The sequence below is a fragment of the Callorhinus ursinus genome, unplaced genomic scaffold (assembly GCF_003265705.2).
Source record: "Callorhinus ursinus isolate GAN/ISIS: 27379988/994484 unplaced genomic scaffold, GSC_fseal_2.0 scaffold64, whole genome shotgun sequence".
Classification (NCBI taxonomy): Eukaryota; Metazoa; Chordata; class Mammalia; order Carnivora; family Otariidae; genus Callorhinus; species Callorhinus ursinus.
This window is the reverse complement of record NW_027397126.1, coordinates 7,573,068-7,645,156: the sequence shown is the minus strand read 5'-3', so window position 1 is coordinate 7,645,156 and position 72,089 is coordinate 7,573,068. Positions and strand designations below refer to the sequence as shown.

The 72,089-nt window shown below is 40.2% G+C and overlaps 2 pseudogenes; one reads left to right on the top strand and one right to left on the bottom strand.

Annotated features, from left to right (window-relative positions):
* Positions 1-28,785: 28,785 nt before the first annotated feature.
* LOC112815527 (ATP synthase F(0) complex subunit C2, mitochondrial pseudogene) lies at positions 28,786-49,478 on the bottom strand (annotated as a pseudogene).
* Positions 29,451-31,467, top strand: LOC112815517 (armadillo repeat-containing protein 10-like; annotated as a pseudogene).
* Positions 49,479-72,089: the final 22,611 nt, after the last annotated feature.

Genomic DNA, 72,089 nt, shown 5'->3' with positions numbered 1-72,089 from the left:
CCGAGTAGATTATGCAGTATGAAAACTGGCTCACTGTAAAGCTCTGAGGGTGGAGTCTGGGAATCTGTCACTTATTTCAGACCTAGGGCCCATTGATACAATAAAGTGACATTTTTTTCCCCAAAATGGCTTAACTAAGGGTGTTTATAATGTCTGGATTTATTAGCTAATTAGCAAATCTCCCCCACATTCTGATTTCAAGGCAGTATTTGCATTTATTAGATTGTTCAGCTAAAATGGAAAATGATTATCCACCAATTGCTCCTAGGGTTAAAGCAGGCAGGCAGGTAGGCAGGAGGGAGGGAGGGAAGAAGGGAGGGGAGGAAGAAAAGGAGGAAGGAAGGGAGGGAGGAAGGAAGAAAACATCAACAACAACAAAGAAACAAAGAAAACGAAACCAAACAAAAACATGCTCTCTACCAGGCATTAAAAATAAGGCCACCAATTTATTGTTAATAGGATGTATTTTGTGATGTGTTCCCATAGTTTGTGTGAGTTGGTTGTTTGCACCATTCATGCCTTAATGCTCCATTAGTCATGTGATTGGGTGCACTCTTTCACAAAGAAATTGTTTAGACATTTGGGTTTAACCTGTGGCTATGAAAGATCCCCTTGCCACTCACAAAGTGGTATGAACCATACATTTTTGGTCTCATGCCAATAGTATAATACACTGAGCTAAAATATCAGCGACAGAATCCACCATGATTTCTGAATATCAAATACTTTATTACTTTATCATTCCTTTTTGTTGGTTTGTGATCTGAAAGACTGTAATTGTCTCAATTCAATTTGAAGAGGAATTATACCATATTTATTATATTTAAGATGCTATAACAGAGAGTAAGGTTTCAAAGGGGACAAAAGAACACTGTCCCTGCCTTTAAGAGTATATACTACACGGGTTAATGGTACTTTAGAATCAGATACTTGCCTAAATCTATTATTTTCATTTTTAACACTTTGAGATACAACTGATATGCAATAAAATGTACACAATTAAACCATACAATTTGGTAACATTTGAAATATGTAAACACCTATGAAACCATCACTACCATAAAGATAATGGGCATAACCATTATCCTCAAGTTTCCTCAAACTCTTTGTAATCCGTCCTTCATGCACAACCTAACCTAACCCCACATACCCAAACATTGAACTGCTCTATGACCCTATAGATTCATTTATGTGTCTAGAACTTTACTGATGGACTCACACAGTATGACTCTTCATTATCACTTTTTTCGCTCTGTATAATTGATTTGAGATTCATCATTATCACTGCATGTATCAAATGGTTCATTTCATTTTTGTGGCTGTTTATTCACATCGATAGAAATTGGGGTTGTTTCCCATTTGGGGCTATTGCAAATAAAGCTGCTATGATTATTGCTAACTGTAATAAGTCAGACAGGGAAAAACAAATACCATATGATTTCATTATATGTGGAATCTAAAAAATACAAAATATGTCAAAACAAACAAAGGAAAACTCATAGGTATAGAGAAGAGACTGATGCTGGGGGATAGGGTATGGGTGAAACAGAGGAAGGGAGTCAAAAGGTAGAAACTTCCAGTTATAAAATAAGTAAATCCTGGGGATGTCATGTATAACGTGGTGACTACAGTTAATAATACTGTATTGTGTATTTGGAAGTTGCTAAGAGAGTAAATCTTAAAACTTCTCATTACAAGAAAAAAAAATTATAACTATGTATGGGGATGAATGGTAACCAGAGTTACTGTGGTGATGATTTCAGTGTATTCAAATATCAAATATCAAATCACTATGTTGTACACATGAAATTAATGTGTTATGTGTCAATTATACCTCAATAAAAAATAAAAATAAAGCTGAGTGTGTGTGTGCGCGTATGTGTATGCTTTTATTTAACCTGAGTAAATATCTGGGAGCGGAATGGCTGTGTGAAATCATAAGGTAAAAATCAGCTTTTTAACAAACTGATAAATTATTTTCCAAAGTGACTGTACTGTTTTGCATTCCCTTCAGGAACATGTAAGAGTTAGTCTATATGCTACAACCAGTCGAGGATGTCAATCTTCTAAATTTTAGCCATTTTAATAGGTGTGTAGCAGTGCCTCATAGTTTTGATTTGCATTTCCATAATAACTAATGATGTTAAACATCTTTTCACGTGCTTGCATTTGGAGATCCTTTGAAAAATTTTCCTTCTGCATATGGCTTCTCTTTTCATTCTCTAGCAGTCTTTTGAAGAACAGAAATTAATTTTAATGAAGTCTAATTCATTAAGTTTAACTTTTCTGGATGTCTTTTATGGTATGCTTTTGGTGTAGAAATAATCTTTCCTTTAATCAAGGTCACACAAACTTTCTCCTAGAAGTTTTAAAGTTTTAGATTTTACATTTATGTCTGTGACCCATTTTGAGTTAATTTTTATATGGGGCTGTGGTTCACTTTTTGTGTGTGGATAGACAATTGTTATGGCACAGTTTGCTGAAAGGAATAATTTTATTCATTATATTGCCTTGAAACACTTGTAGAAAATCCATTAACCATATGTGTAGGTTTTCTTCTGGGTTTTCTATTCTGTTCTACTGATCTATGTGTCTATCTTTATATAATCAATACCACACTGTATTTTTTAAGATTTGTCTATTTATTTTTTTGGGGGGGGGGCGGAAGGAGAGAGAGAATCTCAAGCAGACTCCCTGTTGAGTGTGGATCCGGACTTAGAGCTCGATCTCACGACCCTGAGATCATGACCTGAGCCGAAACCAAGTCAGATGCTTAGCCGACTGAGCCACTCAGGTGTCCCTGCCACATTGTATCTTTATAATGAATCTTGAAGTCAGGTGGAGTGAGTATTCTGACTTCGTTTTACGTTAGCAAAGTTGTTTTGGATATCCTAGGTCCTTTCAATTTCCGTATAAACTTTAGAACAAGCTTGGCAATTTCTGGCCTAAAAAACACACAGCAATCCCCTTCCCCTCAAACAAGCCTATTATTTTTGAGTTAGCGTTGTTGTTTTTTTTTTTTTTTTCTCATTTCGGGTCGTAATTTTTGACTGGGTGCCAAATAATGTGATTTTGACTGTGAATATTACTGTACATCCATAAATTACAATTCTCTACCAGATTCCCAGATAATGTTTTTGCGTTCGATTAGTTTTTCTAAATTACTACTTTATAAGGAAAATTCAATACATGCATGATAAAACGTTCTTAAATTTTGTTTTGTTTTTCCCAAGTCATCCTTGAACAATTTGGATGTGTTCCACAAACCATCATATGCAATAAGTTAAGTGATTTATCTAAAGTTATACAGGTAGCAAAGGGTAGAACACAGTGTAAATCAGTCAGTCTAACACCAGTAGTTGTGCTTGTAATATTTATACTTTATGGTCTTTTCTAGGGGAAATTGGAATCAAAGCTGTGCCTTCAAAAGGACAGTATGACTTGACAGGAATCTTTGAGAAATGAGGAGTAAAGCACGAGCAAAGTCACAGAAGCTAGAATGTCACAGTTGATTTGGGAGCAAAACCAATATACCAGATGAGATAGAAAGTATACGCCATGGGAAGGTGTCACAAAAGCAAAAGCTGAGAAGGCAGGCTTGTGTAAAATTGTAAACAACGTTGATTGCAAGATGGAGGAGGTATTTCTCGAAGATTTCTGAAGAGCGGAATGTTATCATCCACCTGTTTTTAAAGAACGTGTCCCTGGTGTTGTAGGAATGATAGATTATTGAGGAGGGAGGAGGTGACTGAAGTCAGAGATGATTTAGGAGATTTTACCAACGCAGTCCCAGTCCCAAGTTCCAATATTCTGAAATAGGGCGGTGAGAGGGAAAATGGAAAGGAGGCAAGAGATGCAAAAAAGAACAGGTAGGGGTATGGAGCAAGACAGAAGGAGACAGTGATGTGGAAAGAAATATAATGTAAAGGTTAATTTTAGGGAAAGAAATTTGGATATTGAAATGAACACAATGCTGTTTGAGTGAATATGGCCGTATGTGTTTTTCTGTGAATCTACTATTTTTTTAAGATTTTATTTATTTATTTGACACAGAGAGAGAGAGAGAGAGAGAGAGAGAGAGAGAGAGAAAACAAGTAGTCAGAGTGGCAGGCAGAGGGAGAAGCAGGCTCCCTGAGGAGCAGGGAGCCCGATGCGGGGCTCGATTCCAGGACCCTGGGATCATGACCTGAGCCGAAGGCAGACGTTTAACCCACTGAGCCACTCAGGCGCTCCTGAATCTATGTTTTATTGGCTTCTATAAATTTCATTCAGATTCCATAGGAGCCCAAAGATTTTTCACGGTTCTGAATTAGTTTTCTAAGGGAAAAATGAACACAACAGTGAAAGGGTAATCTTGGAGATTTTAGAATATCATCCCCCCCAACAGTAGAAAATAATAAAATGAATGTAAACTACATACTGGAACTATAATTGTTTCTTTGTTAATGGAACAACAAGAATATGTAGAACTGTGGTGATAATCAGTATATAGAATGTAATACAAGCACTTCTACTTGAATATGCTAAAAATTCTCCAGATATCTGTTTTTCATTTAATGTCATTTAAATTGTGTATAATAGCTTTAAAACCACTTAAAATTATGTCAATAACAAATTTTCAATTCTGTTCATCGAAACCCATAAAAGCATTGCAAATATAATGTGCTACCATAGTTCAAGAATTTCAAAACCAAATGATAATTTTATTATAGATGCAACTAAAACAAAATACTTGGAATATGTAATTCATATCACACTATAAAATTCAACATAATTTCTAGGGATGTAGAAGTGGCCAAGGTATCCTTCAAGCTTAAGGGGATTAAAATCAATGAGAGGAAATGCTTGTTTCTTTGTTCTCTATAAAGCGTTATTGGACAAAGAAAATATGAATAATTTAAATGTGACAAGTAAAATGTGAGTTTGCAGAAAGTGATGGCCTGCTGTTATGTGATACCCCAAAGGATAGATGTAGAACCACTGTTAGAAGCTACAGCTTAAAACAACAAAGAAAAAACAAACAAGCAAACAAGTTCAGGACCCAGAAGTACAGAACAGGCAAAGCCAAAGCCAGCTGAAGACAGACCCGTCTGCTCAGCATTTAAACGTCGCAGGCAACAGAGCACAGGTTAAGGACTCTCTTATAGCATAAATGCCTTATAATTTGTACAGAAATGTAAGCATATGAGACATAAATTTCTTTAACTTCTTATCCAAATACCTACAAATTTCCCCGACTTCAGAGTATGAGGTTCCCATTCCCTTGTTTTGAGAAAATCAGGGTTGTTCCATCTCTTCCAGGATTCTTTGGGACTTCCATCAGGTATTTTCAAATTCTCCCTTTGGTTACTAAACATACTGGGGCGCCTGGGTGGCTCAGTCGTTAAGCGTCTGCCTTCGGCTCAGGTCATGATCCCAGGGTCCTGGGATCGAGCCCCGCATCGGGCTCCCTGCTCCGCGGGAAACCTATTTCTCCCTCTCCCACTCCCCCTGCTTGTGTTCCCTCTCTCGCGGTGTCTCTCTCTGTTAAACAAATAAATAAAATCTTTGAAAAAAAAAAAACTAAACATACCCCCAAAACCGCCTATTGTAAAAAAAAAAACAAAACACGAAACAAGACTTCTTGGACTACGGTGCCCCTTGAAATTGTTGCTCTCCTCTCCTCTTTGTTTCACCACCAATGTCCTCAAAAGAATATACATTTTTGGGCACCTGGGTGGCTCAGTCGGTTATGTGTCTGCCTTCAGCTGGGGTCACGATCCTGGGGTCCTGGGATCGAGCTCCGTTAAAGGCTCCCTGCTCAGCAGAGAGTCTGCTTCTCCCTGTCCTTCTGCCCCTCCCCACTCCTCTTGCTCTCTCTCACTCTCTCGCAAAAATAAATAAATAAAATCTTTAAAAAAAAAAAGAATATATATTTTGGGGGCACCTGCACGGTGCAGTCAGTTAAGTGTCTGACTTTTGGTTTTGGCTCAGGTCATGATCTGTGTCATGAGATCGGGTCCCGCATCAGGCTCCATGGTCAGCATGGAGTCTTGAGTTTCTCTCTCCATCTCCCTCTTCCCCTGCCACCCCCCAGCTCTCTCTCTCTCTTGCTCTAAAATAAATCAATCTTTTTAAAAAAGAATATATATATTTTTAAGTAAGCTCTACACCCAAGGTGGGGCCTGAACTCACAACCCCAAGATTGAGTCACATGCTCTACAGACTGAGCCAGGCAAGCACCCCTCAAAAATGACAGATCAACTTCCTTAGCACAATTTGGTTTTAAAACATTATTATGAAATAATGTATTTGTATAAAAACCTACAAAAAATAGTTAAATATATACCCGTATACCCATAAACTAGACTAAGAAATAAAATATCAGCCATTTGAGGTGCGCTATGTGTAGCAGCCAGATCACATGGCCCTTTGCCTCCCACCCTGTAGGGCTAACCTCTATGCTAATTTGGGTGTTTATTATGGCCGAAAACAAAGTCTCCACCTTGCACAAAATAAGTAAAATATATAGTACAAAGTCTGGAGTGGTTTGTAGGAGATTGCCATTACCTGTTTCTGAATATTTTATTGCAGTTACCAATGAAGTCACCAGAGTCTATTTGTGTGTACTTGTATGGTGGGGTGGGGTGGTGAGGTAGTTAAGAATAGATTTTAACTAAGGAGTCAATTTCTTTAATGGTTTATTTGCTCAGGGTTCCTGATACTTTCTCACTTTACAGAATGTTGGATCTCTCCCTAGGACAACACTTAACTTATACGTGTTTTTCCCATAGCCCTACTACTATTAGGCCTGAAGATGCTTACAGATTATTTTTCCTCCCACTTCCCTAAAACACCCAGTTTTGAATCAGATATTTTTAGAATATGCCACCCACTCTTCCTCCCTGTGGCAGTAATCTACATATCCCTGGGCACTCCTCCTCATTTCTTGAAGATTTAATTGCAGCCTCACTGATGTGCACTCTAACACTATTCTTGTCAAGAATAGTGATTATTTCATCAACTACACAGATGATCCTTAAAGCAATTCCAACATTTTCACCTCTCTTCAATGTCCTTCAACGTCCATCTACTTCCATGGTCATACCCTTGACCATGAACTGAAGAATTACCAATATCTGTGTTCACTCCAGAACCCTCCTTTAGAAGTATCCCTATACAGCTGCAGCTCATTCTAAGTAATACCCAAAGCCCTACAATCTTTTGACTCCATTTGGACATACTTTCACTGAAACTACTACTCTTTCACTGTCCCTCATCATCCTCCTGCTACCATTTTAATCCTTAATCTATTTAAAGGTCATGATCCATATATAATCATTTGTAGCCAATATAATCATTTGGCTCGCATATACTCTCCTGGACTTCACTTGCTTCTTCTTCTTTCTTCAGCTGACTCATTGGGCAAAACCCACATCCTGGTTAAATGGAACTCCCTCTGCCTACCCTCCCATTTCCCCAGGAAGTTTACTCCAGCTGAGAAACAAATCAAGCCGGTGCTGACTGTTCTCACCTCAAGGTGAGGACCACTATTTCACATGGGCACATGATGCTACTTGGCAGTGATGCTAACACATTCACAACTGTAGCTCACAGACAACTATCCCATGTCTTCTACCTTCTCTTCCTTCCTCCCCTTGCTGCCTATTAAGTGAAAAAGAAAATACAGAAATTAGAAGAGAATTTCCACAAGCTCCCACCATCAGCTTCCTCCCCACATCTGAACCCACACACTCTCCATTCTCCCTCCTGTTACAGCACATGTGGTAATGGTGGGCCCAGCTAAGGCCAAGCATTCCAGTTGGGTGCTGGATTACCACTTCTTGCCTATTCTTAGGCACCTCTCTTTCCTGTTATCACCATTTCGCCCCTCTACTGTTCCTCTTTTCCAAATTCATATAAAAACTTGGCACACAGTTCTTTGTAGCTGTTAATCTGTGTCTCTTTTTACAGCAAAACACCTCAAAATTGTGATCTATATTCAATGTCTCCATTCTTCTCTTCCCATTCTCCTCAAATCCACTGTAATCTCTATCCCTTGACCAAAACTGCTTTTATAAAGCTCACCAATGACCCCTAAACTGCTGTACCCGATGTGACTCCTATCTTACTTTAAACATTAGCAGCATTTAACACAATTGATCACTCCCCTATCCTTGAAATGCTTTTTATAGTAGGCTTCCAAAAAACTCTCTTTTGGTTTCCTGTAAAATCCTTCTTATTATTTTGTACTACTTCTTCTTCATCTCCCTGATCTCTAAACTTTGGAGTACTCCAGGCCTCAGTCTTTGATTTTTCTCTTCTGTAGTTACACTCACTCCATGAGTAATCACAGCCAGTATTCTAGCTTTTAATCCCATCTAACCCCAGCATAGATACCCCCACTGAATTCTTGCCTCACATATACAATGGCCTACTCAACATCCCCGCATGGATGTCTGCTCATAGCCAAATCTAATCGTCTTTCCTTCTCCCACAAAACCTGCTCCTTCAAGAGTCATTCTCATCTTAATTAGTGACAACTCTCACATACAGTGCTCAAGTACAAACATTTTGATATTATCCTTCACTCCTTTTTCTTTCCTCTCATTCTCTGCCTTCCCCATGTCAGAACACTTTGTTGGCTCTGTCTTCTATTTATATCCCATCATTTCTAACTACCCACAATGCTGTCACCTTGGTCCAATACACCACCATCTCTTGCCCGGATTTCTTCTGTAGTCTATATTGCTATAATAACCTCTTTTTTTTTTCTTAAAGATTTACTTATTTATTTGATAGAGAGAGTGAGAGAGAGCACACGAGTGGGGTAAGGGGCAGAGGGAGAAGCAGATTCCCCATGGAGCAGGGAGCCCGACGTGGGGCTCGATCCCAAGACTCCAGAATCATGACCTGAGCCGAAGGCAGATGCTTAACCAACTGAGCCGCCAAGGTGCCCCTATAATAACCTCTTTTTAAAATTCTCCCTGCTTTTTTCCTTGCCAGTCAATGGTATAGGAACAAGCAGCTTGTAAGAGAAAAGATAAAAGAAAGGTGAATTATGATTGACAGAACCAGGAAACACTTGAAGTAGGAAATGACATCTCAGCTCCAACACTTCTTGATTGTAACTTCAAGCAAGTTACTTAATCTCTCAGTGCTTGCCTCTTCATCTATAAAATATGGATAATAGTAAGATCTACTTTGTAGGGTCATTCTGAGTATTGCATAAATTAATGTATGTAAAGTGGGTAGAAGAGTACCTGACACACAGCAATTATCATATACTTGTTAGATAGTATTATGAAATGAGCAATGAAATACCAGTAGAGTTTCCATAAATAGATTATGTGTAGGGATGGTTTTCTTTATGTAATAATGATCTTTTGAAAAATTTAAATGAATATACAACAAAACCTTGCTATATTTCATCTCTATAATTTATAATCAGTGATAATTTTGATTGAGACTATATTTACATTTATCTTTTGTGATAAATGAAGTGTTTCTTACAATATTTAATTACATACTCTAAGGTTTATATAGAAGTTATTCTGTTCAATTCATTCAGTACGCTGAATAGTAAATTATATTTCTGTTACCCTAATGATAATTACATACAATAAGTATTAATGCATAAGCTTTATATGAAGAAGACAGATTTTCTCTACCATTAATTTTATTAAAGTTTGGGAAAAGCATAAAACTGTTCAAATAGAAAACAGCTGCTAGGGCATTTTACTATGTATATTAAGAATAGCTTGAGTAGAAGTAGGTTTGTGACATCTTGTTTCTTCCCTTCTCACTATATTCATTACCATCTAAAATAATTTTCAGTGCATCTACTTACTGAATAACCTATTTTCGGCTCCCCTCTCCCAAGAGAATGTAATCTCCCTCAACCCTCTTGTTCTCCAGTTTATGCTCAGCACCTACAACAGTGCCTGGAACTTATAAAAACTCAATAAATATCTATTGGAAGACTCTATGAATGGATGCATAGGTACATGGAGAAACTAATAATCCTGAGATTCAGATGAAGCAGGAGGAAGATTGAGGGCCTTGGTAACAATGAGCTTAACGCAACTCATCAAAAGCAATGGGTTCAATGATTCTAAATCCAATATTAATACAAAGTCAGCACCCGTTTTTTCTTAGGATATGGGACTAATCCAGACTCATGTCTCATCTGGAACATGTATCATGGATCAAGGAAGTACTTTTCAACATTATGCTTGTCCTTCCCAAAAGGCCTGATGTCCCTAAAACATTTTTTTTAAGATTTTATTTATTTATTTGAGAGAGTGAGAGAGAGCACAAGCGGGGTGAGGGTCAGAGGGAGAAGCAGACTCCCTGCTGAGTAGGGAGCCTGCCGTGGGACTTGACTCCCGGGACTCCAGAATCATGGCCTGAGCTGAAGGCAGACGTTTAACGACTGAGCCACCCAGGCGCCCTCTAAAACTTTTTATATTTATGCCTAGGGGAGGATTATTTCCACAAAACAGCAAACCACTGGACCATCTCAATGCTTAAAAGTAACATTTCAGAAGAATAGTTCATATCAATTATTAGAAAATTTGGTATGTTGGGGCACCTGGGTGGCTCCGTCAGTTAAGCGACCAACTCTTGGTTTCAGCTCAAGTCATGATCTTGGGGTTGTGGGGTTGAGTTCTGCATCAGGCTCCCCACTCAGCAGGAAGTCTGCTAGAGATTCTCTCTCTCTCTCTTCCTTTGCCCCTCCCCCTCCACACTGGCCCTTGTTCTCTCTCTCTAAAAATAAATAAATCAATGTTTTAAAAAAAGAAAATTTGATATGTTAAAACATTTCTTAGCCTAGATTTCTGAAGTAATATTTTTTAAAAAAATATTTTATTTATTCATTTATGAGGGGCGGGGAGAGAGAGAGAGCATGAGCAGGGTGAGGGGCAGAGGGAGAAGCAGGCTCTCTGCTGAGCAGGGAGCCTGATGTGGGGCTTGATCCCGGGACTCTGGGATCATAACCTGAGCTGAGGGCAGATGCTTAATCCACTGAGGCACCCAGGTGCCCCTGAAATAATATTTTCAAAATGTTTCATTTTTTTTAGAAACAAGTCTGTTTTTTAAAGGTTTATTTACTTATTTTAGAAAGAGAGAGAGGGAGAGCGTGCCACTAGGGGTAGGGGCAGAGGGAGAGAATCTTTAAGCAGACTCCCCACTGAGCATGGAGGGGGAGGGGAGGGTGCCTTGATCTCACAACCCATGAGATCATGAGCTGAGCCAAAACTAAGAGCCACTCAACTGACTGAGCCACTTCGGCACCCCAAAACAAGTCTTGATATTCAACTCTTTTACTCAATGATGCTTTTTATATATACAAATACACATATACAATCCCAGAAAATGGTAATAAAAAAGGGTTTGTTTGTAGATGAGCTTATACTTCAAGATATACTGAGCAATTATCCAGTTGTTATTTAAGATTGATTAGGTAATAGAAAAACACAATGAAAAATGGCGAGGAAGTAAATAAGAACAAAACGAAAAATAAAAGATACAGTGCTTCATTCAATTTCAGAATACATTAAAGAAGTTATTTAAAAGAAGAATAATAAGGAAGAAGTGATATTACTTAGTGGGAACTTTTTGAAAGAGATATTTAGCTCTATGTATGAATATGTCCTACAGTATACAGCAGAAGAATTCTGTGCTTTAATGCCATTACCATTTTCTCAAATATTGGCCCACTTATCACTGCCACAAATTTATTTCTACTTTTGCCATTGGCGAAAAGTTTGAATAAGAGGAAACTGTAATGTAAATTGGTTTTCAGTGAAGGGAGTCAGACAAATAGGAAACATAGTGTGAAACAATAAACATTAATTGACAAAGGCCTTTAATCGACTGAATTCATCAAGAGATAACAAGAAGACATTTTTCCTTTTTCAAAGTTTAATGAGTATATTCTATTCCTATTTGTTATTATATATAAATAATGAATGTTTCTAGCAAAAATTATCAAAGTGCTATATTTAAATGCCTAGCATCTTTATGAATATTGAATATCTTATTATATACCATTGTTAATCATTGTTGATCGAAATGCCATAAATTTACATATATCATGTTCTCAACTTTACAAAATTAAGTAGAGAACAAGAAAAATCCATTCTCTAGAATCTACTCCAGAATTAACTAACTCTTTACACTATCTGTTAAACATTTAAAAATACCACCATGGGCGGTTGAAAAGAAACATGTGGTCAAATCATTTTTGTTTAATGTATAAACAAGAAAAAGAAAACTTACTTTTATTCTTCCAGTAAATTAAAAGGACTTTGATCGAATCCATTGGCAATGGTGCCATACAGAGAAGGATAAACCTAAATTTTAGAGAATAATAAAAAATTCAAAGTGCTATAGATTAAAATAAAATTTGTTTTGACAGGGCATACAAAGTCATCGAAAGCATGAGCGTTGTACTAACAAAAAGTCATAGGTATTATCCAACACTTTGATCTTCTACCACTGCTAACAAGACTGAGCCAAAAAGGGAGCATACTGATACATAAGGAAAAAGTATATACAAATGACCCAAACAAGCACCTAGCAAATGCAAACCCTGTGAAATTACCTGCCAGATTCAGTATCAACTTTACAAGTCAATATTAATTTGTAGTTAAAGAAAGAGACTTTGTCTTAAAAATATTTCATCTCCAGGGGCACCTGGCTGGCTGAGTCATTAGAGCATGTGACTCTTGATCTCAGGGTCATAAGCTAGAGCCCCACGTTGGGCATAGAGTTTACTTAAAATTTTTTTTTAATTTAATCTTTGATGTGTATGGCTCCAAAAATACTTGGCCATTTCCTTGAAATATTAAACATATACCTACTATATGTTTCAGCAGTTTCACTTCTGACTATATGCCCAAGAGAATTGAAACATATGTTCACACAGAAACTTACACACGAATGTTCACAGCAGCATTATTTAAAATAACTGTGGAGTGGAAAAAAACTCCAATGCCCATCAAACAATAAGTGGATAAATAAAACGTGGTATATCCATACAATGGAACAATATTCTGCGGTAAAAATGGAATTAAGTACTGATGCATGCTACAATATGGATCAATCTTGAAAACACTTATTAAGTGAAGTAAGTGAGTCAAAAAGAGCCACATTTGCTGTGATTCCATTTATACAGTAGCAGTTGCACTAGGGCTGGATGAATGGGGAGATGGGATAATTACTAATAGGTATGGGGTTTCTTTTGGGGATGGTGAAAATGTTCTGGAATTAAGTTGTGGTAATGGTTGCACAACTCTGTAAAACACATTAAATTTATTTATTAAATTGATTACATAAACAAGCAATGTTTTTCCTTTTTAAGATTTTATGTATTTATTTGTCAGAGAGAGAGAGTGCAAACAGGGGGAGCAGCAGGCAGAGGGAGAAGCAGGCTCTCTGCTGAGCAAGGAACCTGATGAAGGACTCGATCCCAGGACCCTGGGATCATGACCTGAGCCAAAGGCAGACGCTTAACCGACTGAGCCACCCAGGCGTCCCAAGCATCTGACTCTTAATCTCGGCTCAAGTCTTGATCTCAGGGTCTTGAGTTCAAGCTCCGTGTTGGGCTCTGCACTGGGCATGGAGCTTACTTAAAAAAATTTTTTAAAGATATCAGGAGTGACATCAATGAGATGGTAGAATAAGAGGTCCTCTGTTCATATCCCCCATCAGTAACAATAATTTAGCAGCCATTCACTGACAAAAGTGCCTTTATGGGAACCTGGGGATCCAGGTAGGAAGTTGTAAATCCCTGGTAGAGTTCAAGACCAGGGAAAGCCATTTTGAGAAGGCAGGCCCACACCCAGGTGGCTGATGTGCCAAATGTGGTCCTGGCTACAGATCCAGAAACAGTTCCATGCCTGTTGTGGGTTCAGCTACACCCGCATTTGTCCTTGGTTCTGCCAACAGCACCATATACCAAGGAACCTGTCACATCCATTGGCTTCTCAGGTAAAAGGCCCACAGACATGGTCCTGGCTGTGGACATTGAAGTGGCCTATGACTCAGGTCCAGCCTGTTCCAGGCATAGTCTGGGAACACTTGAAGGCAAGCCTGCCAAACCTGGTCTAACTGTAGATTATGAAAGAGCTCTAAAACTGGGCTCTAGCCCATCCCAGTTGTAGTCCATAAGTAGCCCTGCCTACCCAGAGTCCTGGCAGGAGACAATCCTGTCTGTGCCACTGGAGATTCTAACAGTGCCCTACACCCAGCTTCAGATCCTTCTAGCAGCAGTCCACGAACAATCTTGCCAGCCATGGGACCCAGTGGCTGTGTCCCTGGAGATCCTAGTTTTAATGGCCCTATAACTAGGCCACAGCCCCTTCCAGCCATAGTCTGTAAAAAAAATTCTGCCTGTCCAGGGACTCACCCAGTGATCCAGCAAAAGCATACCCGGGGACCTGGCAGGAGCCTCTCCATCTATACAACTGGTAATAGGCCCATCGTCTGAGGACCCAAATGTGAACACTGAAGTTGACCCTTGTCCCAGTACCACCCTACTGAACAAGGTTCCGTAGGCCATTCCATCTACCCAAAGAACAGATAGGTCTTTGCCTGCCAGAGCCTCTAGCAATAGGCCTGCCAAATGCAGAGTCCACTGTGGACCCATCAACAGCCTTACAATCTGGCTCCAGCCCAGTAAAACTGTGATTCCAGAGGTAATCCCATCTACTTGGGGAAGCAACAGTAGAAGGTATATATATACCTGCTACAGTAATCAAGATAATGTGGCACTGGGGCGCCTGGGTGGCTCAGGCAGTTGAGTGTCTGCCTTCGGCTCAGGTCACGATCTCCTGGGATCAAGCCCCAGGTCAGGCTCCTTGTTCACTGGGGAGTCTGCTTTCCCCTCTGCCCCTCACCTGCTTGTGTTCTCTCCCTCTCAAATAAATAAATTTTAAAAATCTTTAAAAAATATAATGTGGCATTGGTAAAAGAATAGACAAATGGAATCAAATAGAGGCCAGAAACAGACCCACATCACTATAGTCAACTAATCCTTGATAAAGGAGAAAAAGCAATACAATGGAGCAAAGATGGTCTTTTCAACAAATAGTGCTGAAACAACTGGACATCCACATACAAAATATGAATCTAGACATAGACCTTATTCCCGTCACAAAACTGAACTCAAAATGGATCACAGACTTAAACGTAGAACACAAAACTATAAAACTTCTATAAGATAACATAGAAGAAAACCTAGATGACCTTGGGCAGGACAATGATTTTCAGATACAACACCAAAGGCACAATCCATGAAATCAAGAATTGATAAGCTAGACCTCGCTGAAATTAAAATTAAAATTAAAATTTTCTGCTCTGAGGAAGACACTGTCAACAGAAAATGACAAGCTAGAGACTGGGAGAAAATATTTTCACAAGACATATCTGATAAAGAATGTTCTCCAAAATACCCCAAGAACTCTTAAAACCCCCCAATAAGAAAGCAAAATTTAAAAAGGGAGCAATGACTGTAAGAGCACCTCATTGAAAAAGATAGGCAAATGGCAAATAAGTACATGAAAACCTGTTTCACACCATATATCATCATACATCACCAGGGAAATGCAAATTCAAACAACAAGATACCATCATACGCCTATTAAAGTGACTAAAACTTGGACCACTGACTAGAGCAAATACTGGCAAGGATGTGGAACCACAAGAATTCTCTTTCATTGCTGGTGGGAATGTAAAATGGCACAGCCCCTTTGGAAGTCTGGCAGTTTCCTACAAAGCTAGACATATGTTTACCATATGATCCAGGAATCCTGCTCCCTGGTATTTACCCAAAGGAGTTGAAAACTTATGTCCACATGAAAACCTGCACACAGATGTTTATAGTAGCTTTATTCATAATTGCCAAAACTTGGAAGCTACCAAGATGTCCTTCAGTAGGTGAATGGATAAACAAACTGTGGTTCATCCAGACAATGCATTATTATTCAGCACTGAAAAGAATTAAGCTTATCGAGCCATGAAAAGGCAAGGAGTCTTAAGTGCATATTACTATGTGAAAAAGCTATCCTGTATGATTCCAACTATAGGACATTCTGGAAAAGGTAAAACTGAGACCATAAAAAGATTAGGGGTAGCAAGAGGTTGGGGGTGGAAGACATAAATAAGACAGAAAGAAGACTGTCAGGGTAGGGGAGTAAAACTACTCTGTATGATACTCTAATGGTAGATGTCATGTCATTATCAATTTGTCCAAACCCACAGAATGTACAATACCCCAAGTGAAACCTGACAAACTACGAACTCTGGTTGATAATGATGTGCCACTGTAGGCCGTTCAATTGTAATAAACATGCCACTCTGGTGAGGACGTTGATAATGGGAGAGTCAATGCATGTGTGGGGGCAGAGGGTATATAGGAAAACTCTGTCCCTTCTGCTCCATTTTGCTGTGAACCTAAGTCTCTTCTGAAAAATAAAGTCTCCTAACAAAAATAAGGGAAAAACATAACCATGGCAAATGGTATGCCTCTTGGCCATTCAGAATGTAACTGGGAAGTGAGCACCAAAGCAACTGTTACTATCCCTAAGGGGGTTGTGTTCTTGGCCACATGATAAAAAGACTCAAAAACAAGAATAAAAGGGAATTTTCTCATCATGATAAAAAACATTGTATTAGTTTGCTAAGGCTGCCTTAACAAAGTACCATAAACTGAGTAGCTTAAACCACAGAAACTTGGTGTCTCCCAGTTCTGGAGGCCAGAAGTCCAATATCAAGGTGTTGCAGAATTGGTTCTCTCTCTCTCTCTCTCTCTCTCTCTCTCTCTCTCTCTCTTTTTTGTTTAGAAATCTTTTTATCATTAGGGCATTACACCTTTTTCAGAACGAGTATAATTTACAGAAATTATACAAGGCAACTTTTTATCAAACATCAATATTTTGCAATGTTTTGTTTAATTGAAATGTTATTTCATTTGTAAAAACCATCTCTGGTTATAAAAAGTAATCAAAAACCTACACATACAATATATTAATCCATATAAATACGTGGTGCATAAGCAATTTAAAAATAAGCAAATGCGCACAATAACATGTCAGATTGATAAGTGCTCTGAAGAAAAACAAAGCAGAATAACAAGGCTAGTAGTACCTACAGGGACTACTATTTTTCATGAGGTGGATAAAGTCTCTCTGCTAAGATAACATTTGGTAAGAGACCTGAATACACTGATAGTTTAATCCTCACAAGTATCCCGAGGAAAAGCATTCCAGATGAAAATAAGTGTAAAGCAAAATCTTTGAGAAAGGAAATAGGTAGACATGTTTGAGGAACAGGAAGGAGGCCACTGCAGCTGGAGTGAGATGAACAAGAGGGACAGTGGTAAGAGATAAAGTCAGAGAGGTCAATGGGGGCCAGATACCATGATGCCATGAGAACACACCATGGGATACTATGAGAACATAGTAAGGACATTGGAGTTTGTTCTGAATGAGACGGAAGCCATTGGGGAATTGAAAGTAAAGATGTGGCATGAGCTGTTTTATGTTTTCAAAGGATCCTTTGTTCTGTAGGATGAGAACAGGAGAAAAAGCAGCTAGGGGGTTACCACACACGTTCATAAGTGGTGATTTAGACAAGGATGTCAGTGGTGTAGTTGGTGAGAAGTGGGCAGAATCCAGATTTATTTTGAATGCACAGGTGGTAAAATATGTCAGATTTAGTACGAGGTGTGAGAGAATGAGAGAAACCAAGAATGACACCAATATTTTTCTGCCTAAGCACGTGGAAACATGGAGTTGGCATTTAATGAGCTCAAGAAGGTTTACAGAAGGAATTGGAGGGTTAGTTTTGGATACAAGTTTGAGATGCCAATTAGACATCTATGTTGAGATGTAGAGTAGACCTTTGTACATGAACATCTGAATTCAGGAGAGAACTTGGGTGACAGATGCACATATTTTGGAGACCTAAGTTTATAGATATAATTTCAAACGTGGGACTAAAAATGTTTCAAGATGGTGGGAAAAAGCAAATTGCATAAAAGTAGCAAACCAGGTCTAGAGGTTAATTCTCCCAGTATATACAACTATACCCTACTGAAAAAAAAATGCATTCTTTTATTGATAGCTCCAAATCTATCGTGTAGTAAATTCTAGTAGGTGCATTATGCCTACTGTCATGATTCTGACCAAACAGAGAGGGAGTGAAAAATGTGATCTATCTGATTCAGTAGGAATCATCTTTTATAGCTTCCCTTTCCATAGGGCTGACCTGTAGGCTTCAGGGTGAACTCTCAACTAGGGCAGTAAATCGTCACCGGCCAGCCAATAGACTTTTGCTTCACTAGATGACCTGGTTATAATAATATTGAGATAGGACTTACTATCTTTCACACACTATTTTAATCACTTCATGCCAATTTACTCAATCCCTCAATAACCTACCTTTAGGGTAGCTACTACTTGGCTCAAACATGAAATTGCTGAACATAATATTTCAAGGATTAAAAAAGACCGGAGCACAGAGAAGTTAGGTCAAATACCTAGTACATACAAAACAGAGCCATTACACCAACACCTAGCTCCAGAGTTCATACCTTTTCCATTGTTCTATAGTCTCCCATACTTACTACCATTTGAGCCTCGAAGTTTCACTGTCCTGTGACCATCCTAACCTCCACATTCATTACAAACTTTTACTCCTATCCTCAAGTTTCCTGAATGAGAGTAAAGGTCACATTTTCAGGTCATGTTACTGAAGGGAGCAAAATTTGCCACTACAAAACATTCTCCTTTGGCATCAGGATTATTTTAGGCTGGCTAATATTTTTTTTAAGTAGGCTCCATGCCCAACATGGGGCTTGGACTCGTGACTATGAGATCAAGACCTGAGCTGAGATCAAGAGTTGGATGCTCAACTGACTGAGCCACTCAGGTGTCCCAAGACTTTTTTTTTTTTTTTAAGATTTACTTATTTATTTATTTTAGAGAAAGCGATAAACCACGCAGGGAGAGGAACAGAGGTAGAAGGAGACAAGCAGACTCCCTGCTGAGAACAAAGCCGAATGCAGGGCTCAATCCCAGGTCCCTGAGATCATGACCTGAGCTGAAATCAAGAGTCGGATGCCTAACTGACTGAGCCACCCAGGAACCCCAAGACTGGTTATTTTTAAAAAGCAGACACAGGAGAAGCTCAGAAAACCAAGTAGAAGTTACCCTTATGTAAAAGACATGTATAGGTATAAGGCAAATCTCCATTTGTAAGGCTGTATCCCTCTCTATACCAGGAAGAAGAGGATGACTGTAAATCTCTGGAAACTGTCATCAGTGGAGAAGATAACAACTTAAATCTGCATAACAATCATACCCTTGTTTATTGGGCTTTTCTGATAACTTCTCATAACTGCCTCTCTATCCCTTTCATTTGTCTTTAGCTGGAGATGGTATTTAAGGCTTGGGTCATTTCAGGGAGTTACTCAAGTTTTCCTGGGTCGCTCTCATGTATACAGGAGGTATAAACGTTATTAAACTTCAGTGTGTTTTTCTCCCATTAATCTGTCTTTTATTACCATGGGGGAGGGGTCTCATTCAAGAACCAAGAAGGGTAGAAGAAAAGTTATTTTCCTCCCCTACATTACCAAGACAAATGCCAGGTATTTAGTAACACTTAAAATTTTGGAAGACTTCAGAGAAAAATCCTACATCTAAATCACTGTAAGAATTCTCCCAGCAAAATCTGGTTCCCTAAATTATATGCCCCCTTGGACATGAATGCATTATTACTGTTTTCAGACTGGAAATATTTCTATTGGATTCATTTTCTACTCATAATTATGTTTGACTATTTTGCTTCTTTTTTCTGTTGGCACTGGGCAAAATAACTCTGGCACTTTAGAACAAAAACTATGTGTTCATTTTATTATCCTAGATTGATTCTGCAAATATCTATTTATAGCTAGGTCATGTTTCAATCTCTTTGAAGCCATGCTTGTGTTTTAGGCTTTTTCTATCTCACAGAAACTTTTTTTAAAAAAGCTTTCTATTTACTGCTCCTTTTGCCATTATTCCATAGGAAACAATGAACTCAAGGGAGCTGGCTGACAAGTCTAATCCACTCATTAAGTCCCATTACCTAGGCAGACTGTGTAACTGATTATGGGAGATAACAATTTTAATGCTTCTTAACAACCTGGCAGCTTTCAAATACAAAAGCCAAGAGAGAAAGTTAGCTGAAAAGTTAACTACATGTCAGAGGGAAAATAAAGAAAACAATAACTTACATTAATTCATTGGAAACACTTGAGCTCAGATAACTATTACTAAAAGTGATTCATTTTTAATAAAGCTACCATTTATTAATCATTTACTGGGTGACAGGTACTTTATTAACGTCCTCTCATTTAATCTTAAAAATAACTCTGCTAGGTAGCTATTATCCTTCAGTCACAAAGAAAATGAAAACACTAATTCAAAAGCATATATACACCCCTACGTTTATTGCAGCATTATTTACAATAGCTAAGATATGGAAGCAACTTCAGAGTCCATCAGTAGAGGAATGGATAAGGATGATGGTGGTACATGTATACAATGGAATATTACACAGCCACAAGAAAGGATGAGATCATGCCATTTTTGACAACATGGTAGACCTAGAAGGTACTATGCTAAGTGAAACAAGTCAGGCTGAGAATGTCAAATACCATATGATTTCACTCACATGTGGAATCTTAAAAAAATGAATAAAAAACCAAAAAGCAGAATCAGACCTGTAGACACAGAGAACAAACTGATGGGTGGATGGATGGTTGCCAGAGGGGAGGGGAGTAGGGGATGGGCAAAATGGGTGAAAGGCAGTGAGAGATATAGGGTTCCTGTTATGGAATGAATAAGTCACAGGGATGAAAGGCACAGCATAAGGAATATTGTCAATGGTGTTGTAATAGCAACGTACGCTGACAGAGAGCAGCTATGCTTGTAGGGAGCGCAGCATAATGTTTAAACTTATTGAATCACTGTGCTGTACACCTGAAACTAATGTAACATTGTGTATCAACTACACTTCAGTAAACAGTTAATTTAAAAAATGAGAAAACTGAGGCTCAGAGAAGTTAGTAACACTCTCAAGAGCACACAGCTAGGGGCGCCAGGGTGGCTTAGTAGGTTAAGTGTCGAACTCTTTGATTTCAGCTCAGGTCATGATTTCAGGGCCCTGGGATTCAGCCCTGTGTCAGTCTCTGCTCATCCCTCTCCCTCTGCTCCTCCCCTGGCTCGCTCTCTCTCTCTCAAATAAATAAATAAAATCCTAAAAAAAAAAAAACCAAAAACCAAAAAACAAACCCCAAGAGTACACAGCTAAATAAGAGGTGGCCTATTATCCTCACCTTTTTACGACCGGTCAAATAACACCTTCTTGGTGAGGCCTTCACTACCACTCTATTTAAATTTGTGACCCCTACCCCTCAGCACACCTTTTCCCTTCCACTGATTTATTTTTATCCATAGAACTTATTAGCATCTAAATTGCTATCATTTATTCATTCATTCCATTTGTTGTCTGTCTCCCTTCTCTACAAAGTCAAGTCCATGAGGTCAGGGATTTCTGTCAATTTTGTGAACTACTTAGCCCCAGTGTCAAGTACAGTGCCTGACACAGAGAAGATTCTCAAGTAGTCACCAAATATGTGGAACAGGGATCCATGAACTGGAAGGGAAATGAAGGGCAGTAAAAGTTAGTGTGTATATTTAATTATCATCTTCTTATTTGACATATTGGATTTTAAACATGGGGGAAGTGGTAGCTATTGCCCTGATTTCATTATTCCAACCTCTGAGCATTTTCTTTGCCTAATGAGTCAGCTACCCTAACATGGTAAAAACAGTATACTTCTTGACCCTGGATCAGAGAGCCTTCTTTCACAAACATGTTTTAGAGAATGAAGAGGGAAGAAAAACAGCCTCTTTTCCTTGATAACTCCTAAGAAGCCTGAGACGATGCAGATGCTCTCTCTTTCCTGGGATACGTTTACAGGGACTATTTGATTTTGAGGCAAACATAATAGAGGATCACAAACAGAAACATACTGCACTCTGGTCTAACTGCAAGGCCCAAGCACATGCTTCCACAAAGCTTAGGATATTGGGTTAACATACTAGGTAAGACAAATAACATTTTCTCAATGACACACTTTTTATAAAGAGAATGAGATCCAGCAATTGAAATCAAGAGCCAAGCAAAGACGATGTTCCTTTCATGACCACCATGCTGGTCCTCTCACCATTACGAGGCTTTGCAGAAAGCACACTAAATGTTTGCCTTGCACATGGATCCAGGAGTGTGATACATTGAACCAAGCTTGGTTAACTTTCCTAATTGATAGCGGCCCATGAAAGAGCCTTCACCAGTAAGTTCGCCAGAAATACATTTTGTCAGGAATAAATCAAAAGGGCAAAATACAATGATAAAAGGTTATAGTTTACACAACAGAAGATTTAGACTCGGTTAGAAGTCTTCCCTCTAAGGTGAGATAGTCAGGAAAAGACAAATCAAATACAAGCGTAGGGGTCATCCTTGGAACAGAAAATGAACTCATTTTTCTGAGGTAGAACAGAGAGGGTTAGGGGGTATTTTGAGGTGGGAAATAAGAAATTTGACAGTCCATGTCCATATGACTCAATCCCCTTTGGAAGTGGCTGAGGACATCATTTGGTGAAAAACTAAGAAAGAGCAGGTTGGGTCTCACTATTCCCTTTGCCTGTTTCCTCACATGTCATAAGCAGTTGATGACTTTGCCCTGTCTCATTCCCAGGATTTTTATGAGGCTCAAAGACCATACTGCCTGAAGAATTTTGTGACAGGTTAATTTGTATTTCACATGAAGATAATGGACAGTCTATTCTTTAGGAGTAGCAGAGGAAATACTGAATTTCCCAAAAGGATAATTCCTTATTTGACAACTGTAGACTCCGAATGCAGAGGCAGGCAGGTCCCAGGACCCTGCATAACAGACAAGCACGTTCAAGAGAGGATCTGGGGCCTGCCCAGGCACCTTCATCATCCCATCTCTAGGAATTTGGGGGAGGATAAACACCCAGTGAGGGACTGGTGGCCGCCACCTGAAGAAAAACTGTTTTGTCCCTGCGGGGCTGGTTGACAATGCTAGAGATGGGGTAGGATATACGCGCTCTGCAGTAGCAGTCAGGGCTGAGGCATGGAGTCCTTGCCCTTCACTCACCCAGAACTCATCTCTCCGGTGTCATGAAAGCCTAATGGGGCTTGACAAACAAGAAGAAGGACTGGTAGGTGTGAAGTGCAAATAAAATAGCCACTATCTATTTTTAGACTGAAGTTATATTTGAGAAAACACTGACTCCTCTTTTGTTTTTGCAAACAACCTGCTTCATCTGGCCAACGTTGAAACCTGTGCTTAAGTCACGTAAGAACAACTAAAAAGGAAAGAGATGCTTTTGTGCACCATTTCGATTTCCTGAGGAAGGAGGGTGCAGCGTAGTGAGAAACTTTTTTAGAGAGAGCAATCATAGGTTAAAATAGGTTCCAAAGTCTACTTTCTTCCTCCTGATGTTTTAGAGAAAACTACTGAGGGCATTTGGAGGATTCACTACACACTTTGCAGCATAGCTGTTGGGGTCTAATGTGTTAGTCCATTTCATAAACTCTCCAAACTCTGCTATAAGATACATCTCAGCATTATTCTTGGGATTTTTTACTTGTCTTTTCCTTTGGACTTATAGTTTCTTGAGGTCAAGGCTCATATAGACTAAGTGCTTGATGAATCAAATAAAACTGATAAAGAATCCATTAGATGAACCAGAAGTAAAGGAAAACAAGAAAGTAGTGTCAAGCCTGGATCAGTTAATGACAATGGGAAAGAGGAGTGAAATGGACCCATATGAAGGGATCTTACATGAAAAAGAAACAAAAAAGAGAAGTCATTGTTTAGCAGTACTTAGTACACAAGGCAGGCACAATTCCTCTTGTTATTGGAATCCAATACAGAGGATGAGACAGGCATTAAAATGGCCCCTTAAAATAATGATTCTTGTATCAAAGTCTAGGAAGAAATTCATGGGGCCATATGAATTTTAAGCAGAAGGACCTGATCCAGCCACAAGAATGAGGGATGTCTTCATACAGAAAGTTTTTTCAGCAGAAAATTGACAGAGTTGAGTTGTAGCTGATTAGTTGATGAGATCCATGTGACAGGGGACGAGGAACCAAGGAGTGTTTCCACAAAACTTAAAATTATGGTGTGGGAACGCACGAGAGGGCTGCAAACAAAACTCCAAAGCATACACCTGAGAAGTAGCCTGGTTGACAAGGAAGTCTTCGTGCTAGCTCAAAGTACGATGCTACGCACACATAATCAGACACTGACAAGCTGTTTGACTGCTATTATTAGCACAACCAAGAAGCAGCTCCTTGGTTAAGAGTGTGGATTCCAGACTCACAATCATAGCTGTCAGACTTTGGGGAAGTCACTTAACTCTTCATGTATCAACTTCTTTGTAAACTGAGGGGTGTCAGAGTGCCTCCCTCCTAGGTTGCTGTGCACATTACATACGTTACTACATCATAAGCACGTAGGACAGTGCCTGGAGCATTCTAAATACTGAGTAAAGGTTAGCTGCTGTTATTTTTGCTACCATTATTAGTTGCTATGTTAAAAGCCAAAGATTATATTAGGATTAAGTTAGTGATAATGTTAAGAAGTGCTATGTTAAAAGCCAAAGATTATATTAGGATTAAGTTAGTGATAATGTTAAAAAGTGCTTACAAATGTTAAGAATTTGTTCACAGCGAACTGTGTTGTGTGTTGCTTGTATGTACGAGGAAGGAGCTTCAATGCCTGGAGATCTTAATGCAATGTGATGCAAAAGAAAACTTCCTGGTGGAGAGAGAAAGTTGAATGGTGATTGCCAGGGACTTGGGGACAGGGAAATGTCCAAAGTGCCAAGTACTGTGGTAAGAAGTGTATCCCCAACAACAGATAAAGTGAGAGCAAATGAAAGAAAACATAGACTGGGTAGCTTGGGGGTTCTTTGGAGACATGGGAAAATGTTCGAGAATCTATCTGCACATTTGGAGGTAGGATGAAAGGACGGATCTCCTGAGAAGGGATTCAAGGACATACTGAAGGCAAGTTTCAGGAGACCTGATAGTGCTTACCTTTCTTCTCCATCTTAGAAATCCCCGTGTCTCTAGCAGGTTGCAGGACACAATCAACCGGTATTGCATACTTTCTAAGAAAATCGAGTGTACAAGAAATGGACAGTTAACTGATTTAAAGGCCCAGTGAAGGAGTGAGTCGCTGAACCTGGTGACCTAAACTCCACATTTTGTCCAGGCAGAGGATGCTGGAATGTTTCGGGATGTGGGTTACCCATAAGAAAGATCCAGAAAGGGGAAGTTGAAGGCAATGCAGGTTGCCCAAGGTACTAAGAGTGAAATAAGGGATCAGACGCTTTACATTGTCAAGAGGACTACACGGAGAAGAAGCCTAATGGAGGGGAAGGGGAAAGTAGGAAGAACACCTGAAACCCCCATACAGCAAAAAGTCAGTTTTAAATGAATGTCAGACACAGAAAGCACACATAGCTGATTACCAGGACAATGCCAAATAAGAATTTTTCTGCTTCTTTATTTCTTCTCGTTCCTTGTACTCCAACCATGGAAAAGTCAGAAATATGGTTGGCAAGACGGAAGGAAAAGAATAGAAGCCGTAGATGGGAAAAGCCCCAAGAAAGCTGCCCCTCCTGCTTGCCCCAACCTCAGGCTTCCTTTTGGAGCATGGCCGAATTTGGTGGGGGGGAGGGGGTAAAAGTCTGATTTAAAAGATGATTCAAGAAATAGCAATTATATTGGGCAGGGCATTGTCATTTATTATTTTAGAGAGAAGGAGAGAGTGGGGAGCGAGCACAAGCGGGAGGGGCAGAGGGAGAAGGAGAGAGAATCTTGAGCAGACTCCGGGCTGAGCTTGGAGCCCGACATGGGGCTCGATCTCATGACCCTGAGATCACGACCTGAGCTGAAACCAAGGGTCAGACGCCACCCAGGCGCCCCAGGGCAGGGCATAGTAATTCTTACACGAGAGTGGTGCTGCTCACTTGGTTTGGTTTTAGTTGAAGGGATCCGGAGACTGTATTATGTAGGAATGACCAGAAACACTCTGCCCGAACTATAATCTGTAGCAGGGGAAGCAACAAGCCCACAGGAAAGATTTTATTTTATTTTTTTTTAAGATTTTATTTATTTATTCATGAGAGACAGAGAGAGAGAGAGAGAGAGAGAGAGAAGCAGAGGGAGAAGCAGGCTCCCAAGGAGCAGGGAGCCTGATGTGGGACTCGATCCCAGGACCCTGGGATCATGACCTGAGCTGAAGGCAGACGCTTAACCATCTGAGCCACCCAGGCGCCCCACAGGAAAGATTTTAAAAGAATAGTGGGAAGAACAAAATAGTTTATTTCTAAGCACATCCTATGAGTTTTGCTTTCTCATTATAATAGCTACACATACATTCTATAATATACTATTTTGGGGAGGGTGGTTACTAAAATATTAAGAAATACAGGTAATCATAAAAGCTAACCAGATGGTCTACTAGCAGAAAATTTGACCTAATTTTTAGATATTAGTACAAATATGTGAAGGTCTGGTAACAAATACATTTTTTTAACATCATTGAAATGGCCTTCGCTGCAAAGAACAACTTAGGTGAGACATTTCTATGATGTTACTATGTCAAGGCATTCCAGAATTATCTGAATATTTTCCTTATATTCATCAACCTGTTTTTCATAATCTACATTTTCTCCAAACACTCATTGTCCCCAACTTCAATTCTGTAACTAGCTGAGGAAAAAGAAAATGACAGTGGCAACATTATATTCATCTGTGTGCAACCAAACACCAGCTTCCTCTAACAGAGCTAAATGTTCGAGCACTTGAGGACTCAGCATTCTTAACTCCTTTTGGTAAACTGGAATTTGGTGCAAATGCAAAGTTTGTAATAAGGACAGAAGCAACATAGTTTAGGGGCAGCGCCCGGTGAACAGGGAAGGTTGGAATGAGCCCTGCTTTGGGGATGTAGAGAAGAAATTAGCACTAGATCAAAGCATGGAAAAAGGATACACACAGAAGTCTTTAATTAGTCTTTAATTAATTTAAAAACTTTAAGAAGTTTTTAATACACTAGTTAATCTATCACTCATAATATAAGGGGCAGTACCTAAAGCCCCTTAGACAAAGATTCCTGTGACAAATTTCTCTAAGAATTGAAAACTAAAAGTAAGTCCATTCAGGAAAAAAACCTAACATCATTTCTCCTAGTAACTATAATAGAGTTCTGGAACCCATTTCACTTCCAAACTGGCCCTGGCCTCTAAAAAGCGTGATTTCCTCATTCAGGAGTTCTGGGCCTTGTTTTTGTCCTCTACTCTAACTACACTAACTACTTCTTGGTTTCTGTCTCTCTCCTTGCGTGGAGTATTTCTGATTGTACTCTGTCTGTATCATCATTGTGAGTCACCTGAGATCCCAATTTGGAAATAAGCAAGACATGCATACATCAATCAACAAAGGAGGAAGTGATCAATTTAGGTGTGATCCGGGGAATATAGAGCAGTCAATTTCGTGTGTAGAAATATATTAGGAAGACTTCTTTAGAATTCTCGTCACTGGCTCCAAATATCTCATCTGCCTATTATCAACCATTTTCTAATATCTCTTTAATGAACTATTCCTTTGGAATATCAGATTAGCTAGCCAACAATGTTCTGTTGTTTACAAAACATTATTTTTGTTAAGCAGTATAAAAACTGAAGCCTCAAAAGATAAGGAATGTGTCCAGAGATCCTGGCATCAGCCCCCAGGAACCTCCCGCACCCAGCCCAGCACTGTGTCCCAGCCTAACAACACTGGATATTCACATGCACAAGAATGAAAAGTGGAACCCTGGCTTGCATCACTCACAAAAATTAATTCTAAATATATTAAAGACTGAAATGTGAGACCTGAAAGTATAAAACTATAAAACCTAGAAGAAAAGAACAGAAAAGATCTTTGACATTGGTCTTGGCAAAGATTTTTTGGACACACCAAAAACAAAAATAAACAAGCAGGACTACATCAAACTAAAAAGCTTCTGCACAGCAAAAGAAACAATCAACAAAATGAAAATCTACAGAGTAGGATAAAATATTTGCAAATCATGTATCTGATAAGGAGTTAATATAAAAAATGTATATGGAATTGATATCATTCAATACCAAAAAAGAAATAATCTGACTTAAAACTAGGCAGAGGAACTGAATAGACACTTTTCCAAAGAAGACATACAAATGGCTAACAAGTACATGAAAAGGTGCTCAACATCATTAATCATCAGGGAAACGCAAATCCAAACCACAGTGAGAGATCACCTCCACCTGTTAAAAGGGCCATCATCAAAAAGACAAGAGATAACAAGTGTTGGCCAGGATGTACAGAAAAGAAACGCCTGTGCACTGTTGGTGGGAATGCAGATTGGTAGAGTCACAGTAGAAAACAGTATGGGGGTTATTCAAAAACATAAAAACAGAACCATCATATGATCCATTAATCTCCCTTTTGGGTATATATACATAGGAAATGAAATCAATATCTCTGCACTTCTTTTTTTTCTTATGAATACAGTATTTATTTGTCTTCCCTCTGTCAAACTTTGAGCCAGCCACTTTCCCCAGGCTGCCTGGGGAGGTACAGGGAAAAGGAACATACTGGGCAGACGAAACATGGGAGAAAGACTTATGGGAGGTGGAGACAGCTCCCTCCCATGGCGAAGAGGATGAGAAAGGCCACCAGCAGGGGCAAGAGCCCCAAGGCCTCCAAGAGGGCAAAGCCCAGAATGGCGTAGGAGAAGAGCTGTTGCTTCAGAGAGGAGTTCCTGGCATAACCAATGATGAGGCTCCCAAACATAGTCCCAATTCCAGCCCCAGAGCCAGCCACCCCTACCGTGGCAGCCTCAGCCTCAATGAACGTGGCTGCTACATCGATATCCCATGAAATGGCGCTGATTCGGAAGATCTCATAGGAGTAAGTGACATCAGGGGCTGTGGGGAAGCCAAGCTGCTGAGGCTCTCATCTGTCAGGGTCTCGAGTGGTTTTAACAGCACTGCAGTCGTTGGCTCAACAGCTGAGAGGTGCTCCTAGCCAAGAAGGGGGTGGAGACAACTGTTGCTCAGGTGTACATTTTCAGGGGATGAGGGGCTGTGGCAGGAGAGCTGCTCCCAGGGCAGAGAAGATAGAGAGTGAGGTATCTGCACTTCTATGTTCATAGCAGCAGTTTACAACAGCCAAGATATGAAAACAACCTAAGTATCTGTTGACAGATGAATGGATAAAGATGCGAGATAGATAGATATATATATATCTCACCCATAAAAGAGGGAAATCCCACCATTTGTAACGACATGGATGAGTCCTGAGTGCACTGTGCTAAGTGAAATAAGTCTGACAGAGAAAGACAAATACTGTATGATCTCACTTATATGTGGAATCTAAAAAAGTTGAACTTAGAAACAGAGTAAATCGGTTGTTGCTAGGAGTTGGTGAGTGAGGGAAATGGGGAAATGTTGATGGGAGTCTGGGTAGCTCAGTTGGTTAAGCGTCCGTCTCTTGATTTCAGCTCAGGTCAGGATCTCAGGGTCGTGAGACTGAGCCCCACATTGGGCTCCGCGCTCAGCTTGGAGTCTGCTTGAGGTTCTCTCTCTCTCCCTCTGCTCCTCCCCCGACTCACGCTAAATAAATAAATAAATAAAATCTTTTTTTAAAAAATGGGGAAATGTTGATCAAAGGGTACAAATGTTCAGTTAGAAGATAAATAAGTTCTACAAGTCTAATGTACAACATGGTGACTATAGTTAACAATACTGTATTGTACACTTGAAAGTGGCTAAGAGGACAGATATTAAATATTCTCAACACAAAAATAAAATGGTAACTGTGTGAGGTAATGGATGTGTTAACAAACCTAGTGGAAATCATTTCACAATATATATACATATACACACACACATATACACACATGTCAAATCATTACATTGCATACCTTAAGATTCCACAATGTTATTTGTAAAATATGTATCAATAAAGCTGGGAATGAAAAATTTGTGTTTTGGTGCAAAAAGAAAAAGAAACATTTAGATATATAAATTTTAAGTATAAAAAATAAAGTCTTTGGGGCGCCTGAGCGGCTCAGATGGTTGGGCATCTGCCTTCGGCTTGGGTCATGATACCAGGGTCCTGAGGTCGAGCCCCACGTTGGGCTCCTGGCTCAGCAGGGAACCTGCCTCTCCCTCTCCCTCTGCCTCTCCCTGCTCATGCTCTCTCTATCTGTGTCTCAAATGAATAAATTTAAAAAAAAATCTTTAAAAAAATAAAGTCTTTTACATTTCTAAATAAAATAAAAAATAAAAAATAAAACTGAGGAATAGACTTCCTGGTGAAATAATGTTTTATTCAAACTGGCAACCAATCAAGTCATTTACCAAGGATGAGTGCTGTATTTCATTTATTTTGTGTGTGTATATATATACATATATATGTGTGTGTGTGTGTATATATATATATGCTTATGAATAGAGGCATTATTAAAACCTAAAAAAAAGATTCTGTAATTATTGAAAACGTTTGATTGTTCTGGATAACAATGTAGCCTTTCAGCTAACCAAGCTATAATTTGTTAATTGGGTGGTATTCCAATTGTTGGAATGTAATCAACAATCCTAACCTCAGTATTAAAGGCAAAGCTTGAAATGCACTGAATAACCTAAATGTGAATGTTAAAAATCAGAGCAAGTTAAAGATACTCATCAAGTCTGTGAGAATTTTGTCTTTGGTTCCCTTAAGTCTGCTATGCAGCTGGTTGGGCTGGATTGTTAACAAACATGACTATTACCAATGACCATATACTTAACATTTATTTTACAGACCTTTTCAATGTGTTACTTGCGGGAAATGGAAACACCAAAGTTCAAGGTTTGAAACTGCTTTTGAATTTGTCTGGAAATTCAGCCATAGCAGGAGGACTACTTAGTACCTAAAGGATTCATCATCATTCCTTTCCCTTTATAATAGCCACCTAGCAAAGAAGATTCTTCTTAGAGTACATTTTTTGAGATATATTTATTTTATTTGTTTTGGGGGGGGAGGGGCAGAGGGAAAGAGAGTCTCAAGCAGACTCCCCGCTGAGTTTGGAGTCCGACCCAAGGCTCAATCACCACTCTGAGATCATGACCCAAGCCGAAATCAAAGTCAGACACTTAACCACTGGCACCACCCAGGCCTCTCTTCTTTGAGTGCTTCTATCAGAATATAAATAACTGCCTCAACATCAAAGGTCATTTAGCTTCTCAACCTACTTTCACTAAAGGTTCACTGTTCTTCCTCCTCTATGGAGAAGAATGTGCCCAGAAAATAAGAGCTTAAAAAAAAAAAAGAAAAGAAGGGGTGCCTGGGTGGCTCAGTCAGTTGAGTGTCCAACTCTTGATCTCAGATCAGGTCATGATCTTGGGGTTGTGAGATCGAGCCCCACACTGGGCTCCACACTCAGCCCAGAGTCGGCTTGTCCCTCTCCCTCCCCTGGCTTGTTCTCTCTCTCTCTCTCTCAAATAAATAAATAAATAAATAAATAAATAAATAAATAAAATCTTAAAAAAAAAGAAGAAGAAAAGAAGAGCTTTAGTTTATCATCATGATGTGGATGTGAGGTAAAAAGATGTAACAATAACAAAATTCTGATAGTCATATATGTCCAAAGAGTAATGCAGTCTGGAAGTAATGCACATTATAAATTTCTTACTTTCCATCTTTCTTGTAAAAGAATTCTTTCAGCAGCTGGATTTAAACAGTAAATGTCATGTCTCATCAATATAGCTAAAACTTGCCATGGTCTTCAAGATTATTTTGAACCATTTTATTGACACCGAATGAATATTGGAAATTGTACTGAAAACATTTATTTATTTTGCTGTCTACATTGAGATATTTTGGTTATTTCCTCTACATGAAGAGACAGTGACCTTTGTACACATAAGCTACACTTTCACCATTTGAAGTGATCCAAGACCATATTAGTATGTCATGAATTCATTGGTTTAGAACTATCATAGGAATGACACCGTTCTTCTAGTACTGATGAGATCCTGAGTGCTCAGTTTCAACTGCCAACCCAGCCACAGAACATCCAAAAATCCAATCATCTGTACTTCTAGTCAATGCAAAATATAAACTTTAGGAGAAGACGCGCTCTAGTAGTCAGCCACTGCCATACAATGTGCCCGTACAGAAAGATACTATGGATAAAATACTGGATTTAATCCACGTCCATTGATAGACAATTGAGTAAATCAATTATCCAGTCTTTAAAATATGAAGGAGGTCTGGATGTGGGTAATGTGGGAAAATATCCATTTGCAATGATGTGGATGGAACGAGCTGGTATTATGCTAAGTGAAATAAGTCAGTCAGAGAAAGACAAACACCATATGATTTCACTCATATGTGGAATTTAAGAAACAAAACAGATGAACATAGGGGAAAGGAAGGAAAAATAAAATAAGATAAAAATAGAGAGAGGCAAACCATGAGAGACTCTTAACCATAGGGAACACACTGAGGATTCCTGGAGGGGAGGTGGGTGGGGGATAGGGTCATTAATTGGGTGATGGGCATTAAGGAGGGCACTTGATGTAATGAGCACTAGGTGTTATATGCAACTGGTGAATCACTAAATTCTACCCTGAAACAAAATAAAATAAAATAAAATAATGTTAACAGAAGGAGAAAAAAAGAAAAAAAATGATGAAGAAAGTCTGGATGTGGTAATGTGGAAAAATATCCACAAAATATTATTTTTTAAATACACACTGTAGGAGAATATGCCTAATGTGACCCTGTGTATATTTTTTAAATGAAAAATACTTATACTTACAAATACATTAACATTTCTGGAATGATACACAAACTACAGTAGGACTGGAGAGTGGAGAAATGACTTTTTTATGTATACCCTTAACTGTTTGAATTTTTACTATGAGAATATATTTTATAACTTTTTAGTAAATATAATTTTTTTAGAAACTCACATTTCCAAACTCATTTAGATAATAAATGGCAGAGTTGGTAGATAAGTCTGTGCCTTCAGAATCCACATACACTGATCTTTCCACCATTACACGGTAAGTAAACTAAACACTATGGAGAAGTAGAATGACCATGCCAGTTGACATCCATTCAGGAAATGTTGTAATGGACAATTTCAGTTTTCAAAAAAACGGGCGCTAAATTTTCAATTCTCCAGGTGAGGCTTAACTCATTATATGTCATTATCCATGTTTTTAAAGCTTAGAAATGCTTACAAAATGAAGTTATTTTCCTATTATATATATATTTTCAGCTTCAATTTCCAAGGACTCATGATTTCCTTCACCAGTATTTTATTTGAACATTGGCATGCCTATGAAACCCTCTCTACTTCCATCCCTTCAGCTTTATTTCTAATTGAGAGGATTCAAAAAGCCATAAAAATGTGATCCTTGACAGGATTCTGCTCCAACAAGAAATCTTATGAATACTCTTCTCCAACCAAACAATACTCACCCGTTGGAGCAGGATGACTATTGAGTATAATGGCTGGTGAGAGGTAATTCAGCATTTAATTCCTAGCATGAAAGGATGATGAATGCACACAAACATGCTGTGTTTGAGATCATCTCCACTGACCCGCTGTCCCTGCCTGTGAAATAAAAAGAGCTTTGGCTCAAACCAATGGATGTTGCCAGGTTTCCCTTTCCACACCTTATCATCTTAAACAGCAGTTGACTCTTTGATGTTTATAAGAGAGGAGAAGAACAAAGCATGGGAAATTTTTGAAATTACTTTCAGGCTGTGTTTTATTTTTTCCTTTATTTTCTTTCTGTCCCTCTTCCAAGGATGGTGTTGCTTCCTAATGTGAAAGCTAGAGAGATCATCACAACTAAAGAGTAAACGTCAACCAGTAGCATTCAAAAGAACAGGCTCATTTCATATCTGCGGAGTGTATCTTTAACTCTGAGTGAGAATGAGTAAATTATAGGATTTTTTTTCCATTTTTGCAGGGAGAGGGAATAATTAGTTTGCTTTTATGAAATAAATTGCTTGTGTTTACAAAATAAAAACTTCAATACATAATAGTGAAATGGTATAAAATTAGCTCCATTTCTATGCATTCTGAATGTTTTCATTTTCAATGGATCTCATTTTTTCCTATTAAGAAATATTGTTGTACATGGGGATTTATTACATAATTATGATTTTCTGAGAAAATGTTGCTGCAGTGAGATTATTCCAAACTTTGTTTCTCCTTCAGCTGTAAGATTTTGTCTTATTTTCCTCTTGATTAAGAAATCAGCAGGTTATCCAAATCAAACATTTATTATAGTACGTTCAAATCCATTCATACATATCACAATTTGCTCCACTAATATCTCAATTAAGGAAATATATAGAAAACAATTGTCTTTGCCTTAGGATGTTGTCATCCTCCACATTGCGGGAAACATCCAAATATGCTCCATTAGACAGGGTTTCATTAATCATGACAGATCCCATGGGATCCACTTACAATGTTCTTAAACCATTCATTCTTTCATATCCAAAATCCAAAGGTCTCTAAATGTTCACAGCATTTCTCAGAAACACGATGTACTCATGAGATTATTTCTATGAGTCCTCTCCACACAGTACTGGCAATGTACAAATGCAATATGCCTAAACATTCAGGCATGACAGCAAGAATATTCTTTGAGCCATAAGTCAGTATATTCAATTAATTCCATTCCCATTATTTCTTTTTTTGACAGATTTATTTATTTATTTTAATGAAAGAGTGAGCAAGTCGGGGGAGGCAGAGGGAGAGAGAGAATCCTGAAGCAGACTTCTTGCTGAGCACAGAGCCAAGGCAGGGCTTGATCCCAGGACATCTGAGATCATGACCTGAGCCGAAATCAAGAGTCAGCTGCTTAACCAACTGAGCCACCCAGGTACCCCAGCATTCCCATTATTTCAATGACACCTCCCTGCAAAATGCCTGAAGGCCTGAATAGAGAGCCCCAACATTAGACATTAAAATACATCTTAAAGAAATACTCAAGTCAAAACTGAAGACGCTTTAGTTCAATTCAGGCTCCAACTTTTGCATCACTTACCCTTCCTTTTCTTCTATCCTTGAGTCCTCATCATTAATTCAAGATGGTAGAATCATCTTAAATGGGATGTTCTGCATCTCTTCCCTCCTTTCCCTTTCTATTACTACTCCTATTGCACTCCTATTAATATCCTCGCTTCAGAAAGATGGCAATTTTTTAACTCAGTTTCCCAAGCTTGCTTCTCTGGAACACTGGGTTCCATGAAATAAATGACATTCAAAATGAGTTCCATTTGAGAAACATGGGCCTAAATATTTGTGGTATTTTTACTGCAGTATTTCTCAGAGCCTTTAAATTGCTAATCTTATTGACTAGGTAACCTATGTTCCAGGCTCTCTGCTAGATCTTCTTATATTATTCCTCTTGACAATTATGTTGTTGTTATTATCTGTTTTATAAATCACACAGCTCATAAGCAGTCAAGCCAGGATTAAATTCCAGCTCTTTCTCACTCCAAAATCCCTGTTCTTCGGGCACCTGGGTGGCTCAGTCGGTTAAGCATCTGCCTTTGGCTCAGGTCATGATCCCAGGGCCCTGGGATCAAGCCCCCCATTGGGCTCCCTGCTCAGCAGGAGGCCTGCTTCTCTCTCTCCCACTCCCCCTGCTTGTGTTCCTTCTCTCTCTCTCTGACAAATAAATAAATAAAATCTTTTTTTAAAAGACCTCAAATTCCTGTTCTTTTCATATTTCCCTCTTCAGACTGAGACATCATACCATTTCCTTAAAGGTCACCATATCCTCATTTAGCTACATGTTTCTTTCTCTTAGTAAAAAAATGAACATCTTGATATTTTTTAATAGAGAGAAAATTAGTTTTGCTTTGTGATGGAGTTAATACTATAGAGGTTAATGGCATACATCTTTGTGTCAGACAATATTAGTCAAGTTTTGGTTCTGCAAATCACTAGCTATGTAGCAAAGGATAAGTTCTTTAATCACATAAAACCTATTTCTTCATCTGTACTATGGGTAAAATATTTATTTCAGGAAGATATTTGTGAAGCTTGAATGTGATTATACAAGTAAAGCACTTAGAGCAACTGGACATATAATAAGTATTGGATATTAATATTACCATTAATAAATAATAACATCATGATGTCCCTAAGACTCACTTGCCTAGGTTTCTTAATCAAAACTGGATTGCCTATTCTAATTCAGTTAGCTTTTATTTGAAATTTTTATAATAAAAATTGATAAATGATTTATAATGCTATTAAAAGAGAACAGTTTAAATTAATAATACACTAAGTGATAAATTTCCCATACTCAACTTTGATCCTAAATCTAGAATTGGAATTTGTCCAGCCTATGCGTCAGGTGTCTAAACTGAAGGCTATTTTAGTTTTGCAACTAGGTAGTCCCTAAATAGTAAGATTCAATTTTCAATGTGGATCTTACTAATTGAGATGATCTACCATAGAGTACCAGCTTCCCCTTCCCAAATTAAGACATTCAAGATGTTGACTTTCCTTTCTGTAAACATTTTTATATGAAAACTGCAAAATGATCTTATTTTCTGTATTTTGTTATCAATCTTAAAAGAGATTTTGAAAAAATATACAATTTTTGAAAATTAAAATTTATAAAATTATTAAATACATTGATTGAAAGAAGAAAATGCTGTTGCCTTTTAGAGATCGATTTAATAACCAATTTTAACAAAACCCACCAAATTGAGCTTTACTTATTTGGAATTTATAATTCTCTGAGACAAAGACCAGAATACAATTTTAAAATAACTTCACAAGGGACACCTGGCTGGGTCAGTCAGTGGAGCATGCGACTTCTGATCTTGGGCTTTTGAGTTCAAGCCCTATGTTGGGCATGGAGATTATTTAAAAATAAAATCTTAAAAAACACAAAAACCAAAAAAACTTCATGAGGATTCACTGCTATTTGGTATATGCTTTTCAGGGTAGTAATTATCATAATAGCAGGGCTTAAGGGTATGATATAAACCAGGAACTGCTCTGTTATACATATATCAACTAATTGAATCTTTAAGAACATTTTATGAAGTGGATACTAGTGTTACCCCATTTTACATATGAACCAACTGAAGGAAAGAAGGATTGTTACTTACCCAACACCCTACAGCTTGTAATGCAGAATTGGGGTCTTTTATTTTATTTTTTGTTTAAAGAGGGTTTTTTAATTTATTTGTCAGAGAGAGAGCACAAGCAGGGGGAGTGGCTGGCAGAGGGAGAAGCAGGCTCCCTGCCCTGATGCGGAACTCGATCCCAGAACCCTGGGATCATGACCTGAGCCAAAGACAGATGCTTAACCGACTGAGCCACCCAGATGCCCCAGAACTGGGGTCTTTTAATCCAGACAAGCTAGCTCCACCATCTGTACTCCTACCTACTGCACACTGATTGCCTTTATTCTCATAGTTTTATAGAAATTAAACCTACTTAAAATGTTTAAACCTTGATATTGGTCAAATTCAGAATACTACTTTCCAGTTAGTCTCAATATTTTACTACTCAATGTTCATTAGTTTGTATTTTAAGAACACGATTCTTTGATCTACATTCTGGAAAACCTCATCAGAAATACTGCTGACATTTCTATGGACACAAGTCTCAATAGTCAGCTCATCTCAGTTCTAATTTTTATCAAGAATCTTCTGGAGACAAGCATAAAACAGCATGTGTCCAATGCCAATACATGTTTTAAGATTGAAGCAATCCGTTTTCTCTAAAATACACCTGGAAAGATACGTACTGTCTCTTATTCTGAGAGAAGTGGCTTATCGTTTGTTTGCCAGAACTCCAATAGTAAAGTCAAGAAGCTGAGAGTTGAAATAAACAAGGCAAAATATTGGCAAGGAAGAGTTTTCTGCAAGTATGTGTTGAACATTTTACTTGCATAGTGTATTTTGACCCAGTGCAGATACATGAGACCCAATATTGCTAGTTTCTCAGAAACATTCACACCCCACTTCCCAAAACGCAACCATACTTTATTCTCTTTCCCCTTGGATTCAAAACTCTTGATCTTTCCTTCACTGGATCCTAGAGAAGCATTTATCAAAGGGTATTCTATGGGATATTGACAAGTATTAAGGGCAGAAAAGTGTTCTGTAGTCAAGTAAGTTTTGGAGAAACTAGGTTAAATGAAGTTAACCAGGCTTATGTACTGTGGGATTTGCAGAGCCTTTAGTTACTAATACCTAACAATCTCCAAGAGCAGAATAAAATATGAAGAAACCCTCAAAAATTCTGGCCACACATTTTTTTTTGGAGCATGCCAATGTAGGAAAATTACTTCACACACATGTTTTGGGAATCAATGGTGTGATGCCATGAGTCATTAAAATTGGCAGAGGGTAAAGAAAAACCTCAAATGCTGGTTTATAGACTTGCTGTGCTAGGAACTCATTTTGGGGAGGAGATGACATCTCCTTCCGAGAAGATTTCTCGGAAATACATTTTCCAAGGTTCTACACCTAGAAATCTGGGATAAGGTCCAGGATCCTATATTTGGTGTGGGGGTGGGGTCTTTCTTTTTGCTTGTGCAGCAGAGCTAGGCTTTAGAATCACCGCATAATGGAAATACCATGGCTTCATAGCCTAAAGCATATTTACACCACCTCCCCTCAATTGTATCTACACTATGATAAACACAACAACGCCCCCCTCAAAGATGACTATGTCTTAATCCCCCAAACCTTTGAATATGTTAATTTACATTGCAAAAAAGACTTTGCAGATATGATTCAGTTAAAGATCTTGAGATAAGTTGATCTTGGGTTATCAGGTTGGGCTGAACGTAATCACAAGGTCCTCATAAGAAGAAACAGGAGAGTCAAAGCCAGAGAGAGATTTAAAGATGCCACACTTGTGACCTTGATGATGCAGGAAGGAGCCACGAACCAAGGATTGCAAGGAGCCTCTTAGAACCTGAGAAAGGCAAAGGAATGGATTTCCTCCTAGGGCCTCCAGAAGGAACACATCCTGTTGACTCCTTTATTTTAGCCCAGGAAGATACATTTTGGACTTCTGACCCCACCCCCAGAATCACAGGATAATAAATGCTTATTGTCCTAAGCCACTACGTTTGTGGTAATATGTTACAGCAGCAATAGAAAATAATGTATAAGTAATGTATATATACACATAATTGAATGCAATACCTTTTAGCCATGGGAAACCAAATTATTGTTTTGATACAACATAAAATTTGCCAATTTACAATCCTGCTGCCCTTAATAGTAAGAACAGAGGGGAGAGACTAGCTAACCATGTTAGTGACACAGAAACTGAATATTTAAGTTACTTGACAAGGTTCCCAATGCTAGTAAATGGCAGAATGTGGTTTGAATGCAGGTCTGCCAGATTCCAAAATTCAGGCTCTTTTATCTGCATCAGTGAACATCTGCATCTCTGAGCATCCTGCATAACTATCACCATGCTTAGTTTCCTGCCATATATTAGAATTACAACACAGGAGGGAAGTGAAAATGCAGAAATTGTTCAGTCTGGAAAAGTATTATCATCAACAAGAATAATACAATATAGTACTACAACTTGAGGGAAAGGAAAAAGAAAAGAACGCTATTTCTGGAAGAAGGACATGAATGACTGTTAGAACCAGCATTACATCTGGTGGTGTGGCAGAAACACATATAAAGGTCACACATATGAAACCGCCTTATACGGTGCCCGAGACTAAGGCTTACTCAGAACTGCAGAGTATACCTCCTTCACCCATCCCACTGCAAAGCTAAGAAACAATAAGTAAAAACAACATTAAACACAGCTGATAGAACTATAGGAGCCACACACTCTCTGCGGAGCCATGGCAGAAAGAGAAGATTCAAACCCAAGCAGCAAATGAACATCAAACCCAACCCAATCTTTTTGACTGGATTCACACAAAACTCTACACTAAAGGCATAACACAGGAAAGGCATGCTCACATCCAAATATAAGTGGGAAAAAATTTACCTCAGTATGGCTTGTCCTATACAAAATATCAAGAGTTCAACAAAAAAATTACAAGGCACATCAAAAAGGGAAAAAACCCACACAGTCTGAATAGAAAAGTAATCATCAAAATACAACTCAAATATGACACAGATATTGGCATTATCAGTGAATTTTACATAACTATGATTAATATATTAAAAGAGACAACAGAAGTGAGAAAACATGAATTAACAGACAGGTAATTTCAGCAAAGAGATGGAAACCAGAAGAAAATGGAAGTGCTAAAAATGAAAAACCCAGTAACACAGATGAAGAATTCCTTGGATGGACTCATCAGTAAACACAGCTAAGGAAATAGTGAGCCTGAAGATAGGTCAATAGAAATTATCAAAAAATGGGGAAAAAAGAAGAGCATCTAGAAGCTGTTGGGCAATATCAAATGGTCTAATATACGCACAACTAGAATTTCAGCAGAAGAAAGAAAGAACAAGGCAGAAGAAATATTTGAAGAAATAAAGGTGGAGAATTTTCCAAAATTATTAATAGATAACAAAATTAAAGACCCAAAAAATATGGAAAAAAGTGAGGAGGATAAATATAAAAACATTCAAGCATATAATATTCAAACTTCTGAATACTAAAGACAAAGGTACAGACTTTAAGGCAGCCAGAGAAGAAAGGAAAATTCCATACTGAGAAATAGAGATCATAATTACAGCAAACATCTCATCAAACATACTACAAAGAAATCAATAAAGTAACACCCTTAAAATGTTTAAACATAAACAGGGGCGCCTGGCTGGCTCAGTTGGTTAAGTGCCCAACTCTTGATTTCAGCTCAGGTCATGAGCTCAGGGTCGTGGGATAGAGCCCCGCGTGGGGCTCTGCACTGAGCTCGCAGTCTGCTTCTCCCTCTCCCACTGCTCCTCCCCCCACCCAGCCTCTCTCTCTCTCTCTCTCTCTCTCTCTCTCTCTCTCTCTCTCAAATAAATACATAAATAAAATCTTTTAAAAATTCTTATAAAAAATAAAATAAAATGCTTAAACAAAAAAACATTCTCTCAACAGTCTGAGAACACTAAGCAGATTACCAAAAGAAAAAAAATTTTGTCAGACACATGCATGATTGCAAATTTTTTTCCTCTAGCTTGCCTTTTTATTCTCTCAGTTTGTCTCATTTTTAGTCTTTTTTAAGTAAGCTCTGCACTCAGTGTGGGGCTTGAACTCATATCCCGAGATCAAGAGTGCCATGTTCTACCAACTGAGCTAGCCAAATGCCTCCAAAATTTTTAGTTTTGATGAAGTCCAGTTTATTATTTTGGTATTTGTCTTTGTTTGACTTATTTCACTTTGCATAATATCCTCTAGTTCTATCCATGTTGTCACAAATGGCAAGATGTTGTTCTTTTTTATTGCTGAGTAGTTTTCGTGTGTGTGTGTGTGTGTGTGTGTGTGTGTGTGTGTGTGTGTGTACATCTTCTTTATCCATTCATCCACTGATGGACACTTAGGTTGTTTCTTGGCCATTGTAAATAATGCTGCAATGAGGTGCATTTGGGTGGCTCAGTCGGTTGAGCATCTGCCTTTAGCTCAGGTCATGATCCCAGAGTCCTGGGATCGAGCCCCACATCGGGCTCCTTGCTCAGTGGGGGGGTCTGCTTCTCGATCTCTTTCTCTCTCATTTAAATAAATAAGGTCTTTTAAAAAAATAATGCTGCAATGAACATAGGGGTCCATACATCTTTTCAAATCAGTGTTTTCATCTTTTTGGATAAATATCCAGAAGCAGAATTGCTGGATCATAGGGTAGCTCTATTTTTAATTTTTTGAGGAGCATCATACTGCTTTCCACAGTGGATGCAGCAATTCACATTTCCTCCAACAGTGTTTAAGGGTTCCTTTTTCTCTACATCCCTACCAACACTGGTTATTTCATTCTTTTTTTATGCCTGAATAGTACGCCATTGTTTGTATACACCACACTTTGTTTACCCATTTTTATGTTGATGAACTCTTGTATTGTTTCTACCGTTGGACTCTTGTGAAAAATGTTGCAATGAATATTGGCATATGAGTTATCACGGTATCTGTTTTCAATTCTTTTCAGCATATATCTAGGTGTGGAATTGCTAGGCCATATGGGAATTCTCTGTGTACCTTTGTTTTCTGCAATGCCTCCACCACTTTTCATTCCCTCCAGCAATGTATGAGGGTTCCAATTTCTCCACATCCTTGCTTACACTTACTATTTTCAACATTCTTCATCTTAGCCATCCTCGTAGATATGAAGTGGTATCTGTTATGATCTTCATTTGCATTTCCTAAGTACTAAAGATTTTGAGCATCTTCCCATGTGCTTATTGTCTATGTGTAGACCTTTGTAGAAATGTCTATTCAAGTCTTTGCCCATTTTTTAATTGTAGTGTTTGTGTTTTTTTTTGTTACTGAGTTTTAGTTCTTTATATATTCTGGATATTAAACCCTTATCAGATATATGATCCACAAATATTTTCTCCCATTCTGTAGGTTATCTTTTTACTTTCTTCATAGTGTCCCTGAATGTATAAAATTTTATGGATGTTGATGAAGGCAAATTTACCTATTTTTTCTTTTGTTACTGGTGCCCTTTGTATCATATCTAAGAGTCTACTGCCAAGTTTAAGCTCATGAATTTTTACCCCTCTGTTTTCTTTGAAGAGTTTCAGGGTTTCAGCTTACACATTTATGTACCATGTAGGGGCCAGCCTGGCAACTGGGCGATAGTCTATCTTTTAGTTCCAGCCTCAAAGTCTTTGATATGTTGTTTAGGAACACACCCATGCATGCATGGCTTTGGAGTGAGTCCAGGAGTCCTTTAACAATTTTATGGGTTTGCTTTCTTAAGCTCCTTCCCTTCTCTGCAATCTCCCCACTATTTTTGGTTTCTCTTTATAATCCTCCAGCCAGAAAACTGGGAATTCATTTACCTTGATATGCCATACTCTTCTCATAATTGTACCAACATCTGAGACTAACACTGGAATGAGAGTAAGAGAAAAATATGAATAGATATTTGTCCCACACTTTTGGGACCACAGCTCTTCTGATTAGAGAGGAAGAATCCTTTCTCTTAGATATTTAGATGCTTATTTAACTATGTTATATATTCAAACGCTGGAAAACTATTCAGCAATAGAAAGGCATTAACTACTATTAGCAACTACCTGGATACATTTCTAAGGCATTATCCTTAGCAAAAGAATCAAGCCACTTAGGTTCACTTAGTTTTATCATTCCATTTATATAAAATTCTAGAGAAAACAACACAGTCTATGGTAATAGTGGCAGAATGCAGAGCAATTTTGTCTGAGCCAAGGATTATGGGGATTGACTATAAAGGGACACAGAGGATTATTTTGGGATTGCTGTAAATACTGTATATTTTTCTTATGATGGTAGTTACTGATGAAGATTCTCTTTGACCAAACTCTAATCAGGCTCTGCTAAGAAGTTTTCCAAGTAGGCCTCCACTTTTGAACTTCTGTGTTCATCTCTGCATTGTGCTTTCTTAGCAAGAGTCCTAAGCCAGTTTAGCCAGAATCCCTCATTCTCCCTATCTAACCACCCTTGAGATCTGAACAAGTTCCTTACCTCCTACTATGACCCAGTAGTAATGGCCCATCTTCAGCAAGAATCCTGTTAGGTCGGTTTAGCCAGAATCCCCCATTATTCCTAATGTTTTATCTTAGTTTTACATCCATGGACACCCACCCTACTCCTAGACTGCAAATTCACACTTCTCCTTGTATTCAGAGTTAAGCTCAATCTCTCTCCCCCACTGCAAGACCCCACTGCAGGTGTTCCTACACCCATCATGACAGTCTTGAATAAAGACTGCCTTACTGGGGACTCCTAGGTGGCTCAGTTGGCTAAGTGTCTGCCTTCGGCTCAGGTCATGGTCCCTGGGTCCTGGGATCAAGCCCCACATTGGGCTCCCTGCTCAGTGGGGAGCCTGCTTCTCCCTCTCCCTCTGCCCCTCCCCCTGCTCGTGCTCCCTATCTTTCTGACAAATAAATAAATGAAATCTTAAAAAAAAGACTGCCTTACTGTTCTTTTACAAGCATCATGAATAATTTTTCCTATAATAGTAGTTATATAAATTTATCACAATTCCTCAAAGAGTTTTTTTTTAAATGAGAGAGCAAAAAAAAAAAAAACCCAAAATGAAAAAAAGTGTTGAAGGACAAAAAAAGATTAACTCTAATTTTTCCCTAAGGCCCTGGGCCCCAAACACTTACAGTACTAAATATTTTGAATCTAGGTACAAAAAACTAAACATTATTGGGCATTCTCTAGAATGGTAAAAACTAAGGATTTGTGGATGGAAAGAGTCTTATTCAGAAAATATGGATAGAGGTGAACAGCAGGCGCCAAGTATGAACTTAGCTATAGATGAAGTCATTTTCTTGCAAAAAAAAATTAGTAATCTCAAAATGATTCTGTATTTTTGTGTATTCACAAAACGAAAAACAAATGGATCATTATAATGTAATTAATCATGTACTTTAGTACTACATTTGCAATGATAAATTCAAATCAAATGAAGGAAATTATATAAATATATTACTGAATTATATATGTAAAAGAAACTCCATAATGGAAATGCAGCATTTTTATTAATATTTTTTAAACAGAATCTTGTTTAAGTTAGTTGTTTGTTATTATACTTGATTCATACAGAAACTGGAAGTTCTTCTTTTGACCACTAGATAGAGCTTTGATATTAATGTAGTAAATAAGACCCACTAGTGTTATGCTGAGTGAAATAAGTCAATCAGAGAAAGACATGTATCATATGACCTCACTGATATGAGGAATTCTTCATCTCAGGAAACAAACTGAGGGTTGCCGGAGTGGTGGGGGGGTGGGAGGGATGGGGCAGCTGGGTGATGGACATTGGGGAGGGTATGTGCTATGGTGCATCACTGTGAATTGTGCAAGACTGTTGAATCACAGATCCGTACCTCTGAAACAAATAATGCAACATATGTTAAGAAAAAAGAAAAAGAAGAAGATAGCAGGAGGGGAAGAATGAAGGGGAGTAAGTCAGAGGGGGAGACGAACCAAGAGAGACGATGGACTCTGAAAAACAAACTGAGGGTTCTAGAGGGGAGGAGGGTGGGGGGATGGGTTAGCCCGGTGATGGGTATTAAAGAGGGCACGTTCTGCATGGAGCACTGGGTGTTATGCACAAACAATGAATCATGGAACACTATATCAAAAACTAATGATGTAATGTATGGTGATCAACATAACAATAAAAAATTTAAAAAAATAAGACCCACTAAATCTCCTGAAAACTATCTTGATAGTTGTCTTACATACATGCACTGCTTTGCCCCTAAACATTTTGTTTCTAGACCTGTTTAAGTACGTTCTGAAAAGACATTTTTCTCCGCTGTCAGCCATAGCATGAGTTAGAAATTTCCTTACCACAAGGCATGCTACTTAGTGTTTAGTCCAGAGCTTATTGAGGGAATGAGATGAGAATCAATTGGTTGTCCTCTAAGAAGCTCTCGCATCAAAGAAGTCATGTTAGACCAATTTAAAGAATAATTAATAATTCCTAATTGTGTCATGGCCACATTTAGTAGACTAGTTGAGATGAAACTGTTTCCATAGAATTATAATCTGAGACAATTCAATTGGAACCTTACTAGTGTTGACGTTAAGCATCTTCAGCTTCTGGGATATTAGTATGTGGTCTTCGCCGAAGGCATCAATTCCATTATGTATGTGCAAGGGGAGAAGGCCTAAATATCGCCTCTTGTAGAATTGACAAGTTCTCTTTGCTAAGGACCTATAGGTCTGAAACGACTTCAGCACTGGGGCTGGAGAATCAAGTAAACACATCTGGCCTGATCATTCTCTCTGACTGGGGGGGATTTCCATCGTTTCTACTACTCAAAATATAAAGACCCAAAATATGGAAAAATTATTTCCTACATTTTCAATAAATGTAAGGTAAAGTGCACATGTATAGCTTTCCCTCCAAAATTATATTCCGAAATTGGCAAAAGGTATGAGCCAATAATCGAAGTAACTAGAAATAATGGCAAGGCACCAAATTTTATATAAAGTCAATCACAAATACATTTCCACATAAAGACATGTATATATCAAATTAATTGGGTTGTCTTTGGGTGGTTGGGGCTATGAGTGTGTTTATTTTCCACTTATTTGCTGTCCTTTAAAATATGAGTTTATAATTGTAAATTGGAAGAAATATACTTTAAAAAACAAAGGAAAATGGGACAAGGGGAAATTTATATATGCAAAAATTAGCCACATTATTAGGTCACTAATTTCCTCACACTGAGGACAAATAGTATTGGTTAAATATTCAAAAGCAAAAATAAGAGACATTTTGCCCTTGGAGGTACTATAATTTTCAAAATAGACAGACTGTTTGCTGGTGGACTCCCTCCCTGATTTTCATCTGGAGACCAAAGGAATATGTTCTTGTCCACTCTCTTAGTACTTATGTAGTTGGACATAGACTGAACACTAGTATGGGCAATGGAAAAGACATTCACCTAATCCTATGGACAGACACGTATGTGCATGCCTACATCAAAGCATGCAGACACATTCGTGCATGCACACAACACACACACACACACACACACACACACACACACATGCCAAATGGCAGGCTTATTCAAATAACTAAAGCCAGCATTATTCCTGAGTTAAGATAGCAGTAGGAGCATAAGCATAATCACACAATTCCCTACTCCTAAATTATCATTGATCAACTAAAGAAATACACAAATAGGAAAAGTTTTCATCAGCAATGAAAACACTAGATATTAGATACCACAAATTTCTGAGAGCTGTGGGATATATACTGAAGGAACCCAGAGAAGAAATTCATTTTCACAGAATATGATCTTCCCAGGAAGTAAGTTGTAGGAGACTCATTTAGAACAGACACTGATATTTTTTAACCTATAGTTATGGCTGACATTATATGTGACTGAATATAAAGACAGAATGGGAGCTGTTAGGAGATTCAACTAGATTTCTTCTCTCCTCTGGAGATGGGTGTCTTTGAGCTTCCATACTGATGTAAGGCAGCACCTAGATGTTCTACTAAATCAAAGGAACAGACTAAATGGGAAACAAGACTTAGTTGGGGAGGAATTAGGGAAACTCTGGCCCTACATAACCTGACCTTTTTGGTGGCTCAGAGCAGAAGCTTTTAGATAGCCATGTTTCTTTTTTTTTATTTTAATTTTTACTTATTTTTTTTATTTGTCAGAGAGAGAGAGAGAGAGCACAAGCAGGGGGCATGGCAGGCAGAGGGAGAAGCGGGCTCCCCACTGAGCAAGGAGCCTGATGCCGGACTTGATCCCAGGACCCCGGAATCATGACGTGAGCCGAAGGCAGACGCTTAACCAACTGAGCCACCCAGGCACCCCTAGAGAGCCATGTTGCTGATACAAGTTGTTGACTTTCTGAAGAGGTGTCAACTGATTTTGTTCCGTTTTCTTTCATGAGGTCATAGGTGCAGGCTGGCAGAGAGAAGGCAGCGTACTCAGGAATCAGAGGCATTTGATTCATTGCTTTGTGTAACTTGCCTGTGCCTTCACAGCCTGCTCAGGCACAGTCATGCAAATTCCACTTCCACTGAATGAGGGAGTGCTGCTGTATTTGCTCCATTTTATAGCTCGGTGGATCAACTAGCCTACAGCTCGAGATGTGCAGCTCAGACTGTATTATAAATTGGTGTCCCACGGTCAAGAGTTCAGTCTCTACGTAGGCCCAGTAGAGGACAAAAGCTAGTTCTTAAAAGGAGCGTAGTTACCTGAGGGCGATGACAGGGCCTTGCTCCCAAATCCTAAAGGCCTGCACTGTGATTCACCTATAGAGGCCTGCCAAAGGAATGCCAAACAGCATCCCTATCCACACAGACACTTCGAGCACCTTTGGATCTGATGGATCCATATGGTGCAAGTGACGGAGCAGCTTTCACAGCAAGTGGGGCATATTGCAGAACCTTCTCTTGTTCTGGGCCCCATTCAAAATGAGCAGCTCTTCGGGTCACTCAGTAATTGAATCGAGTAACACATCCAGTTGAGGAAGATGTTGCCTCCAAACCCAAGGAGGCCCCCTAGGCCTTGTGCCTCTTTGATGTTTATAGGAGGTGTGAGATACAACAAATTATCCTTTACCTTAGAAGGGATTCCTCCATATGCCCCAGGCCACTGGATCCCTAGCAATCTCACTGAAGTAGAAGGCCCCTAATTCCCATCAGATTTATATCCCACTCTCTGATGTGCAAGTGTCTGACCATAAGTCTAGTGCAGTTGCTTTTTCTTGCTCGCTAGGTACAAATCAACATAATGTCAGCAATGTAATGGACCAGTGTGATATCTTGTGGAAAAAAAAAAATCAAGATCTCTGGGAACTAGGGAGGGTACTCAGTAGGAATCAGGGGCACCTGATTAACCAAAGTGGAAGCATAGAAGACACCAGAATCCATTCACTCACAAAGATCAACAATTAGATGACTGTGAATAAAAACACACCTGAGAAAGATCAGGAGTCCACTTAAGCTTCAGCAACACAGCAGAACAAAAAACCTGAGATTAACTGCATAATAAAGGGTAAGAAAGAACAGCTTCAATTTGCCCACATCTTCCAATCCGCCCCACGGGCACTGCTCTGGACCAAGAGGGAACACCCAGGTTCAACAAAGCTCCCCTGGCTAGCAAAAGGAGAGTGGAGTGCGCGACCAGATTCCCCCGCCTTTCCGGGCACCTCACAGAGGACTCACTTAGGTTTCCGCAGCCGGTGCTGCTTAGGAACTCAATGGCCCTTGTGGATTGTGCAGACCCCCTCAGCTTTCATCACCGAGACCCTCATCGCAGACCCCAGCAGACTGTTAGGCAGAAGAACCCAGCAGCTTTCACAGCTGAGCAGGTTCTCGCCTTCACAGACACTAGCCTTCGGAGTTCCTCCCCGCCCCAACCCCTCCCCTCATGCCGGAGCCCAGGAGCCACGCTGGTAGCCAGCCCCAGCCTCTGCAGCCATGTGCAGGCAAAACGCCAGCCTAGGCCCCCATGGCCGAACTGCACGGCTGCGCATGCTCTCACGGCTAGCCCTCGGAGTTACTCACCTGCATGCTGCCAGCCTGACTCCTGTCACTGGCCTCCACGGCCATGGACACATCTGGCATGAGAACTCGGAGCCACAGAAGCCAAGAGTCAAGGCCACATAATGGCTTGTGGGCCTGGATCCTGCCTTGTCTCCTGTCACTGGCCTGCACCATTGGGTTCACCTAAAGCTAACAGCTGCAGCCACACACCTGGACACTGCCAGTCCAAGTCCTGTCACCAGGCTCCATGGCCGTGTGTGGGCCCATGGCAAGTCCCCGAGCTGCACCAGTGCACCTGACAGACAGATGCCTGCAGCTGCAGTGTGCCTGTCCTTGAACCCAGCCCTGCTGCTGGCCCAGGCCCCCACCACCGCATATGGGCGGGCGGCCCCCCACTGCCGCCACACAGGCACGCCGCCGGGGCCCGCGGTCAGGTGTGTGCAGACAACCAGATCCGGCCACCACCACTGCCCCCCCTGGTCCCTAGCCTTTGGACCTGGAGGCACTTCAAAGGACCCCAACAACGCTCGCAAACCACCTGCAGCACTTGCCACGGATCATGAAGTAGGTAATGTCAATGGACCCCAGTGACCTGAGCAGATGAGACGTATGCAAAGAGGGACCCACCGATGCTTCGATATTGGGTGCCTGGCACCACTAGACCTGGACTCACAGCACGCCCCAGAGTGCCTCCACACACAGGTGAAGGGCTTTCTGACTGAAGTCAAATATTATTTGAATTTCATTTGAGGGTAAGATTAATTACGGATGCACATTTTAACCTCAGGGCAATGACTCAATAGTGCATGGGTTGGCAAACTTTCTTTGAAGGGCCAGAAGTAAATATTTTGGACTTCTGGGCCATATGATTTCTGTTCAACTACTCAACTCCACTTTTGTGGTTTATGTATGTAAAGTAATGGGCTTAGCTGTGTTCCAATAAAACTTTATTCATATAGAAACAGGCAGCTGGCCCATGGGCCATAGCTTGTTGACCCCTGCTTAATGGTGGAGATTAAATGGGATAAAAACACACAGCCAAAAAGAAAGCATAAAAAGAGGAAAAAAGATACATACAGCGGATGTTATAAACAACTGCTAGCATGATGGTAGATTTTAATCCAACCATAATTATAATTTCACTAAGCATAAAGGTCCTAAAACACAAAATTAAATACAGGTTGGGTTTTAAAAGGCAAGACACAAATAGAGGCTGTATATAAGAAATCCTTTTCAAATAAAAAAGAATAGACACATTAAAAGTAAAAGGATGGAAAAATAGATGCATAAAAACAAAAACATAAAGAAAGGTGAAGTAGCTACCTTAATATCAGATAAACTAGACTTCAGAATGAGTAATATTACCAGAGATAAAGAGGGACATTGACTATTTATAAAGGGGTTGGCTCTCCAAGACAACATAACAATGCTGTGTGCATATACAGCCAATAATAGAGCTTCAAATAATAGACCTAAAAGAATAAATAGACAAATCTATAATTATATTTGGAGACTTCAACACTCCTCTCCTAGTTATGGATACAATCATTAGAAAGAATAATGAGAAAGCAAATCAATAAGGAGACAGAACACCTGAACAAGACTCAACTACTTTCCTCTAATTGACCATTTATAGAACACTCACCCAACATTAGAATACACATTTATTCAATTGAACATAGGACATTTATCAGTAGAGACTACATTCTGGGCCATAAGGAAAACTCTATGAATTTAAAAGAACTCAAGTCATGCAAAATATTATTTCTGAAAACAAAGGAATGAAGTTAAAATTACAAAATGGACAAAAATCAGGAAAACACACAAATACTTGGAAACTGAAAGACACACCTCAAAATTACCTATGGGTCAAAGAAGAAAACAAAAGGAAAATTAGAAAGCATTGTGAAATGAATGAAAATGAAAACATAACATATGAACATTTGTGAGATGCAGCCAAGGCAGTGATTAAATAAAAATTCAGAGCATTAAAGTACTACATAAAACGTCTGAAAATTTGATCAAAATTCCCTCCTTAAGAAACTATACAAATTACACCCAAAGAAGCAGGAGATGAATAATAAAGAGCCTAACTCAACAAACTGGGAAGCATTGCAACTTAAAATATTAATTCCATATAGCAAAGTAATTTGTGTGGCACACATGAAATGACACTTATTTGTATGCCAAGTGATTGTAATGATTTCAGTTAGACTCCTTCTTCTCCAAAGCCAAGTCCCTATCATCTGAGAAGAGGTGACCATACCCGGCTGAAGTCAACCTAGCTAACTGGTACTCACAAAAGGTTTGCAGATTCATTTAATCCCCATGCTACCCTCAAAGTTCTCACACACAAATGGGCTCAAATTCCTGCTTCGGTATTCAGAAGAGAAAAAAAGAACATATTCCATCACCAACTGACCTCTGCAGAACTCCTCAGTTGATAATACAGTTATTTGCTGGAGCATAGTCATGGGCTTCTCAAGTCAATACTATAAATTATTAAAAAGTAAATTAATTATTTTCATAAAATATGTTTGGTGGGGGACCTGAGTGGCTCAGTCAGTTAAGCGTCTGCCTTTGGCTCCGGTCATGATCCCGGGATCCTGGGATGGAGTCCTACGTCAGGCGCCTTGATCAGCGGGGAGTCTGCTTCTCTCTCTCCTTCTGTCCCTCCCCCCCAACTCATGCTCTCTCTCTCTCTCTTTCTCTCTCCCTGTCTCAAACAAATAAATAAAACCGTTAAAAAATAATAAAAATATATTTGGGAACAACGTACTGGAACACTGTTTGGCTTCTCAGATTCAGAAGAAAGGCTGAAGTGTAATTAACAGAACACAACTTCCTAAGAATGTTTGTCCCCAAGAGTACTTTCTCATGGATTTTCATGGAAGGACATTTATGATTATATATGGTTAAAAAATGTATGTGAAAAATACCACTAAACCAGATTCAAATATTATGGAAATTGCCAAAGTTTCCAAAGTGTTGAATTCTGTAAATGCAACCGTGAAATCACAATAATCTGTTCTAGCATTTCAGGTGTATGTCTGATTTTCAAGGAGATAACTAATGCCCTTAAAACTCTAATAAATTAAAAAATGCTGTTACCTCTCTCTTAATTAATGTTTTAATTTGCACAACTGTCAGTGAAGGAGAAAATAGAAATCATGCTAATGAAAGCAAATGAGTATATTTCAATAAAAGAGAAAACATTAATATCTGTGACTTTAATACATTGCAAACTATAATTAGTTGTTCTCCTCCAAACTACGCCAAATATTGCATACAAACTAAACCATTACAGATTATGCCTACAGCAAGTATGCATTCTTCCGTTAACATAATGTTGTTTGAAAAATTATCTCAAATATTATAATAGTTTTCTCAAATATTATAATAGTTTTCAAGATTGTATGATTTTTAAAAGGGTTTGCAAGCCACAATATATAACACTTGCTAGTGTAAAGTTTTATCAGTTGCCATTAAAATATAAAACATGTTAAGTAGTTGTAAGCAAACTTGCATAACTTTGCCTTGGAAACACCAAGGGAAATTATTATTGAAATATACTCATTTGTGTTGGCTCCTCCTGACTGCTTCTAGCAAAAGTTGTGAAGATAGAAATGACTTAAGGATGGAATCGGTAAGCAAAAAGGAAGCTCAGTGTAAAGATTTGGGAAAAATTCTCAGCCTATCAGTATTGCAAAAATGAGAACACTAAGCATGTAGCCAAGTGACCATTGGATAGGGAAATTAGTATGAAAGTGAACCACTTACTTCTTAGGCACCCCAGGAGGAAAAGTGCCATCCCTGGAACCACAAACCATTACCCCAGAAGGCTGAACTGCTGCTCTAGTGAGCCTGAAGGACAGAGCATGGAGCCAGAGAACTATTCTAGAACCTTAGGATCTCATGGAGTTTGCCTTGCTAGATTTTGGACTTGCTTGGGACCCATCACTCTTTCTTGCTTTCCTAAGTCTCCTTTTTGGAACTGGGCTGTCTATCTTATGCCTGTCCCACTATTGTATTTTGGAAGACTATAAATTATTTGGCTTCACATAGTCGCAGCTGGAGAGGGATTTTGCCTCAGGGTGAATCCTAACTTGGATCTCACCCATAAATGATGTAAGTGACATTTAGATGAGACTTTGAACTTTAGGCTTTAGAATTGATACTGGAATGAGTTAAGACTTTTGGGGTCAGGGGATTGAATGAACATATTTTGCATGCCAGAAGGACATGAATTTTGAGGGGCTACAGGTGGAAATTTACAGAATAAATGTGTTTTCCCCAAATTCATATGTTGAAACCCTATACCCTGATGTTATGGTATTAGGAGGTAAGGCCTTTGGGAGGTAATTAGTGTGAGGGTAGAGTCCTCATGAATGAGACTAGTGTCTTTAAAAGAGTCATGAGAGGGGCGCCTGGCTGGCTCAGTCAGTAGGGCATACAATTCTTGATCTCAGGGTTGTGAGTTTGAGTCCCACATTGGGGGTAGCGATTAACTGAAATAATATCTGTAAATCACAAAGCACAATTCCTGGCACATAACAAATGATCAAGCCATGGCAACTAAATTTAGCATCTACGGTTCTTTTTTTAGTGCCGTATACAACCACATTGTAGATAGATATGCAGGGATTACATTTATCCAGTCCCGATTCTTTACTACAAATTTTTCAGTATTGAAGAAAATACTGTCCTGACCATCCTGCACATAATTTTTGGACATGTGTACAATTATCTCCTTAAAAAAAATCTGGAAGTAAAATAATTCAAAGAATATGCATTTTCCCACTGACATAAAATTCACACACCATAGAATTTGTCCTTTTACAAGGTACAATCGTGTGGGTTTTAGTTAAGTTCACAGGTGGTGCCATCATCACCACTGTTTAACTCCAGAACATTTTCAAACTCCAAAAAAAATCCCAGGCCTATTAGCACTCATTATTTATGATAGCCAAACATTCCATATTTTTATCTTTTTTATGTTTTTGGTCAAAAAGTGGAAACAGGGGCTCCTGGGTGGCTCAGTCATTAAGCGTCTGCCTTCGGCTCAGGTCATGATCCCAGGTTCCTGGGATCGAGCCCCGCATCGGGCTCGCTGCTCAGCGAGGAGCCTGCTTCTCCCTCTCCCACTCCCCCTGCTTGTGTTTCCCTCTCACGCTGTGTCTCTCTCTGTCAAATAAATAAAATCTTTAAAAAAAAATGGAAACAAAGCAAATATTCATTAACAGGTTGTTAATATCCCTGCAGTGGAATTCTTCTCAGCAGTTAAAAGAATTAAGTCACAGGGATGAAAGGTATAGCGTGGGGAAAACGGTGGTATTATAAGAGCATTATATGGCTACAAATCGTAGCTACACTTGTGGTGAGCATAGCATAACCTGTAGAGAAGCTGAATCACTAGTTGCACACCTGAAACTAATGTAACATTGTATGTCAACTCTACTTCAACCAAAAAAAGTAATGAGCTATTGATACACTCAATGTGGAGGAATTTCAAAATAATTATGTCAAGTGAAAAAAGCCAGACAAAAATAGTGAACATTGTATGATTCCATTTAAAGAAAATTATATTAAATGAAAGCTATGAAATGGTGACCTAAAGCAGAATAGTGGCTGCTTATAGATGGAATAGCAGAGAAAGGGGGCAGCAAAGTATTACCAAGAGGCATGAATAAACTGAAGAAGTGTTTACTTTTTCCCCTAAGCAAAGCAAATCCAAATTTCATGGTCTTAAACGAAAAATGAAAACAAACCAAAAAAATCAAAATAAAATTAACAGAACAACCAAAATGTCAAGACAGTTATGAAGAGAACTTTGAGAGTTAAAACTACAAATAAGGGGCGCCTGGGTGGCTCAGTCGGTTGAGCGTCTGCCTTCGGCTCAGGTCATGATCCCAGGGTCCTGGGATGGAGCCCCACATCGGGCTCCCTGTTCAGCAGGGAACCTGCTTTCCTCTTTCCCTCTGCTGCTCTCCCTGCTTGTGCTCTCTTGTTTTCTCTCTCACATAAATAAACAAAATCTTCAAAAATAAATAAAAATTACAACTACAAATCAGTTTTTTGTTAATAGTTAACTAATGAAGTATTTTTCAGCTGAGTATTCATATGAAAGCAAAATTTCAAAGCAAAACCTGACTAAAACATAAAATTCTAGTGCTTACAAGAAGGTATGTAAGAAATACAAGGCTCAAATATGTATGTGTCTTAATAAAAAATAGAGCTATCTATGCATTCAAGCTGTGTCAGATGCTCTTGGAAGCGGGAGACATGATTAGGAACAACAGTGTTGGATGTGTGGGGCACCGTGCATGCATGCAATGTTTGGACAGAAATTCGAGATGTCAGAGTAGCCACACATCTTCAGGCATGCCTACAGCTTAGGTCTGACTCTAGAATATACTGGAGTTTCCCTGAAACTCTTTGATCTGTTCCCATTGGCACCTAGGCTTATGAAACACATTTGTGTTGTTCTCTGGAGGACCCAGATATGTTCATTATTTGGATTTGGGTGATGGTTTCACCAGTGAGTGTGTAGGTCAAAAATAATGAAACTGTATACTTTGTGCAGTTTCTTGCATGCCAATTATATCTTAATAAAGCTGTTGATTAAAATAGTATTTTCTATGAGAAACACAAAGCAACTTTGGGAAAGATTTTGGGGAACAGGAGATTATTTTCTCACTGGCATTATTTAGAAATGCTGTAGCATGGTGATAATTTTTTTTTAAAAGACTGACATTTACTCAATTTTATTCTTGCTTTAAAATTCTCTACAGACAATGCTCCCCTTTATTGCCTGCCTGGGGAGGTGGACCACTCCCATTCCTCACACTTGGAAGGACACTGCTCCACCCCAAGCTTCTTAGCAAGAAAGCAGTCTACTCAATGTTGGGTTTGTGGCACCGGTATTTCTTATACAAAGAAAAATTTTATTTTGTAGGAAATTTTCCCATACAAAGGAAAGGATACTCAATGGGGAAAACTGAGAGCTTTTCCCGTAAGGTCAGGAACAAGACAAGGATGTTCACGTTCACCATTTTTATTCAACATAGTACTAGAAGGCCTAGTCACAGCAATTAGATAAGAAAAAGAAATAAAAGGCATCCAAAATGGTAAAGAAATTGTCACTATTTGCAGAGGACATGATATTATATATAGAAAACTCTAAAGACTCCACCAAAAAACTATTAGAACTGACAAATTGAGTAAAGTCACAGGATACAAAATCAATGTGCAGAATCTGTGGCATTTCGGGCGCCTGGGTGGCTCAGTTGGTTAAGCGACTGCCTTCGGCTCAGGTCATGATCCTGGAGTCCCGGGATCGAGTCCTGCATCGGGCTCCCTGCTCAGCAGGGAGTCTGCTTCTCCCTCTGACCCTCTTCCCTCTTGTGCTCTCTGTCTATCATTCTCTCCTTCTCAAATAAATAAATAAAATCTTTAAAAAAAATAAAAAATAAAAAAAAAGAATCTGTGGCATTTCTATACCCTAATAATGAAGCAGAGGATAAATTAAAACTATCTCATTTACAATTACACCAAAAATAGTAAGATACCCAAGAATAAACCTAACCAAAGAGGTGAAAGACCTGTACTCTGAAAACTATAAAACACTGATGAAAGAGGGACATCTGGCTTGCTCAGTCAGTAGAGTGTGCGACTCTTGATCTTGAAGTTGTAAATTTGAGCCCCACATTGGGTGTAGAGATTACTTAAAAAAAGAAAATCTATATTAAAAAAAACATTGATGAAAGAAATTGAAGATGACTCAAAGAAATGAAAAGGCATTCTATGTTCACGGATTAGAAGAACAAATACTGTTAAAATGTCTGTACTACCCAAAGCAATCTACATATTTAACGCAATCCCTATCAAAATACCAACAGCATTTTTCACAAAATTGGAACAAAAAAAATCCTAAAATTTGTATGGAACCACAAAAGACCCCAAATAGCCAAAACAATTTTGAAAAAGCAAAGCAAAGCTGGAGGTATCACAATTCCAGACTTCAAGTTATATTACAAAGCTGTTGTAACCCTAACAGTATGGTACTGGTACAAGAATATAGACACATAGATCAATAGAACAGAATAAAAAACCCAGAAATAAACCCACAATTATATGGTCAATTAACCTTCAACAAAGCAGGAAAGAATATCCAACAGGAAAAAGACTGTCTCTTTAACAAATCGTGTTGGGAGAACTGGACAGCTACATGCAAAAGAATGACACTGGGCCACCTTCTTTCACCATACACAGAAAGAAATTCAAAATGGATTAAAGGCCTAAATGTGAAATCTGAAACCATAAAAATCCAGGAAGAGAGCACAGGCAGTAATTTCTCTGACATTGGCTCTGGCAACTTCCTTCTAGGTATGTCTCCTAAGGCAGGGAAACAAAAGCAAAAATAAACTACTGGGGGTTGCCTGGGTGGCTCAGTCAGTTGAGCGTCTAACTGTTGGCTTTGGCTCAGATCATGATCTCAGGGTCATGGACCGAGCCCCACATTTGGCATGGAGCCTGCTTGGGATTCTCTCCCTCTCCCTCTGCCCCTCCCCCTCTTCTTGTTCTCACTCTCTCTCCCTCATAAATAAAATCTTTAAAAACAAAAATAAATAGAGTGTTGGGACTACATCAAAATTAAAAGCTTCTACACATTGAAGGAAACAATCAACAAAATTAAAAGGCAACCTACCGAATGGGAGAAGATATTTGCAAATGACATATACAATAAAGGGTTAGTATCCAAAAATTATATATAAAAAACTGATACAACTCAACTCCTAAAAGCAAATATTCCAATTAAAAATGGGCAGAGGTCATGAACAGACCTTTCTCCAAATAAGACAGCCAGATAACCAACAGACCAATGAAAAGATGCTCAACATCACTAATCAGCAGGAACTGCAAATCAAAACCATAATGAGGTATCACCTCACACCTGTCAGAATGGCTAAAATAAAAAACACAGGAAACAAGTGTTGTTAAGGATGTAGAGAAAAAGAACCCTCCTGCACTGCTGGTGGGAACGCGAACTGGTACACCCACTGTGGGAACCAGTATGGAGATTCCTCAAAAAGTTAAAAATAGAGCTACCCTACAATCCAGCAATCGTACTAGTGAGTATTTACCCAAAAACTAATTCAATGGGATACATGCACACTTATGCTTATAGCAATATTATTCACAATAGCCAAATTATGGAAGCAGCCCAAGTGTCCATTGATAGATGAATGGATAAATAAGATGTGGTATGTATATATACAATGGAATATTATTCAGCCATAAAAAAGAATGAAATCTTGCCATTTGCAACAATACAGATGGAGTTAGAGAGTATAAACTGAAATAAGTCAGTCAGAGAAAGACAAATACCATATGATTTCACCCGTATGTGGAATTTAAGAAAAAACAACAAAAAAAGGAGGAAAGGAAAAAAGAGAGAGACAAGCCAAGAAACAGACTCTTAACTATAGAGAACCAACTGATGGTTACCGGAGGGGAGGTGGAGGGATTGGGTGAAATAGGTGATGGGGATTAAAGGGTGCACTTGTGATGAGCACTGGGTGATGTACAGAAGTGTTGAGTCAGTATACTGCACACCTGAAACTAATAGAACACTGTATGTTAACTATACTGCAATTTAAAATTAAATTAAACTAAATTAAATTAAAGAAAGATGATGTAGCATGGTGATGATTTTAAAAAGGAAGACTCACATGTGATTTTATTCTTGCTTTAAAATTCTCTACAGACAATGCTCCCCTTTATTGCCTGCATGGGGGCGGGGCGGACCACTCCGACTCCTCACCCTTGAGAGGCCACTGCTCCACCCCAAGTTTCTGAGGAAGAAAGTGGTCTAATCATTGTTGGCTTTGTGGCATTGGTACCGGCTTCCTATACAAAGGAAAGGAGAAGCAACAAATACTTCAGAATGATTGCCTAGAATGGGGCCAGGGAGTGGAAGTAAAGGGGCATAGATGAGTAAACAGGAGAGGGTCCTGAACAGTTAGCTCGAGGCTTATTAACTCAACCCTCTACGCTTGTCAAAACCCCTTCGCCACCATTCACCCAAAATAAACTAAGGAGAAAGACTACTAATGACTGATACTATTTATAAATGTCATAGTATGGAGGTGATGATAAAAACAGTACAGCTTTTACTTGGTTTTATTCTTGTATTAAAATTCATTGCGGACTGTTCCCCTGCTCCACAGGCTAACTACTGCCCTGTCCTTAGACTACTGATCACCCCAAGTCTCTTAGCACGAAAGTGGCCTAATCCATGTTGGGTTTGTGGCCTCCAAACATCTTCAGTCAATGAAAGTGGTATGATGTTGGTAACTTTCAGCAGGATGAGTTTTCTGGTCCTTGCTTGTGGCATAGGGTGAGGAGCATCAAACACCATTATGAGGTAGGTGGCCTGGAGGCAACTTGCTTTAGTGGGTGGGAAGGCCATCGCACACACATCACACCCTCCTCATCTGGGTTATTGTAATTTAAACTCTGACGCCTCTCCAACCCTCCATCCCATTCCCTATCTACACCCCACCACCACCCCTACACACACACCCGTGCAAACACCAAATTCTTTCCCTCCTTGCCAGTGGAACATGTTGGAAGTAAATTTGTCCAGTTTTCAGTGTTGACCCAGTACTTATCCTCCAATGTCCTTCTGACTGCGGACCTGTTGGTCCGGCTGTTTTCCCTGCAGAATTTCCCACCCTTCTAACACACGTGCTTCACCCTTCCCTCCCTTCCCACCATCGGAGAACTCACAGAGACACACACATCTTTCTATATCTTGTTGATTTTATTTTATTATTTTAAAGATTTTATTTACTTGACAGAGAGAGACAGCGAGCGAGGGAACACAAGCAGGGGGAGTGGGAGAGGGAGAAGCAGGCTCTCCTCTGAGCAGGGAGCCCGATGCGGGGCTCGATCCCGGGACCCTGGGATCATGACCTGAGCCGAAGGCAGATGCTTAACAACTGAGCCATCCAGGTGCCCCTGTATCTTTTTGATTTTAATCATTGCAATCAGTGTACCCCATTGGTATAACATTTGCTTTCTACATGGTTGGCCATTTCTCCACAGACGTCTCTGGAAACTACAGAGTTACAGGTCTCGAGGCCTCTGTATATACAGTGTATTGCTTGAATCAGCAGAGTTCTCCTGAGTCACTTCATTCTGCTTCAGCTGAAGCTGTGGTCTCTTATTTTCCTTCACTCTCTTCATCAGTAACAAATATTGTTGGTCTTGTTTCTTGTTCTTTCTTGAACAGGTGATCGAGGTTTCAAAGGATCTTCTGGCTGCACATGTTTGCAGAGACATTTCTACCTGCTTGGCACCTGGAAGAGAACAGGGTGAACACAGAGGGCTTTCTAAGAAGGGGTGCAGGTTGAGGAGGGGTTTTGTGCCATACAAGGACAGGGTAGGGGTCTTGGGTGGGGGACTGATGAAGAAGAGGAGGAAGGCCATGGGTAGCATTATCTGACCTTGGCACTATCAATGCACTTGCCTTGGCAGGGGGTTATCCTCTCCTTTCTTTCTCGAGCACTTGTCAAGGGCGGTTCCACATTTGTGGTTAGCTGTTCCCCACTTGTGGTTGTTCGTTCTGTGCTAAGAGCTGGTTGTTCTCTGCTTGTGGCTGGTTATTCCAAATCTGTGCTGACCACCTACGGTTTGCTGGTAATCACAGCCATGCCGAAATCTCCCAGTGGTCAGCCTCAGGGTCCCTGATCTCTCTATACACCCTCCTGAGGGTAATGAAGAGCCCCACCCTTACCTTTTGTTTGGTTATCAAGGTCCCAGCCAAGGGTCCCGGGGGTGGCTTAGACAACACAAAGCACCACTCCTGACACCTTGAGAAAGTGGAAGAGGAAGATGCACAAGGAAATTTCTGTGGGTGATGGATATATTCACTATCTTGATTGTGCTGATGTATATACAGGTGTATCTATAGGTTCAAAACTAGTCAAATACATACCTTAAATATATGCAAATTATTATAATTCAATTATTGCTCAAGAGAGCTGTTTAAAAATTATGTTCTCTGTAGAAAAACAGACAACTTTGGAAAGAAAAAAATAATTTAGAAGGGGAAGAGTAATTTATCACTGACATTATTGAGAAATGCTGAAATACAGTGATAATAAAAAACAACCCTGGCTTTACTCAGTTTATTGTTTTAAAATTATTTGCTTCCCTTTATTTCATAGGGAATGGAGTACTTCCACTGGCCGGCCCTAGATAGGCCACAGCACCACCCCCAATGTTTTAACAAGGAAGTATTCTTGTCAGGGATGGGTTTATGGCCACCAAACCCTATTCTTTGGGGTGGTACTGGTGATTTTCTACAGGGTGAGTTTTTCTGACCCTTCCGAAGTTCCTTAGTTGCTTACAGCGTCAGGTAGATTACAATATGCACCACTGAGAGGTAAGTACTGGAAGCAATTACTTCGTGTGCCTTTTGGGGGGGCACACTGCTATCCCATACACACGCCTCTCACCTGGGCCTCCCCTCCCCAACACAAGCATTAATACCAACCCCTTTTTCCTCCTTGCCTGTAGGATAAAGTCTTAAAGAGGGACATTTATCTTCAGTGCTTGCTGCTTACCCAGTCCTATTCCCAAAGTCTGGCTAACTGTGGACCTGCCTCTGGCCCTCAACTGTCAAAAACCCTACCTCCATTCCTTCTCTCACACCTGCCTCTTCCCTTCCTCCCTCCCCATCATCAGAAAACTTGCAGCGACACACATTCATTCCCTGGATGGAGCTTTTCACAAATTGTTGATTTTATTTTCACCATCCCTATTTACATAAGATTTGGTCTCTACATGATTGACCATAACTCACTAGGTGGGCTGCTGGAGATGCAGCGAATGTTTCTGTGGCTTCTAGCTTTGCTGTATAGTTAATGTCTGTACCAGGCATTACTTGGAATGGTAGATTACTCCAGGGTCTCTTGGTCCTGCTCTAGGTGATTCTGATTCTTATAGTAAAAGATTAATGTTGTTGGTGTTTTGCTCTCTTAGGTTTTCTCAAATCCCCTTGAAGGGGATCTTTTTACCTTCACGGTTTTCTTCTACACCTAGATAGGCAACAGGGTGAGCCCAGAATGTCATTGGTTTGGGAAAGAGGATGGTGAATGAATGGGAATGGAGGCTTTATAAGAAGGGGTGTGGGTTGACAAGGGGCTCTGTGCCAGGTAAGGACAAGATAGGAAACTTTAGGGAAAAAAGAAGCATGAGTAGGAGCATCTGATATTGTTAACTGTGTCTGATCTTGGGTTGACAGGGCATCTTCTTTTCCTTCTTTCCTTGAAGCTTGGAGTTACCTGTTCTATATGTGTGAGTCTCTTCTGCTGTGAGGTCTCAGTCATAGAAAAGCCTCCTATTGGTCTACCACAAGGAGTCTGCCCTTGTATGTGCCACTCCCCTGAACAGTAAGGATCTACACCCTTTGCTTTGTCAGGTCAGCAAGTACTACCCCAGGCAAGAAAGTACCACTCCTGACACTTCCATGGTGGTCGCATGTGGGAGAAGCCAAGACACTTTGGTGAGAGAAAGGGAGTATTTCCTCAACACCCTCTAAAGCTGCATCCCAAACTGACCTGCCACCCCCTCCTCATCTCCCCATGGTCAATTCTTGCGGTGCACGTTGCAGGGAGAAGGTGATTCTTCCAAGCCATTTCCTATGGCCAACCCTATTCAGTGGTTCACTCTGTCCTCTCCCAGTCCTGACCATCACCCAGTATTCTGTATAGCTTACCTAGGGGGCACCTGGGTGGCCCAGTCAGTGAAGTGTCTGCCTTTGGCTCAGGTCATGATCTCAGAGTCCTGAGATTGAGCCCCACGTCAGGCTCCCTGCTCAGTGGAGAGCCTACTTCTCCCTCTGCCCTTCACCCCAGTCATGCTCTCTCACTCTCTCGCGCGCATGCACGCGTGCTTGCTCTCTCAAATAAATAAAATAAAATCTTAATAAAATAAATAAAATAAATACGTCCAAGCTAACGTGGCCTATTTCAGTTCTGATGGAGATCTGAATTATCCTACTTCCCACCTACAGATCCTGTAGACCATTTACTCCTTAGAGATTCCATGAGACAACTCTTCCATCCCACCTCTTTTTCCTCAAGATCCACGTAGATCTCTTCAGTTTTCTGTTTTCACTGCCTTCAGGCTGTCAATGCTTCAGTGAATAAATTTGCTCCCCGCTTTCACGTCACCTTGGGGCACCCCAGTAGCCAAACCCAGTGGACTCCTGAGGGTCCAGGAATGATAGAATCCATAGGAAACAGCTTCCCTGGACAGAGAGCAGGGTCAAGAAGAGTGGAGAGTGGATCTGGAAGGGCAAAGGGACCTTGTCCGGCAGCGATGCAAGATGCACAGCAATGCCAGGACGTCGGCACCCATTATCGTTCAGAAGGGCAGACGAGGGAAGGGAGGCCCCCGAGAATAATTTGTACAACATCGTGAAAGAGGATTTCTAACTCCCGTTCTTTAGGCCCCAAGTCACGCATGCTTTCTGGGGCTCTGGGTAAATTGTACATCCTCCCTCGTCTGCAATGCCCCATCTACAAAATGAGGAAATTGGAATAACTGCCACTAACTTTTAAAAAATATGCTATCATTCCATAATTCTCAGTTTTAATCATATTAAAATTCCTTTAAGCTTTTAATCCTATTAGGGTTCCAGCCAACCCGCTTACAACCCCAAAGTATAAAACTCTGTGTGGGGCTACCCTGGCTTGAACTACCCTCCAGCTCTTTTTGATTCGGTCATCACTGGAAGGGCAATGGACCCATGCGGGCACCTAAGAACAAAGCCCTTGGTTCAATCTGGAGGATTAGTCCAACAACGGGGTGCTTTAGACAGAAGTAAACCATAGAACAAAGACCACGAACTCACTCAATCACCCTTGAAGAAGCACATGCTCTGTGTTGAGCGCCGCACTAAGCACCGGGATATAGAAACTGATAAGACAGGGTCCCCGTCACGCACTTTTTGAAAATTTCTCTGCCCCATGCCTTCCCAATGTAGACTTCTGTATCTGGCAGAGTGAAAAGTCATTTCCATCCTATCAGAACATAAACCTCAACCCTTACAATCAAGCATTCCGAATTTTCAGACATTTTCTACAATGTTCAACATTTTCAGGGTTTTTCCCTCTCAGATGCCTAAGGCTAAGGAGTGTGATCTTTATTACTATGCCAAATATGAAAAATGCTTCAATGCCGCATGATAAATGGAAATATTAGTTTGCAATAAGAAATATCTTCAATTGTACATATCAGGAAAGAGAAAAAAAATCATTGGGATTTTTTTCTTTTTTTACCCCATGGCCTGACAACTTGAAAGAACAAACTTTTATTCCATAAAGGCTATTTGGGGAACCTTTTCCGGGAAACAACTCTAGGTACTGAGGTATTCTGAGGGAGAAAAGAAAATTGTGCTATTAAAAGTTTGTTGTGTGTCAATTATATTTCAATAAACATTATTCTAAGCACAACAGCTTTTTGTCTGTATATAGTTAGCATATTTTACCTCTATTTTAATTTTGTCATGTTATCAGTGACAATGTAGAACCTAACATAGGACAATTAGAAATCATTAGAATGTAATCTGCCCCTACATTTTTCCTTACCCCTACACCCATCCTGATGAGAAGAGCTTCCTGTTTTACCCATGTTTTAGATTCAATTATGTTTCCCAGGTCTTCTGAACTCTAAATGGAAAGACACCATTCGAAGGTCAGTTCAAAGATAGAGAAACTGAGGCACACTGTCCACACTTTCTGTCCAGGGTGAACTCCTGAGGTGTCTTGTCCCTCGCACTGATGTGTATCCAACCAAACAGGTTTTTCTTTTTAACTATAAAGATCAAACTGTTTGACATTTAAAAAGTCATTCTATCAATTTCTCTAGCCTTAATTAAATTGTAAATTTCAGGGAATTATAATACCAAGCAGAAACGTCATAAAGCCAATAACGGCCAGGCTGGCATAAAAGATGATCCCCACCACTCCTCGCGTACCCCACATCACTCTTGCGCTGTCCATCTTGAGCTTGAAAAACAGCTCTCCATACTGACCGTGGTTTACTTTCCTCTGCCCAACTAATGGCTATTTTGAATAGGTGTGCTTTGCAGATGTCAACACATTTGTCAGACGTACTTAAAGACTGTTGAATTCACTACCTCAGTAACATTTTAAGATGCATCAGAAATTTTGCTTTAGAACTGCCTTTCCAATCATGACACAATATGCAGCTTTTTCCTGCTATTTGCTGACACATAAATATCATATTTTATTTTGTACAGTGCTTTCTATTTAGAGACCATTCGCACTTTATAAAGCATACCTTTCTAACACAGGCATATATAAGGATAGGAAGAACGAGGGTGGCGGTCTCTCTCACATGGCCATTCAGCACAACGCCGTGCTGCACCGTGCAGCTGGGTGAACATACACAGACCTCCATTTCTAACAGAGCCGTTTTGTTCCTTCCACGGACGACACAATCCATCTTTCACGTGGGACTCACACACTCCCTCTGAAGCCCTTTCAGTTCGATCAATATCAAGAGTTCAGTCACTATCAAGAGCTATTGTGAAAGCTGCCAGGATGTCATACAGGGGAACGTGGATACCACATGCTCTGCTGGGGGCACTCCAGAAGAAGGAGGAAAGTCAAGGCAGAGAGAGTTCCAGATTTCCAAAAACTGGGCTTACAATCAGCAAAGTTCTCACCTGGCTAAGCTCGGCTCTGGGATGAACGACAATTAACCACTGGCGATGATAGTGGAAGATGTGATTTTCACGAATAATGACTTGTTTGAACAAAAGCCTGCAGTTAATTTATTCTGTCTTTCCATCAGAAGATGCTTACATTTTGCCAGGATCAACATGATCATCCGAAAAATTGTAGGTGAGGGGCGACTGGGTGGCTCAGTCAGTTAAGCGTCCAACTCTTGGTTTCAGCTCAGGTCGTGATCTCAGGGTCGTGAGATCAAACCCCACGTCGGACTCCAGAGTCAGGGCAGAGTCTGCTTGAGATTCTCTCCCTCTCCCTGCCCTGCCAGCTTATGCGCTTGCTCTCCCCTCTCTCTCGAATAAATAAATAAATCCTTTTTAAAAAAGTATTTAGAAAAATTGTGGGTGTATTTCCAAACAAGAACTAGGATTACAAATGGCAACAGCATCCCATGAGGTCAACACCAGAAGCAACTAATTCGAGTCATGAAGACATCTGTAATCCCATTACTGACTCCCATTACTGGCAACAAGAATTCACTCTAGCCCTAGCCAGCCCTGCACTGAATGCCCTCACCAGAGAACCTTATGGCAACGGCAGAGTCCGTTTCACAACCCTTTCCCAGTAGAAATCCCTGATGGTTTACTGAGCTCCTGTCCCGGGCCAGGCACTGAGCTGTGAGAGACACACCAATGGATCAGACATGGCGCCTGCATGGAAAATATGGTATACTATGGCATGAGCAAGGGAGAGCTGTGAGAGACAGGGATGGTGCATCATAGAGGCTCAAAGAGAACCGATCACAGGGGCGCCTGGGTGGCTCAGTGAGTTAATCCTCTGACTCTTGATCTCAGCTCAGGTCTTGACCTCAGGGTCATGAGTCCAAGCCCGATGTTGGAGCCCAGCGTGGAGCCTACTTAAAAAAAAAAAAAAAGAACAGATCATAGAACATAGATAGGGCCAATGAAAGAGATGGAAATTGGAAGGGCTTTTTAAGAAAGTATTCTATTTATTTGAGAGAGTGTGGGGGGGGGTTGGTGGGGCAGAGGGGGAGGGAGAGGGACAGGCAGACTCTGAGTTCAGCACAGAGCGCCATCTCAGGACCCTGAGACCATGACCTGAGCAGAAAGCAAGAGTCGGACGCTCCACGGACTGAGCCACCCGGGCACCCCCCTGGAAAGGACTTTTGTGGGTGGAGGAGATATGCTTTAATGGGGAAGAATGAAGCCACTCAAGAAAGGGCAGCTTAAGGGAAGGAGGATATGGGTCCGGTTGACTCTCTCCCACACCGTCACAGCACTGCATGTTTTTTCACTTTTCACCCCCCTGTATCATCGTCCACTTGCTGGTCAGTCTCCCTCACAAGGCCGGGAATCCATGAGAATCGGGACACCATGTGTTCTTCGCCCCATCTCCATCTCCAGCATAAAGCAGCCTGTGGCAACTGTACGCAAGGTATTCACCAGTATTTGCTCCACCGATAGTTACACAGGTCAAGAAATGAAACCCCAAGAGATAAAGGGAGGTAAGAGATAAAGGCTGCACACACACTTAAGAGGTGGTAGAGCTGGGAATCAAACTCAAGTTCCACTAACTTCCAGGTCCGCAGATGGAAAACACTGTGTCATGCTAGACCGTGATGATCAGAGCAGACGGGAAGGGACAAAAAGGACTGCCTTTGCCCGACACGTGTCACAGGAATCACAAACGTCACACCATGTCACCTTTCACTGTTCCCTTACCGTGGGGCAGCAGACGGGGGCTGTCATAACTGTGATGGCGGGGGGGGGGGGGGGGCATCCTGACACAGCCAAGTGTTTGTGCCCATCAACTCTGTGCTGTCCACCGGACATGAAAATGCTGCCCTGGGAAAAGTTGGAGGAAACCTGATGACGAGCGTGAAGTCGGGGCTGCGCTCTGAAGTCCACAGACCTGGGCTCAAATTCCAGCAAGGGGCCACGTGCTACCTGTGCCTGGGGACACAGTCCCTAACCTCTCGGCCTCTGCTTCCTCGGGGACTAATGTCGCCGAGGCCCGAGGTGCGCCGGGAGGAGGCGACGCGGACATCCGCCGCGAGGAGCGTGGCCAGGCAGCGTCGGGTAGCATCGCTCGGACGGGTGCGCACAGCCTCCTTCGGCCCCGGCTCACAAAGGACCATGGCAAGGGAGTCCCCAGGCAGGAGCTGCCGTGGGCAGCACGCCTTCAGCAGTCGGCACGGCCCCTTAGAAGACTTGCGGTGGAGAGGGATCACATGAGGATGCAGTCTGAGGCTAGCACGTGCACAGACCTGCCACCGGGAATGTGAGGACCTGAGCGCAAGGCTGGAAATGGCAGGCACGTGGCGTAGGCGGGGTGGCTGCGGGGTTCCCAGCCGCACGGCTCAGTCTCAGGCAGGCTGCTGTTCGGCCGGCGCGAGCCCACCTGGCCCTACCTGGGGTTGCAGCCAGGGCCATTCTCACGGATCGAGGCCATGCCAGCCCGGCTGTCCAGGATCTGTCCAATCGCTCCAGCTTTTACGACTTGCACCTGTGCTCTGAGAGGCAAAGGGCCCAGAGCGCCACAGAATGGGCAGCGAGGGTCCCAAAGCACCGTACAGACGCACAAACTCAGGGACGGCTTCAGGGAGATGATCATGGGCACCAGGGCCACAAGATCCTCCGGAGTCTGTGATGAAACCTGATGTCCTGCTCCTTACCGTGGGCATACCCTCGCCCTTGAGCTTTCCCAAAAGCCGTGCGGCCTAGCACAAAGCGGTTCTTCTAACCATAACGATGACAACTCTTGTGTCTTTACGGGGCCTTCCTTGGTGCCAGGAGCTTGCAAGGCATGTATCCCGCCTTTTGGCCCTCCCAATAATCTCTCGAAGGGGGCACTGTCAGCATGCCCGTATTGCAGAGGAGGACACACACTCAGAAGGTAGACAGCGATGCAAATCGAAAGGACAACACATCACCTCACACCTGTCAGCACGGCTATTTCGAAAAAAGACAGGAAATACCAAGTGTTGACAAGGCCGTGGCGGAGAGGGAACCCTGGGCACTGTCGGTGGGAAAGCAAACTGCTGCAGCCACGGTGGAAAACAGTATGGAGGCTCCTCAAAGTGTTTAAAATATGGGGGGTGGGTCCATTTCATATTTTGTACTGAGGGCAGAAGTGAATCAACCCCTTTGTATTTGAGGGGAGAAACTTTAAAACAGAACCAACGATCCGGCAATTCCACTTTTGGGTATTTTTCTAAAGGAAATGAAAACCCTAGCTCAGAAATATACACATGCACCCCCATGTTCGCTGCAGCATCATTTACAACAGCCAAGATGTGGAAACAACCTGAGTGTGCATCCACAGATGAATGGATTAAAAAACAAAAACAAAAACAAAAACATGGAAGATGACTGAGCCATAAAGAATGAGATCTTGCCATTTGCAACAACACGGATGGACCTTGAGGGCATTATGCTAAGTGAAATAAGTAAGTCAGAGCAAGACAAATACCATATGATCTCACTCGTATGTGGCATCCTAACAACAACAACATAGTAACAAGGAACTCACAGATACAGATAACAAATTGGTGGTTGCCTATGGTGGGGGGCAAAATGGGTGAAGGGGGTCAAAAGGTACAAACTTCCAGTTATAAAATAAAGAAGTCATGGGGGTGTCATGTACAGCACGGCGACGAGAGTTAATAACACTGTATTATAGATTTGAAAGTTGCTAAGAACATCATTCTTCAAAGTGCTCATCCCAAGAAAACAAACTTGTAGCTACATGTGGTGACAGATGTTAACTAGACTTACTGCGGTGATCACTCACTTTGCATTATATACAAAGAGCGAATGGTTACGTTGTCTACCCGAAACTAATACAATGTTACACATCAGTGATAGCGCAATAAAAAATTTGCACATTAAAAAAACCCAAGCCGGCCCTCCCGTCATCTGGTGCCCCAGCACAGAGGCACTCAGGAAATGCTGGGTGAACTGCACGCAGCTGAATGAGCCAGCTCTTCACCCAAACCCGAGCCTCGGCAGCACCCCGACTCCTTCGTCTCTCAGCCCCGTCTCTAACCAGTCAGGAGATGCAGTCACTTGTGCCAGAAAGCTATCTTTGGATTCTTGTGAGCCTTTTTGTTTGCATTGCTACAGCAGCCTTGTTCGAGGCTCTCACCGCTCACGTTTTCCCCCTGCCCTGGGTCGGCCGCACAGACGTAAGGAAATCTGAAATCCCCGGCACGACACTCGAAAGGGCTCCGCACTGGAGCTCCACGCTGTTTCCGGGGCGACTTCTCACCACTCCCCTCACACCCCATCCAGTCGGGGCTCCAGGCACAGGAGCCAGCCACTTCCTTTCTTGGAAACCTCACACATACTCATACTGCTATTGCTCCCGCTGCTAACTCAACCTTCAACAGCCTCTGCACCTCCTCAACCCCGCCTCATCCCTCGCCAATCAAAGCCTCCTCAACCAACCGAGACCTTCTCTGGCCCCCGGGGAAAGGATTCATCAATTCCTCCTCCAAACTGCCATAACGCTTTAATTTAATTTAATTTTTTTCTCATGACATTACGAGGTAGTATAATTTGGGAGAGAAAGTGGTGGCGGGTAGGTTTTGTTTAAAATCCTACATTTACTACTTTTTAGGAGTCTGACTTTGGGCATGTCATCTAACCTCTCTGTGCCTTAATTTCCTTAGAACAAAAGGGACTGGTGTGATCTAAGTACTTAAAGATTATTTCCCTTGTTCATTCCTGGCATGTCCCACGTGCCAGTGTGCATGCACGCGCTCTCTCTCTACACACACACACACACACACACACGTGCATATATATTTTATATATATATTTATTGAGTACCTGTATTGTACCTATGTATTATATATCTGTAATATAAATATTATTATATTATATTATATATGTATATATTTATTGTATCTATTATACATATTACATATGTATATATGTAAAATATTATTAAATTATATATGTATATATATTTAATGAGTACCTGTACAGGAACTCAATAAATATTTGTGGGACGAATAGAAAATTAGTATATTCTTAATGAAGCCTTCTCACTTGAACTGATGAGTTCCATTAGACCGTTGTACTCTGCTCCCAGGATGCAGCAAAGGTGTAGCAGTGAAAGACATGTAACCAGCTCTCACTTGCAGTCCAGCACTCACCAACTTTTTTTTTTTTAAAGATTTTATTTATTTATTCATGAGAGACAGAGAGAGAGAGAGAGAGAAGCAGAGGGAGAAGCAGGCTCCCAAGGAGCAGGGAGCCTGATGTGGGACTCGATCCCAGGACCCTGGGATCATGACCTGAGCTGAAGGCAGACGCTTAGCCATCTGAGCCACCCAGGCGCCCCAGCACTCACCAACTTGATCACAGTCATCATGGCCATCATTTTCTTCTTACTGCACTCTCCTTCCTATGCAACCTTGACTCCAAAGATGTAAAAGCACATAAGTACCTTTGCAATTGCAACTGGCATGGCTATACTGACATGAGATAAAATAAAATTTACAGGAATATGAATTAGTAGAGATAAAGACTTTAACTTCACAATGATAAAAGGCTTAATCCATCAGGAATATGTAATAGCTGTCTGTCATTTTGTTTGTGCTAAGAATAGGGCCACAATATATAAAAGGTTAATTAGTACAATTATAATGAGAAATTAAAAAATTTGCAAACAACATACTGGTCTGGGTAATGGATTAGTCAAGCAGATAAAATATTAGTAAAGGTACCAACCATTAGAATTAAGCCATTAGCAATTTAAACATAACTGCTGCATGTTACTGAAGAATACAAATTCTAATAACTGCACACTGAACATTTGTAAACATGGACTGTATCTTTGGCCACAAAGCTAGCCTCAGTAAAAATCAAACGATTTCAATTATGGAATATTCTCTGTGGTCACAAAGTTATGTCAGAAATCAATTTCAAAAAGGTAAAATGAAAATTCTCATGTCTTTAGAAAATAAAAAGTACATTTTGAAAATCTT